The 68,401-nt window shown below is 50.9% G+C and overlaps 4 protein-coding genes across 11 annotated transcripts; all 4 read left to right on the top strand.

The window, feature by feature from the left end:
- Nucleotides 1-74: 74 nt before the first annotated feature.
- On the top strand, nt 75-1,223 carry LPAR5 (lysophosphatidic acid receptor 5; the record flags this gene model as incomplete). The annotated part of the gene is made up of 1 exon (XM_082277463.1): nt 75-1,223. One exon carries the CDS (start codon nt 75-77, stop codon nt 1,221-1,223), a length of 1,149 nt encoding a protein of 382 aa, XP_082133589.1.
- Nucleotides 1,224-22,478: 21,255 nt separating this feature from the next.
- On the top strand, nt 22,479-43,288 carry CHD4 (chromodomain helicase DNA binding protein 4). 5 transcript variants are annotated; one of them, XM_082278565.1, is made up of 40 exons: nt 22,479-22,520; nt 23,363-23,524; nt 25,511-25,638; nt 25,818-26,009; nt 26,368-26,486; nt 26,908-27,149; nt 27,234-27,361; nt 27,493-27,628; nt 28,051-28,232; nt 28,356-28,595; nt 29,343-29,546; nt 29,629-29,834; nt 30,072-30,203; nt 30,511-30,607; nt 30,986-31,177; nt 31,265-31,465; nt 32,409-32,546; nt 34,479-34,600; nt 34,711-34,884; nt 35,184-35,325; nt 35,794-35,925; nt 36,038-36,155; nt 36,364-36,488; nt 36,780-37,017; nt 37,188-37,360; nt 37,517-37,697; nt 37,798-37,884; nt 38,053-38,138; nt 38,224-38,357; nt 38,830-38,974; nt 39,158-39,323; nt 39,676-39,785; nt 39,990-40,125; nt 40,275-40,352; nt 40,468-40,605; nt 40,700-40,808; nt 41,130-41,262; nt 42,135-42,330; nt 42,432-42,623; nt 42,700-43,288. In XM_082278565.1, the coding sequence occupies exons 2-40, from the start codon at nt 23,428-23,430 to the stop codon at nt 42,759-42,761; spliced, it is 5,811 nt and encodes a 1,936-aa protein (XP_082134691.1). In that variant the 5' UTR covers nt 22,479-22,520; nt 23,363-23,427; the 3' UTR covers nt 42,762-43,288. The 5 variants fall into 5 exon arrangements, with proteins under 5 accessions (XP_082134691.1, XP_082134690.1, XP_082134689.1 ...); XM_082278564.1 differs by having other exon boundaries at nt 38,050-38,138; nt 39,993-40,125; XM_082278563.1 differs by having other exon boundaries at nt 38,050-38,138.
- Nucleotides 43,289-43,829: 541 nt separating this feature from the next.
- NOP2 (NOP2 nucleolar protein) lies at nt 43,830-49,851 on the top strand. Its single transcript, XM_082279088.1, has 16 exons — nt 43,830-43,980; nt 44,057-44,102; nt 44,178-44,269; nt 45,364-45,629; nt 45,924-45,967; nt 46,089-46,258; nt 47,031-47,230; nt 47,333-47,422; nt 47,502-47,589; nt 47,685-47,825; nt 47,992-48,131; nt 48,396-48,485; nt 48,753-48,875; nt 48,962-49,059; nt 49,157-49,287; nt 49,395-49,851. The coding sequence occupies exons 1-16, from the start codon at nt 43,875-43,877 to the stop codon at nt 49,652-49,654; spliced, it is 2,085 nt and encodes a 694-aa protein (XP_082135214.1). The 5' UTR covers nt 43,830-43,874; the 3' UTR covers nt 49,655-49,851.
- A 6,750-nt stretch (nt 49,852-56,601) lies between these two features.
- IFFO1 (intermediate filament family orphan 1) lies at nt 56,602-66,790 on the top strand (the record flags this gene model as incomplete). Of its 4 annotated transcripts, none has more annotated exons than XM_082279466.1 (9): nt 56,602-57,290; nt 62,217-62,277; nt 62,362-62,457; nt 62,694-62,834; nt 63,779-63,939; nt 64,417-64,537; nt 65,233-65,325; nt 65,516-65,646; nt 66,254-66,790. In XM_082279466.1, 9 exons carry the CDS (start codon nt 56,602-56,604, stop codon nt 66,354-66,356), a joined length of 1,596 nt encoding a protein of 531 aa, XP_082135592.1. In that variant the 3' UTR covers nt 66,357-66,790. The 4 variants fall into 4 exon arrangements, with proteins under 4 accessions (XP_082135592.1, XP_082135591.1, XP_082135590.1 ...); XM_082279465.1 differs by having other exon boundaries at nt 65,230-65,325; XM_082279464.1 differs by having other exon boundaries at nt 63,755-63,939.
- Nucleotides 66,791-68,401: the final 1,611 nt, after the last annotated feature.

Raw genomic sequence — 68,401 nt, 5'->3', positions numbered from 1 at the left:
CTTCTCTCGGTGCTCTTTGTGCCTCCTTAGCCCACAACAGGCTCAGCCATCTCAGTGAGACCATCCCCTGATCCATGCTGGGCATGTCAGAGTCCAGTACATCCAATACATCCAATACGTCCAATGCATCGCAGACATGCAAGGATTACACCTTCAACCACCACCTCCTCATGCCTGGCTACACCCTGATATTCATCACAGGCTTGATACTGAATGTGATGGCCCTATGGATATTCGTCCGATACCTGCGCCTGAAGTCTGTAGTGATGATCTACATGTTAAACCTGGCCATAAGTGACCTCAGCTTCACACTCCCTCTGCCCCTGCGACTCTACTACTATTCCAACCACCACTGGCCCTTTGGCAGCATCCTGTGCCAGGTCTCTGGCTCAGTCTTCCAGATCAACATGTACGGTAGCTGCCTCTTCCTCATGTGCATCAACCTGGATCGCTACATTGCCATTGTTCACCCACTTCGCTGGCGGCACCTGCGGCGCCCCAAGGTGGCCAAGCTCCTCTGCCTGCTTGTCTGGATTGTGATCTTCATGGGCTCCATCCCCACAGCCATAGTCCACAAGCAAAACCACTGTAAAGTACGGAACCAGACCATTTATCTGTGCTTTGAAAGCTTTAGCGACAACATGTGGCAGAATAACCTCTTCCCCCTGGTTATCCTGGCTGAAATCTTGGGGTTTCTCCTGCCTCTCAGCTCTGTGACATACTGCTCAATTCGGATCTTTCAGGAGCTCTGCCAGCCCAGCCAGACAAAGACCCTGAGACAGCAGAAGACTGTGCGTCTCCTCTTGGTCAATCTGGTCATCTTCATCATCTGCTTTGTGCCCTACAACACTACCCTGGCAGTTTATGGCATGATCAAGGCCCGGGTGATGAAGGTTGAGAAAGATACCCAGGCCTCCGTGCGCCAAGCGCTAATTATAACGATGATGTTGGCCAGCATGAACTGCACGCTGGACCCCTTGATCTACTACTTTAGCACCGAGGGTTTCCGGAACACCTTCAAGAAACTGCGGCGGGGACAAGCCTGGGACTCAGAGATGGGGACACTTAAGCATCAGATTGTGGAGAGTAAGTCAACCCGAGACCACGCGGTCTCCAAAGTAAAACTGTTCCCATCTGAAAACTTTATCCGTCCCAACGAATCTTCGCCGTCGCTTCCTACTGCAGTATTTCTGAACGGCCCTATCGAGGACTCGGAAATTTAAGCCCAGGAAAGCCATACCACTGCAGAGCCGCCCATGCAATAACTACAGCAAGCCTGTGGGATACAGCAAGCTGTCTGAGGGAGCACGGCAGGCTGTCTGTGGGTGAACGTGATGATGCAAAGCTGAACGGTGAAAGGTTGTTTTGAATAAACAGAGGTGCCTTGGTGACATGGTCATACCTGACTCTTTTGGTACAGGAAACACAGTGGGGGACAAGGATTTAAAACAAACTTTGTGCGTCTAGGTCCGGCCAGTATTAATTCCTATAGCAAGCCCATCCTGTCTGAGTAGCTCCTGGCTGCACTGCAGCGTGAGGCAGTTCTGAGGATCATCAGAACACAGATATGGTACTCACTGCTGACAAAGTGAATTTACTAGCAATGGCTGAAGGAAACCTTTGACCAGATGTTTCAATTTGAGCCATAGGTCCAGCTCAGGACATCTAAATGAGTAGCTTAATTTTCCAAAAGAACTGAAGCATTTAGCAAGCTTTGATGGGGTCAAGGATAATAGCTGAGTTTTCAGTAATCTTGCAGAAAATAAGTTCCTAATTGTATAGAAAATCACAGACCTTAGCAAAACAATCTTCAGGAGGTATGTCAAATGTGCAGCTGTACACACACACGTGTGGCACAATGGCTATACATTTACCTAAAGCAAAATGGCTTGGGAAATGCTAGCATACTTTAAAAACTGCATTCTCAATGGCCCCAGAAAAAAAGAGAGGATACCAATATTGTCCCTGTGTCAGAAGCTCATGCTGACATTAGTGCTTTGCACTCTCTTGTTGCTGGGCCCTATATAGGATGATTGATTTCAGGTCTGAGTGATTTTCACTGTTGAAAAGAAATGATGTCACAGGATGAGGCTGTGGTGAAATGTATTTGCTTGCACTGTTTGTACATGCTTTTCCAGTCTGCACTGTATGTGAAAGCCCTATAAATCTTCCCAGAAGCGAGATCCAGCTGTACACAGGCAGTGCCAGAAGCCCCAGTTTCTCACTCCTGCTGGTGGCCAAGGGTTCCCTTTCCAATTGCACTGCAAAACAGCCTCTCTGTGGCTTCCAGCAGGTCTCAGGCTGTTCTGGAGTGGATCCATTACAGTGGTTTGGTTTTGGTTTTTTTAATGTTAAAGGAAAGGTCAGGGAAAGTGACAAGAAATGCAGCCCAAAGTGCTAGATTTTATAGTTTTTAGACTTCTCAATAAGCAATAAATCCAGTTTCAAGTTCCTACCTCATGACTGCTGTGGGAATAAATGTATTGTAATACATCACGGGTTTGTGTTAGGAGATACTGTGTTTTAAATCCATTTTTCCAGTCTCCCTTGAAGATTCTCTCTTTCACTATACACAGCTGCCGAAGCAGGTCTTCAAGAAGACCTGTAGAAGATGATGAGCCTCTCCACAGAGACATCCTCATGTCACAGCCTGCCTGTGAGACATATGCCCTAGGCAAGCCAGCTCTGTCCCCTTGCTCAGCCCATGCATCACCAGCAGACAAGCCTTGAAATCCATCTGCAGATGAAGAACATTAAATGGCGCCCAAGAGATGCAGGGAGAGAGGTGGAAGAGGGCTTGCAGGGCAGTAGGTATTTCTATTTTTAAAACTCAGGATTACCATGAATCCTTTGTGACATAGTGCAGCTGGAGAGGAAACAGAGCTGTGTGCATCTCTTCTGCTACCTTTTTCTCCTGGGATTTATGGGATAACAGAGTGATATTACAGCAGATACACTGCTGTCCATTTTCAAACCTTCCTCCATCTTCCTCCTTCCTAGACCCCTTTCCTTGTCCCTGTACCTCTGGTCCTTTCTCCTTTTCCCTAAACTAATGCACCATGCACCTAAGCATCAACACAATGCCTTCACAGCTATGTTTTCCTCCCTGCCCAAAGAAGCTGGTTTTTTGTTTCCTTTTAACTTGGCTAGAGTGCTGTTACAAGTTCACAGAGAGATTCGAGTGGGAAGGGACCCCTGGAGGTCTCTAGCCAGACTGCCTGCTCACAGCAGGTTGCTGGGGGCAGTGAGGGCTGACAACTCCCTAAAGGAATATAAGAGCTGAGATCCAGGTGTGTAACAAGGCAGGCAGAGGAAGAGCCTTAGCCAACAAGGGAAAGCATCTGAGCAAGGGGACAAAGGCATGTATAGGCAGATAGGCAGGTTCAGCTGAGAATCCAGACCATCAGACAAGCTTGTGGTGATGAGGCAGATCCAAGGTCCAACTAAGAAGTCAAGTCAGCATCAGGATCAGGTCTGGAGGCAGGAACCAGGGTGAGCCACCATCCAGAGATTGCCTGACAAGTCCATCATGACAAGGCAGGACTTGGGTCAAGCCAGGAATCATATCCACGGGTCTACATCCACTGAGTGCATGGTCAGGCACAGGCCAGACTCCTCAGACAGGAGCCAAGGGCAAGAGCACCAGCTTAAAAGCATCTCCTGGCGCAGGGGGTCAGTCCTGGCAGAGTCTCCAGCAGAGCTTTCTGGAAACTCTCCCCAAAATCATCAGAGGGAAGAGGCTGAGCTCCACTGCCTCTGACCTGTCCCCAAGCTCGTACAGCCAAAGCCCCAGAAGCAGAGAAGATGTACCTGGGACCCCGAGGTAGTTCAGGTTGCTCAGAGCCTTGTCCAGGTGTGTTCTGAGCACCTCCAAGGATGACGATTTCTCAGCTTCCTGAGGTACCCACACCAGTGCTGAAACGTGCCCTGGGGAGAGGCTTTTGCAAATGCTCACCAGGATCGTTGCAAGTCATGGCTGTTGTGTTTTCTCAGGGCCACTACGAGCAGAGTCTGGCTCTGTCTTGTCTTGGCAAGCTTGCCAAGTATGAATGAAATGTCAGCCGGCAGATGCCACTCCTTCAGAAGAGGCTGCTCCTCTGCTGAAGTTACAGTATCCTCCACAACACACAACTTCTCAAAAACACATCAGAAAACATGATCTTTTCTTGTAGTTTCATTCCTGAAAATAGTGGAACTATTTTTACCTGGAACATTTCATAAATATTCCACCTCCAGCAGAGGAAATTTTAGCTCAAATATTTTGACTAAATTATAAATAACTGCAAAGCTGATCTCTTAATGAATCTCATCAACCAGTTTAACAATAAAGAGGGCTGCTGGTCATGTTACATTCAGCAGAAAAGTTCCTGACTTTGGATTTCTGAAGACTTTGCTTAATTGTTATATATAGACAGTGATGTGCCCGGTGTGGGCTGTTGCATTTTGTCCTTTGGGTGTTCAATCTTTTTCAGTTCGCATTAGTTTTGTTTTATTTTTGAGGATTCTAGTCAAACTTAATTGCTTTGGATTCTAGAGGGGATCTGGGATATTTTTCATGTTTGACAGAGAGAATTGCCATTGACTAAGTTTCTGCTTCCGCATTTTTGCCTTTGTAAGCTTCAGGGGTTTTTTATTCCATCACATGGTGATAAGGAATAGCACATGTATGTGCTGTCTTTCAGTGAAATGAGTCATTCACCCTTATCTTGCTTTATTGCTTCTTTTTAATCAGTGTGTATAAAAAAAGCCAAACAAACAAATCTGAAAGTTCTAGGGTATGATGGCATCCAACAATACAAAACAGAACCACTTTAAAGCTTGTGTTTAGAATATCAGGAGCTATGTGAAGCAATGGTATTCAAGAAGGGAAAGTTAAGTGGGAATACAAGCTTAGCAAAGTCTTTTCAACCTGTATAGGTGACCCTCTACTGTGACAATTCTTGAATTAGTATTCTTGTTAAGTATGTCAGAGGTAAAAGGTGCCATTCACTACTTCCCAGTACTTCGTGTCATTTGCAGATGTGAACATTAAACAAATGTCTCCTCATCAAGTAAGACTAAACAAGTGAAAGGTCAGAGAGATGGCAAAGGCACACAGAGCACTTATTCTGTATGGATCAGAGTATCTGCAAAAATGTACAAATACATTAGGATTTCAAGTCCTTTGACTTCCAGAATGGATATGTCCTATGCTTCTGGAAATTGTTCTCTACTTGGATGATATATAAAATTGTTTTTATGACTATTAATCATGACTATTAATATTAAAATGTATTTCATATTTTCTAGAAATGCTCTGATACTCAGAGTTCTGTAAGTCAGCTTGAAAAGATGTTTCAGAAGCCCCAGAACAAGCCAGACCTTATCTTCAAATTGCTTTTATCACTATTTTTATTCCTTCCACCACGTACTGGCTGTGTGCCTCCCACCACTAGATGTATCCCTACAACAAAACATGTACTTTGTATTACAAATGCCCTGAACAACTTCAGCTGTGCCTGCTTTGAGCTTGGGAGGTTACCCTCTGCCTTCCACTCCCCTCTGTTGCTGGGAGTTGAAACGGATGTCCTCCAGAGGTCCTTCCAACCTAAATAAATATATGGTTCCCTGACCTTGTGTTTTAGATACTGATCTGTTATCCCAGGCATTTTTTCATTATCTTTCCCTCCCTGAGTTGTTCTTGCTCGGGTTACACTTTGCATATCCTGCTTGCCTTCCAGCTGCGGAGTCCTTGATCCTGTGGCTGAGTGCAGTGAAAGCTTCACATTTTGTGTGTCGCTTTTGAAGCCTTTCCTGCAAACTCGTGTTTTCTGCAGTGCTAACAGCGTCTCGGCAGAGGCCCGGCTGCCGCTGCGCTGATGCTGCTGTACATCCTGCTGACCGAAACCGGCTCAGGGTTTCCTTGCTGTTTCCCACATTTTGCTGTCTCTCTCACACTCGGAGAGATCTTTGGGCACGGATGGGTTTTTGTTTGGTTTGCACAGCATCTTGAGCAGCGAGATAGCGATCAGTGAGCGCTCCCAACCAAGATAACAAATAGTGTAATATCACTGGAGAACCCGCTATGCTGATGATTTTGTTTGAGATTATTTGGGAGTCTGCATGTACTAAAGCCAGGCATCACTGCTTTTACCTATTTCAGACAGTGACAGTGACAAGGCTTCCATGGTAGCTGTAAAACCTTCCTGCACTACACACATTGTCCCCTGAAGCACGGGCAGTCACTCTCCGCTTGAGCCCCTGAAATACAAGGAAACAAGGAAGACCTTTTCTCCCAGGAAGGGCAAGGAGTGGAGGAAGAGACTCAAACTTTTCACCTCGAGGTGATGACAAAAGAGGTTTTCTAACACTGTGTTGAAAAAAAAAAATTAAAAACGGGGGAAGAGGCAGGGAGAGAGGGAGAGAGGGAGAGAGGGAGAGAGGGAGAGAGGGAGGGAGGGTGGGAGGGAAGGGAGGCGGCGCTGAGCCGGCCGGAGGAGGCTCCGCTCCCGCCCCGCTCCGCTGCCGCTCCCCGCCCGCCCCGCGCTCTCCGCGGCCAACAGCGGCCCCCGGCGGCGCCTCGGGGCCGCACCGGCGGGACTCCCGAAGGAGCTCCGGGCACACGGACCCCGCCAACCCCGGGACGGAGCGGGCCGTCCGCTCCCTCAGCATCGACCCACGCCGAGATGCACCGGGGCAAAGCAGCTCCTCTCAGCTTTTGGAAGAAATGCAATTTGTAAAGAAAAAAAAATGTTAATAAAGACAAGGGGCTGTAAAACTGAAGGAAGTAAATGTCTTCGCCGGGAGCAGGGGGAGAAGAGGAGTTAATTTTGTTGTCCGGATAGTAACATCCCCGTAAAGCATAAAGAACAAAATGACAATAAAAGCATTTGGAAGTAATCTAGCCCATGGCACGGGTCAGGGCTTCCTGAGGGTTTTACCCGATCGGAGCCTGGTAAATATTAAGCTCACACATTTAGGGAGCGCTTCGATAAATGAAAACACACCCCCACAGAAATGTCGCAGCCCTGCACTTTGAGTTGAGAAAGGCCAGACTTACTTTTCTCCTTGAGGACTCCTTGTGCACAGGTGCCACGGTTGTCCTTGGTTACGCAATGACAGATTGTTTTCCCCATGAAGTCCCTTCTTTGCTCATCATGTAGGAAGAACATCGGTCACAGAGAGAAAAAAAAGTGGCTTTTTACTTTTTTTCCCCCTTTTTGTTTTTTTCTATGCCACATACAAATCCATCAGCTATCTACTGCACATATGTGAACTCCATTCCGCAAACAGGGCTACTGATCTTGTCCCACTTTTCTGTAGTATTTACCATCCCCATATCCAATGGCTTCATAAATTTGAATTAACGTCATTCTCAAGAGGCCCATTAACTGATAAGGTGTTACTACTATTTTACAGGCAGGAAACAGAGTAGCTAAGATGTATGTTCTGAACTACTTTGGATGCCACTTTCTGGAGTGCTATATAGCACATATCCATCATGTCACTCCTGTTGATTTAAGTCACAAATACAGGACTTAAGCAATTCTGTGAATCAAACACCAAAGCCTCATGAGAAGGCTTCCTTTCTCTATAGGAAGGAGCAAAGGAGAGGTGGCTTTTGAGGACAACTTGGTGCACGTCCTGGTGCCCAGTATCACCTGGGGGCCCTGGGGCAGAGGCAGGAGCTGTGAAGGTGGTGGCAAGGGGTTCACATACACTGTGTTATGAGGAGATTAATTTTTTCAGATGCTTCTATATCAGTGTGCGACATCTAGATAATGAGCAAGGGGAATTAGACGTTCTCATTGATGAGCATGCATTTGATATAATTAGCATTACAAAAAACCCTGTGGGACGATTTGCATAATTTCAGCGTGCTTGAGTCCCCAGTTACAGCCTATTCAGAGGGGACAGGGAGGTTAAAAAAAAAAGAGAAGCGCTGGGGAAACATGCCGCTACGGCTGAGGGACAGCAGTCCCTGCAGTACAGCTGCTGAAAGCATCACAGTGTGCCCAGGATACAGAGCCAGGGGGTGGCACACATGCTATGGGAGACCTGCAACTGGGAAATGTGTGGGAGATACTCTGCAGTAACGATGCCTCATTAGCACTTGCCAAAATTATTGGTGACAATTTGTAGGCAGGGAAAGGATCTGCGCTGCCACAAGCCAGCTTGTCTGGGGTCATGTTGCAAAGGGTGCCAAGGCATTTGTTGTTGGCCTGGGAATTGGAGGTTGTCTTCTTGACCAGGTCACCTTATTTGCGCATCTGTAGTGTAACCTGAACCACCAAGGAGCACACTTGGTGCTCCAAAAGGACCTGCCTCCAGAGGAGGGAAGTGTTGTGGGGAATTATTCAGGAAGAAACACAGTGAGAGAAAAACATCAGCAGATCTGGTGGTTGGTTACATGAAGTTTATTACCTAGTCAAAGAGCCCACAGCTGTAATCAAGGGGAAAATGCCATCTTAGTCAGAGATAATGTGAATGAGATTTAGAAAATAAAAGGGTAAGACAGACAAAAAGTGACATAGGCCATTCTGTCATTCTGCACTTTGTACTTTCTAATGGTGAGGGAAAGCTATGGGAATGGGTGAGACACCGTGACTTACTGGACAAGGAAAAATTAAATATAGGAGAAGCAATAGGAAAATTCTCTGGCTACTTAATTTAGAAATGGTATTTATTGACTTTAGTTTCAGAGTAACTGCCAGTAGCAATATATCGTCAGTCTGGTAAGTGGATCATTGCCACAGGCAGGGTGACATCAACGCTTCAAAGGGAAATGGTCAGGCTCATCACTTGAGCTATTTTTGAAGCTTTGGAGGGCCCTGTCATAGATACAATTCTCTGTTTTGCTTTCTTCCACCCTGACCCTGTGCTCTCTGTTCCCTCCATGCTGTCCTTCCTCATGCCGTTTTCTGGACATGCAGTCTGAAAGTACTCAGAAAAACTACTCTTGCAAAAACCTGAGGGACTTTGCACCAAAGATGTAATTCAGCTGGGAGAGCAGTTTCCCAAGGACACCAAAACACGGGATGAAGCTGATTGTGCCTGCCTTTTTCACCACTTCTATTTCCGTCCTTGGGTTGACTTCCATGGCCCTCTATAGGGGGTAGCCTTCAACAACTTAAGAAAATAAAAGATAATTTAATAAAAAGTGTTTCATACTGGCTCGTGTTTAGCACAGGAGTGGTATTAGTGATCCGGAGAAATAACCTTCTCAGACCTGATGGTTTGATCTGTGAGCTTTGTACTGCTTTTCCTGCCTGTCAGGATGAGCAGGGTGGTGGGTGGGGATCTCGGAGTGTGACAGACAGCTCTTCCCCATGCCAAGCTCCTGGAAGCAGCAGAGGGCTGCAGAGGGTAGTTGTCCTGCTTTATGTTTCAAATTGCCACGGCTGCCTGTGAGATGTCACACTGCAACAAAACCTGGAAGAAACAGGAAAGGCTCTGAGACCTATTGGAGAAGACGTTTGTGCTCTTTACCAGAGGAGTATTTTGAGAAATCGACAGCACAGTGACCCCACAAATAACACAGGATCTTCATAGCACAGGCTCAGTGCTTGGATACCAGGGAAAATGTCCAGAATGGCCTTTTGTCTCATCTCCTTGGACTCATGCCACAGTGATGGATGCTTTTGGAAGCTGAGATGGGGCTTTGCTTGTGTCTGAACCTGCAGCCATTTGGAGCTTACAGCTTGCTGATCCCGTGTAGCTCCTGAGTGCTGTTGGTACTCCTTGTCCTGCACCAAGCCTGCATCAAATCCATCTCAAGTTCTTTCCCCAGATAGATCAGGGAATTATTTCCAGGCTATAATTTTGAAGAGGAAGCTGGTCAAGGAAAGTCAGCACCTCTTTCTTATATTTTGTTGCTCCCACAGCTTCTCCAGGGGGAGAGGAAGTGGGGGAGAGGGGAGGGGCAGGGAAAGGGGAAGAAAAAAGTTTGAGCATCCATAAAAGGGGTCAAATTACAAAAAGAGAGATTCCACTTGTCTGTACATGCAACTAGGGCAGGGTAGACTGGAAACTTTGTTGGTAAGGTGCAAAATCCTTGTTTGGGGTATCTGGTGGAGTATTTTTGGCTGTTAACTAAAGAATTGTTTTTAAAAATATGGTAACCACAAGACTTGAAGACCAACTTTAACATCTGACATTGTCCCTGTGTACTGCTCTGGGAAGTTTCTTAATGTCATTCATGTTTTTGCTTCAAGCCTAGGTGACTGCATCTGTCAGCAAACATACCAGGTGGTGTTGTAGAGAGAGACAAACATTTGGGAATGGCACACCTCATAGGGCTCAGTCACTCTCAGCCTGCCCCACTTTGCTCTCTGTGGCTTCACAGATTTTGAAAAAGATGGGTAAGGAGAACAATCACACAGCCTTCAACAAATTTGGGATGGACCACATCCAGATCTGGCATCCCTGTCTCCTGCCCATCAGGAATTCTGGTGAAATCCCCTACAGTCTGGGCAGCAAGCAAGTGTGAAAGGCAGGTATGGAAACTTTAATGGAAGTGAGCAGAGCACATGGAAATTAGGAAAAGGTAGAGCACAGACATCGGGAGCATCTTATCCTTTTTATATATAAAGAGCTTTCTAACAGGTCTGCTTACTCAATCCCTCCTCCTCAAAAGAAAAAGAAAAAAAAAAAAAGGCAAGATTTTTTAGCCACAGACTTTAAAATAGACAGTCCTCATTCATTTAGTCCAGTGACATTAGCAAGGAGGCTGGAAAGTAAGCAAATGAGAATGTGGGGACCAAGAGGGATGCTCTTTTGCCACTAAGGTGGTCTCAGGATGTCATGTATGAGCTGGTGAAGGAATCAGAACTTTTTTATGAGTAACTCATTTGTGGTTTTTTCATGTGAGAATGACAGCTCAGAAGCTGTTGTAGCTGATGTAGGATCCCCTCCATCTCACTTTTTATTCTTTTTCTTTCTCTCCTTTAACATTTCAGGATAGAAGCGCTGCCAGCCCCAGGATTCCTGAATCATGACTCAAGAATGATGAGATGCAGGAACCTAAAGGTTTGCTTGTGCCCTTAGAACAAGAGAGACACTGGTGCTTGCTTGGCCAGCTCCTTGCCCACCCCCCTACCTCAAGTGTCCTTGCTCAGTTATCTGAATGCTCTTCCCGCTCTTTGGTTCCTTAATGAGTCTAGAACAGCTTGTTCTTTCCTATCTCCACATCTCCCGTTACACCCCTCCCGCCAATTTTAGCTCCTCTTTTTCTCCTCGTTTCACTGCCTCCAACACTGCTGCTTTGTCTGCAGCTCCCAAGACTAGATGATTGCTTGTTCAACTAGTCTTCCCTCTCTCTCTCGGCCCTGTTTCCAGTACAGCAATCACTCTTGACTTTTATAATCCCAGGCACTCTGAATTTCAATCTAGCCACATTATTCAGCCAGTCAAGGTTCTTTTCTCCCACTTCCATCCCTTTGTTTTCCAGTAACTCCTGTCTTTATCCCCACAACAGACTTAGTATCATTAAGCTCCTGGCTCTCATCTATTCTCCATGTTTCCCTTCCCCAAGGGACTTGCTGTTCTCCTTTCACTCAGCTGCTCCTCCTTCCCCCTGCCTGGCCCAGAGCAGTCACCAGCAGTCGGGTCCTTGCAGAAGATGGCTGGCATTCATACAGCCTTATCCCACCTTTGTGAGACAGCATTGACAGCAGATCTTGGAAGAACTACACAGGGAAAATCTCAAATGTCCCTATAGAGCATGTGTGAAATGGACTTTTTTTTTTTTTAAGGCTTATAATTTATCAAAATATAGCATGGATTTTTGTGGGGACGGTGAGTATTGTAGCTCTGACGCAAGGACAGCTCTCCTTCATAGGTTTCAGCTTCCTCCTCCGAAGCAGTTGGGCAAAAGACTGTTCTTTTTAACATACACTTTAACGCTCAAAACCAAAATGTTTTGCTCTGCCTTTTTTTTTTCCCCTGAGTAGATTTAATGTACAGGCTGAAGCCATATTTAAAAAGAAAACAAAAATTGTAAAAAAAATCAGATGTAGGCAGACAGCCAGAATGGAAAATTTCAGCTCCAATCATAAAAATCACAAGCAACTGAATGGTTTACAGTAGGAATGCCCAGACAGTCTAATTCCATCTCTGCTGGTAACTTTCTCCTTGCAAAAACCTGCAGTTTGAACTTGCCACTCTGGGATCAATCACGTTGCTGTCCCTAGTGGCTTTAGAATAAGGCAGGAACACAGGACTTGCTTTGCCATAGATCAGGGCTTCTCAGAAGCTTTGTCTGAACTGTGAGGCAGATGGGGAAATGAGGCCTGATAGCTGGAAACAAATTCACATGCAAAGCCTACAATATTTCTGTGGAAAGAGAGAAGGTCAAACTCAAAAGCTGGAGCTTTTCATAACGTGGTTGGTCTGTTAGCAATGTCACCAGTGTAAATCAATCCACTTAAAAACAGTCTTGTCACACCTCTATAAACAGCTAATGTGGATATGTTCAAAGCCTCACCTAAGACGGAACATTTTGAAGTGGTATAATTAAATCTGGTGTATTCTTAAAGGATGAGGCACCTGTTCACTGAGTGCAATCAAACTGAGAGCCTGCAGGCTGGCATGGCTCACTGCCCGGGACACTAATGCCATTCCTGTGCCCGCTTGCAGCTCACAGACGCTGGGTGGCAACTCTCGCTCCTGCAGAAATATGGCTCCTGCTCCCTGGGCCAGCAGCCCGGCTGCAGCAGTCACCCTGTTTGCCTGCGAGAGGTGCAAGATGAGAAAGGATGCAGGGCACAGGACCTGACATGGTGGCTGAGGAGAACAGGAGGAGAGGAGGAAATGGCTGCTGGCAGGGCAGGCAGGCCCTGACAAGCGGGATGCCCCAGAGGGGTCTGTACACGGCCACTGCAGTCAGACCAGCTCTCTTAGCTCAGCCCTCCTCCTGCAGCCGTTGTGACATGAAAAGCTGGACTTCCCACCGGAGCAGGCACTGAGCAGGCACATCTGCTCTGTTGCTAGAGCCAAGAGAGGAGCAATGTTTACTGCAGTAAGTCAGTAGTGAACAGCCAGGGGACAGGAGCACCCAAACTATGATAGATTTCCACTAAGCAAGTGTGTGCCCAAACCACAGATTTACCCAATTAAAGCCAGGCTTGGAGCAGTTTAAGTTCCTCCTCTGCACTAGGCATTCTTGATATTTTACTAAACAGATGTAACGCTGCTTTAAACACATCACGTGCAAATGGTACGATACGGACCATATGCTGCAAACTAGAGCTCTATGTTAGCTCAGCCTGGCACGACCCTGCTTGGCCCTTCAGCTACTCTCTAGGTAAAAGAAGGAAAAGACAGGTATCTTCCCAAGGAGGCAGGCTGGAGACTGACTTAGGAGGTGCCCAACTGCATGGAAACCTTAAAAAAAGGGAGTGGGAAGAATTGTCCAAAAGGACTCAGGGCTTCCATTCCCTGAGTCCAGAGCTCCTTCTCTGAGACAGTGGAGTGCTGCGTGTGTTCGCTTTCTTGTTTCTCGCTGATGCCAGAGGATCAGCTGCAAACAAAACGTGTAACAGGCAGAATAAAACGGGCAGTGATTCGCACACTCCATCCTCAACCGCCTCATGCTCCCCTGCAGACGCTTTCCTGTAAAACAGATCTGCCACAGGGGGACTCCCTGTAAAACACGGAGTTTGCAAAGGGGGCTCCTGTATTTGCTGCCGGAAAGCCAACAGACAAAGGGACCACACCTCACCAGTACTGCCGGTGATGGTGGCCACCGCTGGGGCTGCCGGTGGGCACCCAGCCACGGGCACGGTCCTGGCAGACCCCTTCTCTGGTTTCACCAGGGTGAGGGCCGATGGAGAGCCTTCCCCACTAGAAGCAGCAGCAGCTGTGGGTTTCTCAAAGGGAAAACAGCATGCTTCCCGCCGTTCCTTGCAGCAGTGTCCAAACTTGCTCCTGCTGCAGTTCAAAAACCTCCTCCTTTTGCATGTTCTGCCAGGATCTGACTGAACGGATGCAGGCATCTTTGCTGCATCCCACCCAACAAGAAAACACCTCACTCTCTTGTCACCATGCATTATTATTTCCCAGACCACCTTTTAATCCACAAAGTCTGTAATTTGTAGCTTCCGTTCAGAGTACGGGGAATTACAGTTTTTTGGTTCTTTTCTGTGCATCAGCCTTTTACATGTCATTATTTCAGCTTCTGGGGCTTACACTTCCTATTCTTCTCTTAGCTATCAGGACACATTTGCTGGCTTTAACAAGAAGTAAGCCTTGCAAGTGCTGAGCTGTACCTGTAAGGGCGGGTAGTGAAAGCGCCCAGGAAAACAATGGAGCAGCTCAGAAACACTCCCTGGAGCTCGTAACACTAAATCCAGTTGGGGCACAAAAGCAAGGATGGGGCTGAAAGCAAAACCCAAAGACAGTGGTAAAAACTGCCTTCAGAAGTAAAATAAATACACTCAATATGAGCAGATGGCAAGATGTGGAGTTATCTTCCATACCAGACGCGTGATAACGCGGATGTGAGTGGATAGTGAGCCGACCCCAACGCAGCACACAGTGGCCACGGGCAAGGAGCAGGCCTTTCCAAGGGCAGCACAGCACCTGGCAAACTAGGTCAGGGCTCAGTGGTCACAAAGGCCATGCCAGCACAGCCCCGGGCTCCCCGGCAGCAGGGGCTCCATCCGCACCAGACACGTGCCCACCGTGCCATGGGTGTCACTGAGCAGCACTTGCTCCAGCTTTGTGCATTTCTGCTGACTCGATGGTGGCTGGGCCGGCAGGCAGTGCCTGGGCTGGGGGCAGACACCGAGGGCTGGATGGGGAAGGCACGATGGCGAGGGGCCAAGCACAGCCCGGGGGCACCCAGGAAAAGGCTCTGGGAAGGTGCGTGGCCAAGGCAGCAGCTGGGGCGGCAGCGCCAGCTGCGCTGCCAGGTGAGGGTGAAGCCAAACCGGAGCACAACGGCGAGGCTGGGGCGAGGCACCCGGTGGTGACAGCGGCGGCAGACGGGAGAGGGGAGGCGCAGGGGGGCCGGGCCGGGCCGGGCCGAGCCGAGCCGAGCCGAGCGGGGCAGCCGAGGTCCGGCCCACGGGGTCAGGCCTCAGCCGCGGCTATTATGGGATGGCAAGCGGCGAGTATTATGGGATAGCGAGCCCTTCTGCGGGGGGGAAGGGCGAGCCGCGACTATTACGGGATGGCGAGGCCTCCCGCGACCGGAGGGGGGCAGGTGGGTGGCAGGGCGTATTATGGGATGGCGGGCGCTCGTGCCGCCGGGGGGAGTATTATGGGATGAGGAGGATGCCCCACAAGGAGGCGGGGGGGGGGGGGGCAGAGCGGGCGGCTATTATGGGATGGCAGGGCCCACCGAAGCCGGCGTGAGGCGAGAGTATTATGGGATGGCACCATTCCCAGCGCGGTGTGACCGGGCCGCTATTATGGGATGGCTCTACCTTACAGCGGGGCTGCCTCCCTGGGAAGTATTATGGGATGCAGCAGGAAGGAGGAGGGGGTGTTGTGGGATGCCGAGGGGAGGCTGCAGCCCCAGCCAGGCTTCCTGGCGGTGCCCGCCGGGACCTCCCCGCGGTGCCCCCGTCCGGCCCCGACCCCCCCCTGCCCGCCTCAGTCGGGACCAATAAAGCCGGCAGGGTATTATGGGATGGCGCGGGGGTGGGGGGGTGGTTGCCATGGTGCGTTTCCCGTGGGTGGCTATTATGGGATGGAGTCGCCTTTGTGAACTATTATGGGATGCGGGGTGGGGCCGCGCGGGCCTCGCCGCCCCCCGGGGCAGCGCGGCGGGAGGATGGGAATGCGGGGATGCGCCGGGCACGGGCCACACACCCGGACGGGCTGCTGGGTGCCAACTCCACGTGGGCTCCTTAGGAACCCTCGGCCGGGTCCCCGGCACGGCGAGGCTGGGGGCTCCTGCTTGCCCTCGCAAGCAAATTCTGACCCCAGCGTAGTTGAGGAAGGGAAAAAACCCACAGCCTTTCAAACTGGGGCTGTGGAGCATCTCAACGTTTCACCTGTACATCCATCCCAACCGTACTGTTTTTAGGAAGAAACTTGCCGTCTAAGTCCAAGTGTCACAAAGCTCTGACTTCTAAGTTCAAGAAACGTGCACAAGGATGGCACAAAGCAAGACATGTCCCTGCACGGTCCATTCCAGAGCAGAGCCTGTTATGTGATCCTTGGTTTCTACACCGAGAGCACAGCCCCAAAGTACGTGGTCTCGTTCTTGCCCGAGATGAGAAAACCTCCTCCAGAAATGTGGGGCTGTGGCAGCTCTGCAAACCCCTGCCCGGTTTGGAGCCCAAGGTGACTTAGTAGGTATCACCATCGAGATTCGACTCTCCTCCTCTCCAGCCAACCCATCAGCTCCGCTCAGCAGCAGTGGTGTTCTCACCCAGCCAAATGGGGAATGCAGCCTCCAGGCTAATTAACACTGTTCCCTGTAGCACAGTTGTTGCTGGGTGCAGCGCTGGAAACACCTCTCCCAGATCCAGCTGGAGGTAGGAGATGAAGGAGAGTTCTGTCCCAGCCTGTTTTTTCAGTATTTCTGCTAAGTGAGCTCAAGAGATGTGTGTCGGTGTTAGTGATTTTTGCCAGCATGCACCAGCTTTGATACAGGAGGTAAAAATAGGTATGGCAGAACTGCAGTCCAGGCAGCTCAAACCAGTGGGTTGTTGTTGCAGCCCCTTTGGAGACCACCGGCTCCTTCCCTGGCTGGATCCAACTATTTGTTTCATGAAGAGGGGAGGGGGGAACAGGGCATCCCTAAGGCACTTTAGGGAAATGGGAACCTAAAAATGGTAACTAATAAGCACGCTTAACTTTTGTGTAATGCTTCCAGCTTTTGTTATTCATTATACACATAATTCTATGTTAAGGGACTGGTGTCAAAGTCAAATTTTTATAATTGCAAAATAGCATTTATTTTTTTACACCTTACTAAGTGCCTCCATCTTCAGGAAAAAAAAAAAAAAGTGAAAATAAACATGGAAAATTCGAATCTGATGATCTGATGTCTGGCAAAGTTCTGAGTAACTGAAAACAGACTTGTGATGGAAAATATCGAGTAACCTTAGCTATAGGTGTCAGTACCAAGTATGTGATGTTTTTTAAAGCAAACAAACCAGCAAAGCACACAGAGATAGACATCAACCGTTCTGATTTCCAGGGGGCTGAGCAACCCCCAATCTCCTCTATCTCTCCCCCCGCCTCAGTTCTCTGCCGCCAGCACTGCCTCCTGCACCGCGCACGTCTGGCTGACACGGTGCGGCTGCGGCTGCACGGCCACGCCGCTCTCCCTGCCCCCTCCTTCTCCTGGCAAAACAGGAGACGAGGCTCATGACGAGTGCTGAGCGAAGTCTGAAATGCTCTTCCCCTAACGGGAAGTAGATGCAGAGTCACGCTGGCATAGGGGCAGCCCTCACCTATGTGGCTGTTAGAGAGAGAGTCAATCCTCCATTGACAGTAGAATGTTCTCAAAAAAGAAGCACACGTGGTCTCTTGAGCGATTCTTGATCTTATTCTGGTTGTATGCTCCAAAATCCTCTGTGTGCAAGTCTCTTTCTGCCTCTTGTTCCAGTGGCATTTGTTTGCTGCAGGAGCAGCTCCTTGGACATGACAGGAAGGACTCTTGTCTTTTCTCCACAAGACAAGGAGACTTTCCTGTGTCATTTTCTACCATGTCTGACACCAAAGTAAAGATACTTCCATTGTGCTAAACAAATAAGCTCATGCTTTTCTTTGAAAACCCCCCATCTAAACTAAATAAGGGGAAAAAAATAGAAGGGGGTGCACGATGAAGAAAACAACGAAGAAAATTGGTAATTTAGATGTCCTTAGCCTGCCATGGAGACTTTGTAGAAAGCTGGGAGCGGAGAAGAGTATCCTGGGCAGAGGAAAGGGCTTTGAAGTGGTGAGGAAGACTTGCAGAATTCAGGACAGTCACTTTGGCTAGTGCTGGGGACACAGGATTCTCACAAGATAGTTTAAAATGGGGCAGGGGGACTTGGGTGTTGAAGAGATGCAGACTCTGGGACAATAACCAGATATTGAGTGAAAGTTTGAACCAGTTTCTTGCTAACTTCAAAGTAAAAATTACCTATTTCAGAGTCTGATACCCCTCTCAAAAAATCATCTAGGGCAAAATTCTCAGCTTTACCAAAGAAAAAACAAAAGGGCAAGACTCCTCAGAAATTCTGGGATCTTCAGGGTTCCTTGGCTGAAGTGGTAAAACCTTAGTTCAGTCATGGCAAGTATCAGTACAATCTGGGGAGCCTACAGGGCTGCTGAATGGCAAACACAAGGAGTAAGTCCATCCACGTAAGTTATGGTCAAAACTAGGTTAAAGGAAGAAGTGAAGTGTACCTGGAGCATTTGCAGAACACTATCACATTCAGGGTACATCAGTGGTGCCAGTTTTACACAGATACTGAAAGATATTTTTCATGTTACCGGTTGTATGTAACCTGACAGAACGGATATTACACACAGGCTAGAGCAACCCTCAGTCCAGGAAACAGGAAAAATTAGGAGAACAGAAGTACGGCTGTGTCCCAGCACACAAATGAAGCAATACAGTGGCAGCATTGCAGTGCCCAGCATCTAAACCCATCAGCCCCTCTGCATTGTTATGGAATGCAAGAGGAGCTGACAAAAAATAGCCTGAAAGACCATAAACCGATCTTTCAGATCGCATTGTCTGCAGCACCAGCATGTCAAGCTTGTAGTCTGTTATCTGTGTCCCACATACAAACAGCTCATGCTAGGCTGGGGAGTCTCCCCCCTTTCCAAAATGCTCTGGAGTTCCTTCCTCCCACCCTTGCCTCCCACGCTGGGCAGCATTGAAACACACTGGACAGAGGTTTCCAGCCTCCAACCCCGAGTTCCAGGGTGAAACAATGTCAAAAGCTTTGTTCTTCTTGTTACCTTAGGGAAGCATGTTTAAAAGTGAACATAAATTAAAAGTGAAATTGAGAAAGGGCTCTGGGCCTGATAAAAACCTGGACAGGGGCAGCTGCCCACAAGGTTGAGGAAGATGAGGGAGGACTCTCGTGGGCCCCACACAGGGACCTGAACCCTGACTAACTTAAACCATGCACAGAACTACAGAAATAATTTAGAGGTTGCCCCAGCTTCTTGCTGTGGGAGTACAGAGCCCACTTCACCTGGTTGTTCTTGGAAGCAGACCTGGGCAGGGGCATGTGGAAGGTCCTCTGGCTAGTTTGGATTTCCCTAACATGGGTGCAGGAGATGTTGTAGGTGATTTTCCCATGGGAAGTGCGCTGTGGGGTTGTTCAGGGTGTTGACGCCCATCAGCACAGGTTGGGAAGATTGTAGTACACAGATCTTGCTGTAATTGTTTCCAAGCCAAGTGCTGTAAACTCAAAAGATTCAGTTAAACTGGGTAGGTAATTGAACCACAGTAAGGTACAGCAACTTCCAAGTTTAAAGCAGCCAAATAACTGGAAATCTATCTCATGGAAATCTATCATTTCCTCATCAAAGGAAAATATTTAGAAGTCTATTTTTTAAAATCCATTTAATCTACTTGGCCCTCACAAACAGTAAAAACATCTTAATCATAATCATGTATATCCCATATGGATTTTTGGTTTTGAGGGAAAATTAAGACTTCTGCTGACTAAAAAACTCCCAACTTACAAAGGAGAAAAAGGAGTCGGAGCTGAGGTGGGGAACCTTGGGCACATTCATGATAAAAATGTGTTTGTTTGTCACGCAGACAAAGATTTCAGGGAGGTGGTGGTTCACTGGGAAGCTTCATGCTTTAGCATCGGAGGCACGGGGGTACATATTGCCTAACCAGTAGCAAACAGCCCTCTTCAAGCCATAACCTTGCTGGCGGGAGCATTGGGAATCAGCTGCAGAGAGAGCCCCAGCACCTAACTCCCTTTGCAGGATCTTCATCTGCACCACACCTCTTCCCTTGTGGCCAAGCCACTGGAGGAAAGAGGCAAACGTGGAGTCTGGTGGACACCAGTTGGGGCTGGGCTGCTCAGCTTGGGAATTTGGTGTGGCTGTTCACCCAGCTTCTGTTAGAGGGGATTACGGCTGTCAGCACACAGAATAGGGAATGAGAAGTCCTGCAGAGGTCCATGTGAGTTTGGTGGTGGTGTCATCCACCCCATGTTTCTGCAGTGCTGGATGGTCTGCTTGATCCATGCAGAGGATGGATAGGATCTGTGGAAGAGTAGTGTGCTCTTTCCTACCACTTTTCCTCTGTGGAGCTCAGATAAAATGAGAGCATCATCGTCATCCAGGTAAAGGCATGTACAGGGATAGTACAGGTCGCATGCTGCTGGTGGCTGGAGAGGTAGGTGGGATTTCTGTATGTGCAGGAATGTGGATAACACAACAACCTGTTGGAATGTATTGGTCTAGTCTTTGCTGGCAATGCGGGAACGAGGGCGTGGGAGGCACAACTCTCATGCTGCGGAGTGGCTGCACGTGTATCGTGCGTTGTGGAGCTCTGCTGGAGCACGGAGTGGAGATGGGTGCACGGATGTGGTGGTGGAGCCTGGTGGTATCTCAGCAGAGGTGCTGGTGCAAGGAGGTGGTCGGAGCCTGCAGGCACAGCTAAGGGAGAGCTTGCCAATAGCCAGAGCCACTTCGGCACACGGCCGAGGTGATGGGATGGTGTTATGGAACACCTGCATGCCTGCTGTGTGCGTGGATGTATTTTCAGTGTGGTGTAGCAGACAAAGCACGGCTTGTGTTACAGGATCTGTATGCGACTTGTTGCAGTCTGTAAACACTCCATCCTCCACTTATGTTCCGTCGTGTTCCACTGCGTCGGGATGAAATGTGCTCATGCACCACCAGGCGTGGGACAGCAGGGGCAACGAGAGCAGTTGTTGACACCCACATTCACTGGGAGAGACGGACAGGACTGCGCCTCTTTGTTGAGATTGATGGTGTTATGAAGATGCTCAACAGAGGATAAGGCAGCATTATGGGATGTGATTTTGTTTAATGGGAAATTAATGACACCATTGCATGTGCATAATTGGAGTATACTTATACCTACGGACTGTTCACGTCTGTGTAAATCGATGATGAGCTTCCTGGTGGAGGCTGCTGCAGGGAGCAGCGTGCTGGGTGACAGGGAGGAATGGAGGACGTGGACCCGCCGTGTATCACAGAATCACAGAACCAGTTAGGTTGGAAAAGACCTCTGAGATCATCAAGTCCAACCTTTGACCGAACACCACCATGGTAACTAGACCATGGCACTAAGTGCCACATCCAGCCTTTCCTTAAGCAACTCCAGGGATGGCAACTCCACCATTTTCCTGGGCAGTCCATTCCAATGTCTGATCACTCTTTCCATGAAGAAATTCCTCCTGATGTCCAACCTAAACCTCCCCTGGCACTTCTTGAGACGACATGCTCTTGTCCTGTCCCTGGCTGCCTGGGGTAGGTAGTTCTGCAGGGACCAGCACCCAGGAAGCCTCGAGGTGCAGGGGAGGCACCAAAGTCACTGCGGGTTCCCCACAGGCAGGCTGGTGGTGGCCATGGATAACCGTGGAGGGGTCCTGCAGCCCCGCGGACAGAGCGTGCGGGATGGGGCACCCGGAGGCCGGGGCAGGGGAGGGAGCGGGGCCCTCAGCCCCGAGGTCGGGGGCGGTCGGCGGTGGGAGGGCGGTGCCCGCAGCCTGTGCCCGGGGCCGGTGCCAGCGCGCAGGAGGGCGGGAGGTGCGCGGAGGCCGCGCGGTGCCAGGGGTCGGCCACGCGCCCCGGGCCGGAGCGGGCCCCGCGCCCCCGGGCAGGGCGGGCGGGGGGCGGCGGCGGAGCCCCGCGGGTGCGGGTGCGGGGCGGGCGGCCGCGAGTATTATGGGATGCCGGGCTGGACGGTGGCTCCCGGCGACTATTATGGGATGCCTGCCTGGGCGCGAGGGGGGGAGGAGAAGTGACTATTATGGGATGTGCGCGCTCGGGGTGTGACTATTATGGGATGTTCCGGGGGGGGTCCTCACAGCGCGCCCTCCCCCCCCCAGCGCGCTCTCCCCGCGGGAGGGGGACGTGCCTATTATGGGATGGCAGCCCCGCGAGGCGCGGGGGGGGCGCCCTGGCCCGGCGCGCGGGGTCCCGCGCGGGGCGGGGGGGCAGTATTATGGGATGTTTCTTGGTGGGGGTCAGTATTATGGGATGCCGGAGCGAAGGGGTGCGAGCGTGGGGGAGTATTATGGGATGTTTCTCGGGGTGAAGGTGCGGGGGGGGGGGACAGTATTATGGGATGTTACTGGCGGGAGGGGTGGTTATTATTATGGGATGCCGGGCCGGGCAGTGAGTGGGAAGTTCTGAGGGGAGGGTGAGTATTATGGGATGTCGCGGGGAGGGGGGGAAGGGGGTGTGTGTTTGCCGGGGAGACGGGGGCGGGGCCTGTTGCCGGGGTCCCGGGGCATATTATGGGATGTAGGCGGGAGGGGGCGGGGCCTAGCCGGGTTTTTTTCCCCTTTAAGAGGCGGTGCCGCGGCCGGAGCCATTTTCCCTTCAGCGGCGGCAGCGGCGAGAGAGGAGTCAGGGTCCGGAGCCGGGTGAGGAGCAGGGAGGGAACGAGGGCGGGCAAGGCCATCTGCCGCCTCCCGGGGCGTCCCGGCCGGCGGACGCCCTTGTCCGCCGGGCGCCCCGTCGGCTCCGGCCGCAGCTCCTCCGGGGACGCGCCGTCCGCCTGCCCGGGCGGCCGCAGGACGGGTCCGGCCCCTCCTCCCCCGCCCCGCAACCACCTCGCCGGTGCCCGCAGCCCAGGCCTGCGCCGGCCCCCGAGGAACGGCGGCCCCTCGCCGCACGCCCGCCGGACTTCCCCGGCCCCGCCCCGCGCCCCCGCCCGGGAGACGGTGCCCCCCGCCCCCGCCCTGCGCCGCGCAGCCCCGCTCCGGGCGGGGGCGGCGGAGCGGGGCTGCCGAGCCAGCCCGGCCTTTTGTGTGCGGCCGGCGGCGGGGCAGGGCCAGCGCTGCAGTGCCAGCCCGGGGAGGGCTGGGGCTGCTGGCCAGGGCACCGCGCTGACAGCCGCCCGGCCGGCCACAGGGCTCCCTTGAAAGCCCGGCTGCCTTACCTGCCCCGCTGCCTTCTCCCGGCCCAAGGCTGAAATAACCGAGGACACCCGGCTGCAGAGGACGGGAGAGTTTTCCTTTAGGACAGCTGTTTTGGCTTCGTCGCCAGAGATGAGTTGCTGACTCAGTTTAATATCTGGTGTCTTCAAAGCCTGCTTTATCAGAACTCTAAACTGATACTTGCTGCCAGTGTTTCTATTATCCATAGGCTCCAAAGCCAGTAAAGTTGCTGTCTAAGCTTTCTCACAGATCCTCTTGGTAGCACTATTGCTTGGGAGAACGGAGTTCAGGTTTGCTGTAACTTTCTCTTTTTCTTTTCAATGAAGTACTGGCCAGACTGGCAAGAAGACGACAACCTGTATAAGCCCAGGCCTCCCCCGGTGTGGAGGACATGGCTTCGGGCATTGGATCTCCATCACCATGCTCAGGGGGCAGTGATGATGATGAGATGGAGATCCTGTTGAACAACGCTATCCCCCAGCATCCAGGTATGCCGAGCCTGCAGGGCATGCATGTGGAGTGGGGATAATGTTGGTCTCAAGCTGAATATGTGAAATGCATGATGTGTTGGGGAATGTAATTTTTTTTTTCCCTGCAAGTCATGCGTATGTTTTTGCTATCAGAGTCCCAGGGTTACTTTGAAGTGTGAGGCTCGCGGCTTTGTGTCAGGTGGAGCTGACTTTGTTCCAAGCCGTTGCAGGTTGTCAGGGCCTGTGCTTGGAGGAGGTGTAGAGGGTGGAGGCAGAGCATCCGATTCTGACGGGGTACCGAAATGCCTGCAAGTTTGAATTTTCATGAATGGGGAGGGGGAAGAGGGGGTAGTATGTGAAAGGGCAGGTTGCCTGGCTTGCTTTCATCTGGGAACTCAGACCGGCTGACGTCCAGAGAAAACTGCCCTGGGCTGTTGCGTGACCCACTTTCCTTCATCACCACACCCAATTATTGAGGTTTCTTGTGGTTCTTGCTCTGTGCTGCTTGCTCACCTTTGTTGTTTTTTTTTTTTTTTTTTTTTAGTCCTTGTATCTTGCTTTTTGCCTTGTATTTGCATCCTCATCATCAGCATGAGGCTTGCATTAGAGCCTGGGAATTCTTCTTGTTTGTGGGGTTTTTTTGTTGCTTTGGCTGTTGATGACCTGCTCTGTGGACATGGATCTGGGTTCTTCACTTCCTTGTGAAAAAGGAATGATGTACATAGTGATTTGTAGGACAAGCGTGGGTTTTTCTACTAACTCATGCTGGAGTGTTGTAGTGTCATATAAGAGAAATGTAACTGGAAAAGGGAAGATGGTGTTATGAACTTTTGGATTTTTGTTTGTTTGGCATTTTTTTCTTAAGCTTTGACTCTAGAGTTTTCTGGCACCTCTGAGATCTTGGGTGGAAGGGGGACTATCAGTAAGGAAAATCTTGCTGAAAAAAACCTGGTAAAATCACTGCAAAGTGGAGAGGTTTAGGTGGTACCTTGGAAAGGGTGGGTCATTAGAGGTTCTAAATCAGAACTTGGGGGAGAAGATGCATGGTCCTTGAAGGACCTGGTGTTACAGCACCATGGGAGCAAAGAGACATCCATTGGTTGGGAATATGGCAGGGGCCAGGCATGGGACCCCAGGTTCTGAGAGCTCTACCTCTGCTGTTTCAACCCTGGCTGCGGTAGCTCCTCTGACCTGTGGCTTCCTCCATCCTGCCCAGCTCGGGTGGTCAGGAGGCCATTTTCCCTTGGAGGGAGAAGGAGTGACTCTGGCTGTGTGCGGTGGGCGGGGCGGCAGGGGAGGGCGGGTGGCCGTGCTGCTCCCGCAGCCTTCCACAAAGAGAAGGAAGGGCTGTCTGGCTGCCCCTGCCCCTCGGGCCAAGGGCACCCAGGGAACAGAGACACACAGATGGAAGTGTGCACTGGTACTGGGGACCTGGCGTGTGTCCTGGCCAGGCAGTGAGCTTACTAGCTGCTGGGGCTGGGGGAAGGTTCTGTCGAATCTGGATTAGAATAGAGTTGCTGAGTAACAACTTTCCTGTGGAGGAGGGAAAGTAGCGGCTTACTGGCCTGTATTTTGCATGCAGCTGTAGGATGTTCTGTACTGCTGAAGAGGCTAGATGGTTTCTTTCCTGAAGATCCATGGACTGAAACAGTATCCTAGTCAGGTTTTCAAATGCATTCACTGTTTTGCCCCCTTTAGATGTGGCAATCTATTTTATGCTCTTTCCTTTTCTTGTTGGGTTATGGCAAACTTTGTGTCCCCAATTTTGAGTGCAATTCTGCTTGGAGAAGCAATATTATGGAAATAGGTGGTGTTGGGAGGGGGGAAAACCATGTTCAGTGGTACCTTAGGATACAATTTTTGAGTATCTGCTGTGAACAGTAGAAGTTGTAACCACCTCTGTAAGTATGTAGCGAGAAGCAGACAAGTTGATCTCTCTGAAGGGGGCTATACTGTAGTGCACAGATGGGGGTTGAATGAGACATATTGCCTCTTCGCATCCAGAACATGAAGAAGAGCCAGAAGAAGAGCTTCTGTCAGAGGCTGACACTCCCAAAATCAAGAAGAAGAAGAAGCCCAAGAAACTGAAGGAACCCAAAGTGCCCAAGCTCAGCAAGCGTCAGAAGAAGGAGGTAAGAAAAAGGATACCTAAGGTCACACTCTAAAATATGGATATATAGGATGAGGATGCTTACTGTTGTTGTTGGCCAATAGCAGCAGTCTTTTTAATGAATCCTGTAGAGCTTGGGGAGAGAGTGGTGTTTAGTGCTTATCCAGGGTATTTTCTCATGCCTGATCCCTCCCTCCCCAGCTGGGGGACAGCTCTGGTGAGGGGAATGAGTTTGTGGAGGAAGAAGAGGAGGTTCTGCGCTCTGACAGTGAGGGCAGTGATTACACCCCTGGGAAGAAGAAAAAGAAGAAATTAGGACCCAAGAAGGAAAAGAAAAACAAAGCCAAGCGCAAGGAGGAGGAAGAAGAAGAGGAAGAAGATGATGACTCAAAGGTAACAAGCTACCCTGTTGACTGCTTGCTTTTCATTCCCATGTGTCTGATTTGGGGGATCATTGTGCTCTCCCTTTGTGATTGCTCAGGGAGTTGGGACTGTGTAGTCTCTTCTTCCACTAGACCCTCTTGACTTGACCTTTTTCCCACCTTGCATTCTTCCCTCTTTACTGCTTTAAACACACATGGAATTTGTATTGAATGCAGATACTTTTCCCATTTCCACTGATCTTCTGTTGTGGCTGTGTCCTATGGTAGTGATCAGTGGATGCAGGGGAAAACAATTCCCTGGGTCATCTGTGGAATGTGGAAGATGTGTGGAAGTTCTGCTCAGAGTTGCCATGATTCTCTTTTCATAGGAGCCAAAGTCATCTGCTCAGCTCCTGGAAGATTGGGGCATGGAAGATATTGATCACATCTTCACAGAGGAGGATTACCGCACACTCACCAACTACAAAGCTTTCAGCCAGTTTGTTAGGTGAGTTGCAAGCCTATGCTTGAAAGGACTTGGGAACAGAAAAAGAGATGGGACAAAAACTAGATTCCTTGATTTTGGAACCTCAGTGCACCACCGGTGTGGTACCTAGAGTGAAAACTGAAGCAACAGTAAAAGAATAGATCCACAGCTTTTTTGTTTTCAGTAATCAAGATGATGCAAGTCCTTCCAGTCCACTTTCTTCCCTACTATGCTAAATTCCATCTCTTTTTTCCAAGCCCTGAACATTTCCATCTTTCACATAGAGTGAAAGATGAGAGTGAGGAGATTCATTGGCTCTTGAAATCAGAGATTAGAAAGGAATGTAGTTTGAGATAAAGGTGCTAAGGGGGGGTGGCAGTGGGGAGGAATAATCTGGATTTCAGGGTGGTTCAGTAACCCTTCCTTCCTTCACTGTACACAGGCCACTTATTGCAGCCAAGAACCCTAAAATAGCAGTGTCGAAGATGATGATGGTACTGGGAGCCAAATGGAGGGAGTTCAGCACAAACAACCCCTTCAAGGGAAGTTCAGGTGCATCTGTGGCAGCTGCTGCAGCTGCAGCTGTTGCAGTAGTGGAGAGTATGGTGACAAACGTGGATACTGTCCTGCCGCAGCCTCCCGTAGATGTGCCACTCAGGAAAGCCAAGACAAAGGAGGGCAAAGGTGAGATGAAGAATCTGGCGGGAGGATAGAACGTCATTGGTGTCAAGGCAGTAGCCCTTCTGACTCTGCCTCCTGTGTTCCCAGGACCCAATGCCCGGCGGAAGCCAAAGGCCAGTCCTCGTATTCCTGATATCAAGAAACCTAAAACAAAGAAGGTGGCACCATTAAAGATCAAACTGGGAGGATTTGGTTCCAAGCGTAAAAGATCATCAGTAAGTGATGCTCCTGTCTTGACCTTCTGAGGAGGGGGTCATGATGTGATAGTAATGCTGGGGTGTGTGTCTGATTGCTGCCTGCCAGCATGTGTGTCTGAGTAACAAAGCTTTTCTCTTACCTACCTCAGAGTGAAGATGATGATCTGGATGTGGAGTCAGACTTTGATGATGCCAGCATCAACAGCTACTCTGTTTCAGATGGATCTACAAGCCGTAGTAGCCGCAGTCGCAAAAAGCTGAAGGCTGGGAAGAAGAAAAAGAAAGGTATAGATACTTGCCAGCAGTTGGAGACAGAAGCACAGCTAAGTGTGTAGAAAGATAGTGGAATGTCTGTGTGGAGTTTGGATGTTTAACAGCATACTTGAGGGAGAATTGATTGTGAAGGAAGAACATGATACTATTTTGAATAAGGAAAAGTGTTTCAGGAGTTCTTTGTTAGGGAAACAGATGCAGTACTGAGTACTCCTGGCCTTACCTGTACCTTTTATTTCATGGGTGGATGGGGGCACAAAGGGACTTGTTTTGCTCCTGTTCCAGGTGTTCTTCCTCGCCCTGCTTACTTATATAGAGTTTTGGATTCTGGATCTCTAGATGGCTATGTAGGCTGTTGGGAGAATACCCTCCCTGGCTGTAGGAAGCTTGTACCTGTGACTTGTACCACAGTAACTCCTCATCACCCTCTGCAGGTGAGGAGGACTCCACAGTGGCTGTGGATGGCTATGAGACTGATCACCAGGACTACTGTGAGGTGTGCCAGCAGGGAGGAGAAATTATATTGTGTGATACCTGCCCTCGTGCCTACCACATGGTTTGCCTGGACCCAGATATGGAAAAAGCTCCAGAGGGTAAATGGAGCTGCCCGCACTGTGTGAGTATTGGATTCCCCAAAATGGTGCAAGAGGTCATGGAGGAGGGGGATGTCAAGTGGCTTGGGGCTGCTGTTCTGTGGTAATGAAATAATCTTTGTTTTTCTGATTTCCTTCTCCTACAGGAAAAAGAGGGCATTCAGTGGGAAGCAAAGGAGGATAACTCTGAAGGTGAGGAAATCCTGGAGGATGTAGTGGGGGATGCTGAGGAAGAGGATGACCACCATATGGAGTTCTGTAGAGTCTGCAAGGATGGAGGAGAGCTGCTGTGCTGTGATGCCTGTCCTTCATCCTACCACATCCACTGTCTGAATCCCCCACTGCCTGAGATTCCCAATGGAGAGTGGCTGTGTCCTCGCTGCACTGTGAGTTTCTGCTAGTACCATTCTCCCATTGCTACAAGAGGTGATTGATCTAATCCCTTTGGATCATCATATTTGTATGGAAATACACGGTCCTTTGAAGACTATCTCCTCATACACTTTTGTCATAAAGCTTAAAGGCCTGACTCTTTATAGCTGTGTTGTGCCTTGACTGACTGATTTCTCCAGACAGTGGGAAGAACCAGGCTACAGCCTTTGGGTCCCATGAGATTTGTCCACGTGCAAGGTAGTTGGGCAGTTTTTGGTCCAGGATGCCAAGGCTCACTTTTTTTGGCTCCTGTATGTGTGTAGAAGCAGGAGAACAAGTGTAAGCAAAGTCAGTGCTTAAAGTAATTTAAACTGATGCTGAGATTAAACTGGTTTTGCACTGTTGTAAGCTCTGTAATGCTTAGACCTTTCTTAGTAGATGGTTAGGAGAAATACCACACTTTTCCGGAAAGTTCTCGAAATAAGTAATATAAATGGTGTTAGTTGCTTTCATTAGGTGATAAAAACTTAAAGCTGATGAACAAAAAAAAAGTTCCTTATGCTGGGCCCTTGGTTCTACAGCAAAATATTTTCTATACAAGCTTTCAATGAAGTCATAGTTGGGCAGACTACTGAACTCATAAAGCCTAGCAAATTCTATCTGTGTAGTGAAACCATGAAAGTGACCCTGTTTCTGCTCCTCAGTGCTTCTGTGTTAGAGTACATACACTGTGCGATGCATCAAGCTCTTTAACTTTCCAGTGCCCAGCTTTGAAAGGAAAGGTGCAGAAGATCTTGATCTGGAAATGGGGTCAGCCCCCAGTTGGCCCTGCACCACCACGTCCACCTGATGCAGACCCTAATGCTCCACCCCCGAAACCTCTGGAGGGTCGGCCTGAAAGGCAGTTCTTTGTCAAGTGGCAGGGCATGTCCTACTGGCACTGCTCCTGGGTGTCAGAGTTGCAGGTGAGTGGAGGAGCCTAACTAAGGCATAAGGGTGGATGGTTGAGGCTAAAACACCTACTAACTGCTTGTGTCCTGACTGCAGCTGGAGTTGCACTGCCAGGTCATGTTTCGTAACTACCAACGCAAAAATGATATGGATGAGCCACCCTCGGGAGACTTCGGAGGGGAAGAAGAGAAAAGCCGAAAGAGGAAAAACAAGGACCCCAAATACGCTGAGATGGAGGAGCGTTTCTATCGATACGGGATCAAGCCAGAGTGGATGATGATCCACAGGATCCTTAATCATAGGTAGGGGGTGTTAAAAAGAGGATTTTCAACAGAGACCTTAAGCAGGGCTATGGGAGAGTGGATGAGCTAAACTGCAGTATGACTGGGAGAAACAGTGGGAGTTCTTTGTTGGCATGACACACATTGTTGTTCTGTTTCTGCTGCTTTACTAAGAGTCCTTCCCTTCTCTTTCATTTGAATGGATTGGGGGAGTGCTGCCATTTCACTGTGCTTGAGACTTAGTGGTTTCTTCTGCAGTGTGGATAAGAAGGGGAATGTCCACTATTTGATTAAATGGAGAGACCTACCTTACGACCAGGCATCCTGGGAAAGCGAAGATGTGGATATTCAAGATTATGACCTCTACAAGCAAGCCTACTGGAATCACAGGTAGGAGGAGTATCTAGAGATTGTTTTCCTTTCCCTTCCCTCAAGACAAAGCACTGCAGTATGCCAGCCCCTAGCACTGGCTGGATTAATAGATGGAAATGGGCGAGATGCATTGCCTTGTTGCTGACTCCTTATGCCTTTGGGCAGGGACCTTGTGCCTTTCTACCAGCTCATGAAGGTTCCATCCCTGTTCTCTTGAGCCTGTTTGAGTTGGGTGATTGCCCTTCTATTCTCTGCAATAGTTTTCTCTTGATCTGTTAATAAAAAGCCATTAAACTTACATGTACTTGGGACTGTCTCTGCACAGGGAGCTGATGCGAGGTGAAGAGGGCAGGCCTGGTAAGAAGTTAAAGAAAGTGAAGATGAGGAAACTGGAAAGGCCCCCTGAGACTCCCACAGTAGACGTAAGTTATTGGTTTTTTGCATAGGAGCCATTTTGGGGTGCCAGCAGGTAAATAGGAAACTGAAGAGTGAACAGCATATGGTTTAGAGCTCCTTCATGGCCCAAAGAATAAATGGCATTAGAGGACCTTCAGACAAAGGTCCACTGTGTCCATTGGGTCAGACTCCCTAGCTCTTGGTGAAAAGGTTTTACAAAAGAAATGGCTTCTTTTTGGATGCCCTTGGCCATTTGGGAATTGGGTTTGGTGCTAGTCTGGTTGTCATCCATGAAGCCTCATCTGTACTAGTGAATATAAGGGCGGCTATAGACTCTTGATAGGACTCTTGTTAGTTATCTAACTACGGTAAAGCTTTTCAACTCTTCCTTCTTTCCACTATAGCCAACAGTGAAATATGACCGGCAGCCAGAGTACCTCGATGTAACAGGGGGGACTCTGCATCCCTACCAACTGGAAGGACTGAACTGGCTGCGCTTCTCTTGGGCCCAGGGCACAGATACAATCTTGGCTGATGAAATGGGTCTGGGAAAGACTGTGCAGACAGCAGTGTTCCTGTATTCCTTGTACAAAGAGGTGAGAGCTGGGAGGTCACTGCCCAGAGAAATTCTGCCTGTATTAGTGATTGCAGTCATCTAATGCTCTTACTGACTCTATTTGTAGGGCCACTCAAAGGGTCCCTTCTTGGTCAGTGCCCCGCTGTCCACAATTATCAACTGGGAACGAGAATTTGAGATGTGGGCCCCAGATATGTATGTAGTGACTTACGTCGGGGACAAAGACAGCCGGGCCATCATCCGTGAGAATGAGTTCACTTTTGAGGATAATGCCATTCGTGGAGGCAAAAAAGCATCCAGAATGAAGGTACAGAACTCTGCTGTAACACAAGCCTGAATTGAGATGCACTCCCTGGCTTTCAGCAGCTGAGGTTCAAATACTCTGCTGTCCCTGGGAACTGATTATGCTTGTAGTTTCCAAGGGGAAATAACTGCAAATTGATGACAAGTGGGCGTTTAGACTCCTGCTGTAGACTGTTTAAACACTCTCACTACTTTGAACTAAGTCAATACTGGAGAAATATAGTTGTCTAAGGTAATGCTGACCCTAGGCAAGTCCCTCTGTCTTCCTTACTTAACCTGTGATGTTGGGCATCTTTTCTACAGATCTAAGTTGATATCAGAATTGCCACTGTATGTAAAAGACAAATTACAAAGAAGTGTGAACTTTTTCATCCTGAGGAATTGGCTGGCGGTGAGGCCATACCCAGACATCTGAGAAATGGCTTCTGTGCTGAAACAGGAAGGAAGAGCCTGATCTAGGTGGCTACTTTTTCTAGAACTTTAGTCTTCCTAGTAAAACCAAGATGGAAGCTAAAGCATTTTCAGTGGCAGAGGCAGACAGACTCATTTCCTTCCTTTGAAATGGAACAGCCTTAAGTAATAATAGTAACTTAAAGTTCCATGGTAAACTATTTATCTTTTGAAGTCTTAGCTTTTTGAGTCACTCTTCTCCAAATTTCAATTCCCTAACATACCTCTACTCACTGCTTATTTGTTCAATATCTCTGTTAGAGTATTTGACAACTATCCAAAAGTAGCAGGAACTGAGGGGGTTGAGGAGACTTACATGTGTTGAGAGTAATAGGGAATTAAAAGGCTAAAATGTTTTGGGCAGCTTTTTGAATCCTGTGACAGGAGACTGGGGGTGTGAAAAGTTTTTGATGTGCTGTTGACCAGGGCTCACCAGGATAACTTGGAGAAGCACTGCATCCTCTATCCCCTTATGCATTCATCCTTTTCCTTTGCAGAAGGAGGCTGCCGTCAAGTTCCACGTGCTTCTCACCTCCTATGAATTGATCACAATTGATATGGCCATACTAGGCTCTATTGACTGGGCCTGTCTCATTGTGGATGAAGCTCACAGACTGAAGAACAATCAGTCTAAGGTACAGAGAAGCATAGGTGGTTCATAGGCATGGCATATGTTGCAGGGGAGAGAGACAGCTCTTAGTCATTTGTTCAGTAGTAAATTTGATGTGTTACTAAAAAGAAAAATGAACAGCCTGCATTTGGAGATTGATCATCATTGGCAACAACTTTACTTATACAGATCACTGGTTAGAGCAGCTTTCTTTCCAGGTGAATGGGCTATTGGTATAGACTGAAAAACCTGGATGTGGTTGTTGCGCTCAAATACAAAATGACTTCTCTGAAAGCAGATCACATATCTTCACCACCTCTATTCTGAAAAGGTTTACCATGCTGAGCATAAAACATGCTCCATGAGCAGAATTACCCTGCTTCCAGAGTCAGCTTGCTCTCTGCATTCATCTGGCTTTGTAGCAGTACTAATTAGGTGTTACAGAAATAGAGGGTGGGCAGAGGTGTTCAAAAATGCCTGGGTAGGTGCTGAAAGCCATGTAGGTGCTTTAGATGAGGCTGCACCTTAACTAAGCTTGTTTGAATTGGGTAGACTTGACTGTACTTTCTTAATCCAACCCCTCCCTAGGCCTTGTGCCTTAATTCTGGTATTGATTTGTCTGTCTTCAGCTGGGTTCTAGTGCTCAGTACACCAAAAACAATTATTATTGGAAGGCTGGTTTTAGAGGTTCTTGGAGACTGTAAGACAAAATTGCTGCTTGATTTCTTTGTTTGTTTTGTTTAAATGGCTTTAGTGTTTTGGATCTTGGCATGAGGCATCTTCCTGAGACATCACAGCTGTGCTTGCAGTTCAGTTTCTAGATCTTATTTTATTGTAGGCACTAAGACTGGATGCCATTCTATGCTTAGCATTGAAACCATTGGAAGTAGGAATGAATGCTTACTATTAATATTCATTAATTGAAAGAGGATGTAAAGGCTCAAGGTTACACTCTGACACTATGCAGAACCATTAAATCTCTTCTTCTACAGCAATTTCCTGACCTATAAGAACAGCTTATCGGTATTTGGCTGCAAGATAGGTCAGATGCTTCTTGACAAATTGGGGTTATCTCCTAAAGTTTTGCAGATATAATTAGTAACTTCCACATTTGATTCCAAAATAAGAACATTTTTAACTATAGCTGCATAGAAAAATAAATCCCTGTGGAGGCCACTAGAAGTACTCTTCTGGTGCAAAAACCAAAACATAAGCAATTTGGTTCTTGTTTGCCATGTAGTACAGCTGCTTTCATTAAGTTTGACCTTGTATCATGCTAAGTGTAAGATAAGCAGAGAAATGGCCAAGCTCATAAAGAAATTACTTCTTTACTGTCAATTTGTGCAGGTGAACATGGTACACTTGTGCTTTTCAGTGCAGTACTTTAACTGCTCACTACATCTGTCTGGAATTACTTCATTGTTGTGAAAACCAGCCCAAATTACCTTCAAGACACATTGGCAAACCCTTAGCTCTTTTTCTCCTCTGCTTGTTCAGAGCTCTGGAACACTGCCAGGAGTGATATGAATAGGAAGAGTGACTTGGTTATTTCTAGAATTCTCAAGGCAGAGTAGTTGTAGGAATGTGGAACACTAATTTAGCAAGAAAAAATACATAGTACAGCATCCTAGAAATGATTGGTGGTCTGAAAGAGTTTGTAACTTGTAAGAGCAAAGGAAACCTACTAGCACCTGATGGTTCAGAGGATTTGTTGTAGTCGTGTTTTAGGTATGCAGAACAATGGTCCAAATAAGATCAGTCTAATAACTCTGACTGGAATGTGAACTACTTGGAACTCTTGTCCAAACAGCTGATGTGATCTAAATTGAACCCTAGATTGGTGTCAACCTTCTAGAATTTTTTTTTCTGTAAGCCTATGCCTTAATAGGCCTTTGTTGTATTTGTGTGCATGTTTTGGTTTATTTTCCCACTTTCTTCCCTGCTCTCTCCTTTCCAGTTCTTCCGTGTGCTGAATGGTTACTCCCTCCAGCACAAGCTGCTGCTTACAGGAACTCCCCTGCAGAACAACCTGGAAGAACTGTTCCACCTGCTGAACTTCCTGACGCCTGAGAGATTCCAGTATGTCTTGCAGTGCAAGTCAGCCTGCCTGTCTTGTCATTCCTATCCCCTCACTTGCTCTTTTGCTCTTTTTCCTTTGTGGCGTTTGCTGAGTGTCTGTTTCCCCCCAGTAACTTGGAGGGCTTCCTAGAAGAGTTTGCGGATATTGCCAAGGAAGATCAGATCAAGAAGCTCCACGACATGCTGGGCCCACATATGCTGAGGCGTCTCAAGGCTGATGTTTTCAAGAATATGCCATCTAAGACTGAACTCATTGTCAGAGTGGAGCTGAGTCCCATGCAGAAGTGAGTGTGGGGATGAAGAGAGCACCTGCTGTTGAGCTAGTGTTTCTCTGCTCTGCGCTTTCAAACAGCCTTATCCTTACTCTACAGGGTTTTCTGCACAGTGGGCTGCCACTAGAGCAGAGGAAGGACTAATCCTGTGCTCTGGTGTAAGGGATAAAGAGATAGTGAGTGCCAGTGGCAGAGCCGAGGTAGCTGGCAGGTAATGCCAGGAGCAGTGCAGAGTTTAGCAAGAGAAGAGTAGGTTAGTCATTCTCATGAGAACTCTGCCTGAGTTGTTCTATTTTCTTCTTTGTTTTCAGGAAATATTATAAATACATTTTGACAAGAAACTTCGAGGCACTGAATGCACGGGGTGGTGGTAACCAAGTCTCATTGCTCAATGTTGTCATGGATCTGAAGAAGTGCTGTAACCACCCCTACCTCTTCCCTGTGGCTGCTATGGTATGTCCAGTCACGTTTTCTGTATAAGCAAATGTTCCCTGCTGGTTGTTATCAGGGAGCCAGTTAGCTCCCTAGGTGAGGCATGGAGGGGTTCCCATTTCTCTCTTTTTGCTTGTATGTGTTTTTTTCATCCTGTCTTTATTTAAACCCAACGTGCTGGAAGGCCATTCCTTTTCCAGCACATTTATATGACAGGTAGGAGGTATTTTTTTACTCGTGTGAGGTGGTGAAGACTATAAGAGTAGGGAGTAAGTAAGAAAAGAGGAGGTTGTGTAGGAGTCAAATTGCAAGAGAAGAGGCACAGGGTAGTACTGATGTTTCATACAGGTAGTGCTGTACCTTGTGGTTGTGCCAAGCTAAGTGACCAGGTGTGAGCCAGCATCAGCTGGGGACTAAGACCAAGTTACATCCCTTCAAGCTGTTTTTTGATCCTTGCCCCTTATTCCCTCATTCTCTTTTTCTTCTTAGGAAGCTCCAAAAATGCCAAATGGCATGTATGATGGTAGTGCACTTATTCGAGCCTCTGGAAAGCTGTTGCTGCTCCAGAAGATGTTAAAGAACCTGAAGGAAGGAGGTCACAGAGTGCTCATATTCTCTCAGGTACATGGAGAAAAGCCTTTAGGCTGGGAATACTTTTTCTGAGAAAGAAGTCTGTTGATCTGGTATCCACTTGTCCCTCACTCCTCTGTGTTGGTGTTTTTCTGATGCGCAGATGACTAAAATGTTGGACCTTCTAGAAGATTTTTTGGAACATGAAGGGTACAAATATGAGCGCATTGATGGAGGAATCACAGGGAACATGCGTCAGGAGGCTATTGATCGGTTCAATGGTACATAGTCTCCTATCTTTTCTGTAAAATGAAAACTTGCCTTGTATGTGCTTAATGCTCATCATGGGATTGTTGTGCCCCAAGTCTTCCACTGTTTTCCTGTGATCTTAAATTAGTAGCAATTCCCTATCAGGTGATGTGGATCAGTTACAAATCCTTCTTGGAGTATTGCACTCTCCCTTGATTACTTTTGTTGTCTTTATCTTAGCTCCTGGAGCTCAGCAGTTCTGCTTTCTGCTTTCAACTCGAGCTGGGGGTCTTGGTATTAACTTGGCCACCGCAGATACTGTGATTATCTACGATTCAGACTGGAACCCCCACAATGATATCCAGGTGAGTCTGAATGAGGTCACTCACTGTGGAGTAATCCTGAGGAAGAGGGGAAATAAAATGGTCATAAGGAGTGAAGGAATGTGAGACTTGCCCTCTAGAAATATGCAAAATTAGAGCAGTGAGGATGGGTAGAGATGGGAAGTGAAATAGTGGAGGGATCTTCCAGGGCACAGCCTTCACTAATGCCAGGAGCCAACATGAAGGCTAGTGGGAAGCTTGTGGAGGTAGGTGGGGTATATCAGACTACTGCTTGTGTAGCTCTAGATTGTTTTGAGCACATCTCTTTTCTAGGCCTTCAGCCGTGCACACAGAATTGGACAGAACAAGAAAGTGATGATATACCGCTTTGTGACAAGGGCCTCAGTGGAGGAGCGTATCACTCAGGTGGCCAAGAAGAAGATGATGCTAACTCATCTGGTAGTGAGACCGGGGTTGGGCTCCAAGACAGGCTCCATGTCCAAACAGGAACTTGATGACATTCTCAAATTTGGCACTGAAGAGCTCTTCAAGGATGAGGCTACTGAGGGGGGTGAGTGCCTGGGAGTAGAACCAAAGGGGGTGGGGAGATCTGGCTCCTTATTTAGTGAGAGACTGTAGGCACAGTGCTGATTATAGCTCTACAAAGAGGGTCTAGGGTGGCATTCCCTTTCTTAGTCCATTGAGATTCATACAGTAACAGTGCCTGTACTCTTCCTTCAGGGGATAACAAAGAAGGTGAGGACAGTAGTGTTATCCACTATGATGACAAAGCAATTGAGCGTCTGTTGGATCGGAACCAGGATGAAACAGAAGATACAGAACTTCAGGGCATGAATGAATATCTCAGCTCCTTCAAGGTGGCCCAGTATGTGGTTCGTGAGGAGGAGATGGGGGTGAGTATGAGGTGGATGTCAGTTAATATGTTCTCCTGAGTGATGGAGGATCAACTAAGTTAATTGAGCTCTGAAGCTTTTAGGACCAAGCAGGCGCAGGGATATATCTGCTGGGACTTAAAGCAGAGGGCCCTAAATTTGTTACGTCTCTGGCAGGAGGAAGAGGAGGTTGAGCGGGAAATTATTAAGCAGGAGGAGTCAGTGGATCCTGATTACTGGGAGAAACTCCTCCGTCACCATTATGAGCAACAACAGGAGGATCTGGCCAGGAATCTGGGCAAGGGCAAACGTATTCGCAAGCAAGTTAACTACAACGATGGCTCACAGGAGGATAGAGGTACAAATCCACAGGACCCTGAGGGAAAAATGGGTGTAAGTATATGTTGCTGGGAAGTAACGGAGTAGCGTCTCAGGCTCACGTGCTGTTTTTCTTTCAGACTGGCAGGATGACCAGTCAGATAATCAGTCAGACTATTCAGTTGCTTCTGAGGAAGGAGACGAGGACTTTGATGAGAGGTCTGAAGGTAAGTTCTGCTGGAGCCAGAGTTTCTGGGTTGCTTTGAGTGTGGAAACAGTTGGGACTTGATTTGGGCAATTTGCACGTTTTGTGGCGCTCTCCTGCTGGGGCAATATTCACACAGCAATATGCTGTGCATTGTCTCTTTACTTAGCTGCATTTCTCTTTTCAGCAGCTCGCCGGCCTAGCCGCAAGGGCCTGAGAAATGATAAGGATAAGCCTCTGCCTCCCTTACTGGCCCGTGTGGGAGGGAACATCGAGGTAGGTTGTACCAGGGAAGACATTTGCATCCCAGCTGCTCCTATATTGCTCTTGCCATATCTGTGTGTCTGCTCCTTTATTCTAGGTGTTGGGTTTCAACGCTCGCCAGCGGAAAGCCTTCCTCAATGCTATCATGCGCTATGGAATGCCACCTCAGGATGCCTTCACCACTCAGTGGCTTGTTCGGGACCTCCGTGGCAAGTCAGAGAAAGAGTTCAAGTGAGTCTGCGTTAGGCAGCAATGGAAGCAACTAGTCCTTTTGAGGAAGAATGAGAGTTGGGTCTTAGAGACTACATTTCCTTAATGTATTGGTTGGTTCTCTGTGGGAGAATGAAATATAAGCTGGGATTGTTCCTAACTCTCTTACTTGGACCTGACTCTTAAGTCACCAAAAGCAAATGCTTTTAGAGGAGTAGCATGGCTCTACAAGCATACAGTGAATACTCTCCCAGAGTCTTTCTTGGGTTTATGATTGTTTCTGGCTCAAGACTCTTGAGTTAGCTGTGTATCCTCTATGTATGTAGTGATTCTGTCAGGAAATTCTTGAAGAAGCCTGGAGCCCCAGAATTTGTAACTATGGGTTAAGAGTCTCTTATGGGTAATTTCCCTTACGTGCTGGAAGGGGTCTGACAATGCATGTCTCCAGATAACACAACTTATGGGCTAATTGCTTGTCTTTCAATTGCTGCAGGGCCTATGTCTCGCTGTTCATGCGCCATTTATGTGAGCCTGGAGCTGATGGTGCAGAGACCTTTGCAGATGGGGTCCCACGGGAAGGTCTTTCTCGACAGCACGTCCTTACTCGCATTGGGGTCATGTCACTCATACGCAAAAAGGTCAGTGCTTAGCAGAGCAATGCGCCCTTTGCTGTCTATACAACTGTAGTCACTGGGGTCTTGAGTTAGGGAGTTACCTTTCACACCTACTTTCGTTGTGTGCGCAGTGCTCTGCCTCTACAGCTGTAAGAATGAGCTTTGTATGACCCCTCCAGTGATAGTCTTTCTCTCCCTCTTGTGCAGGTGCAGGAATTTGAGCATGTGAATGGCCGCTGGAGTATGCCAGAACTGGCAGAGATAGAGGAGAACAAGAAACTTTCACAGCCCAGCTCACCCTCCCCCAAAACTCCAACTCCTTCGACACCAGGGGATACACAGCCGAATACACCTGCCCCTGTTCCTCCACCTGGTGAGGGCTCCCCTCTTGTACAACCCTGCGTCCTGACCTTACCCTGACTGTTCCCCTCACCAGAACTGTGGTGGTGGGGTCTGGGGGTGGACGCAGATCAGCTTACTCTCATGTTAGGAGGGCTGCCAAAGACATGTGCAAGCCCTTAAAGGCAAGAGAGGACACTAGCTTTCCTGGGATGAGCTGACATCAGTGGGAAGCCCAGCATTTGTAGTGGGCAGGAAAAGGGGGGTCATGTTAGTTCAATTTTGATGGGCCTGATCTCTGGGAGCAAAGGAGAAGTGTGCTTGCTAGCAGGAAAGATCTTACTGATGGCTTCTCTTTTGTCTGCTGTGCCGTGGGGAATACACAGAAGAAGGAGTAAAAGTAGAAGAGGGAGCTAGTGCTAAAGAGCAAGGAGAGCCATCTGAACCAGAGAAGGAGCTCAGTGCCTCTGCTGCTGAAACAGAGGTCCCTATGGAGGTGAGTTTTGGCTTTTTTGCCTTGTAATTTCTCTACTTCTGCCCCTTCTTCATCTCCCAGCTGAAGCAGAAATGAGTTTTTAGAGTGATACTTGAAGATAACTGGTCCTCAGAAGTGGCCTCACAGTTTTGTGTGTCGTTGCTTTCCAAGACTCTGACTGTGTTCTGTTTCTATACTTTGTGTCTCACTGATCCCTGTCCTCAGCAGTGTGCTCAGCCTGTGGAGACACCACCCCAGGAAGCAAAATCCCCAGTGAACTCCACAGAAGCCGATGAAAAAAAAGTAGAGGAAACAGAAGTGAAGGAAAGACCAGATGAACCAATGGAAGTAGAAAGCAAAGGTACGAAGCAGTTAATCCTAAAGAAACAGGCTTGAATGTAGAAAATCATTGGGGAGTTACAGAATAGTATTGGGTTTTTACTGGTTGAAGAACAAAACTGTGAACTTGCTATGTTCCTGTACATCTCATGTTCCCCTTCTCTCCTGCAGCTGATGTGGAGAAAGTGGAAGACAAAGCAGCTATTGAGAATCCCCCTGACCCTCCTATAATCACTCTGGATGAGAAAGGTGAGGCATGATACTTCCCTTCTCTTCCTTAACCTTTCTTCTGCAAGGATTCCTTGTGGGTCCAACTTGTTGTGGTATCTGCCATATTTGTTCTAATAATTTCCTGTGTGTACAGATGAGAAAAAGGACGATGATAAGAGAGACGTGGTGATGCTGCAGAACGGAGAGATGCTGAAGGAATCAGTAGATGAAAGGCACAAGAAGGCAGTAAAGCAGCGCTTCATGTTCAACATAGCAGATGGTGGCTTCACTGGTATGAGATCTTTATCTGTTTGAATTCGTTTTTAAGCTCCTGCTTATGTTTATGAAGTAACTTCCAACCATTCTGGTGTCTCTTGCCTTTCCAGAACTACACTCCCTCTGGCAGAATGAAGAGCGGGCTGCAACTGTCACCAAGAAGACCTATGAGATCTGGCATCGGCGTCATGACTACTGGCTCCTTGCTGGGATTATTAAGTATCCTTGCCATGACAGACACATTCTCCCACCTTGTACATAATTTGTCACGGTGAAGGGCCGTTCTGAGTCTGACTGGAGTAGGTTAAATGAGAGAGTGTTCTATCCTCTTCACAAGAGTGAAAGTGATGGGTGGGAGGGGGAAGCTTCCTGCAGCATAGTTAAGACCTAGCAGGACATAGTTCTCATTCCTCTTCCTTGGCTCCTGTTTGTCCCTTCTCTGTATCCCCTTTCCCCACCCCCTCTGGAGAACAGTACTGCCTGGGCTGTGTATTCCCTTGTTTTCACTGCCTTTGTTTGCCTGAGCTCATCCCATCTCAGTCATGGCTATGCCCGTTGGCAGGATATTCAGAATGATCCACGTTACGCCATCCTCAATGAACCCTTCAAGGGTGAGATGAACAGGGGTAACTTCCTGGAAATAAAGAATAAGTTCTTGGCAAGGAGATTTAAGGTAAGGGTTTCTCTTTAGTGTGGTAACTGCCTCGATCTCTAAGAACAAGTTCTTGCAGTTCTGAGTTTCCACCAAGAAAGTGAAAGGTTTATACAGTGCCTTTTCAAGGTAATAAAAAAGGCACTATATCTCAGGATCATGCAGTTGGCCGCATGATAGGAGCTCCCTTTTTTCTGGAAATGGTATTGGGGAGCTTGGTTCAGTGCTCTCTATCCAAATGTTTATTGAACAACTGGTATGCAGGAGGCTTAAGGTTCAAGTGGCTGTTTTTGTCACAGCTTCTGCTTGGTCTGCTAGGGCCCATTCCATGTGCCTGAACAGAACTCAATGGATTGCTGAAAGGGCTGCCTGCAGTCTCTACTGCATCCTCTTTAGGAGTGAACATAGCTTAGTTGTGGGAGTGATTTAAGATCAATTCAAGTAAAGGCCGTGTAGGTCTCAGTCTTGGGGCAAAACATTAATTGACTGTAGACTGAATGATCAGTTCTGCACTGCCAGGACTCCAGTTGATTTCTGCAAATGCTTATAAGATTTCAGACCCTGTGTAAATAGGATGGAATACTTCTCCCTTGGGTTCAAAGAGCAACCTCCATCCCATTTGCCTCATAAAGAATCAGAGGAGGAATGAAAATACTAGAGGAGCTGTAGTAGTCTATTAAACCCGATGTAGCCTGGCTTTCTTGTGTCTGACTTTGCTTCATGAAGCTCTTGTTATTTTGGCTACTCAGTAAGACAGGCTGGTGAAAGGATTTTCAGCTACACAATCATCTCCCCTTATGAGATGGTGGGGAATTGGATTAGGAGAGACGGGGTGCAAACGAAGCTCCCTCTCAGGCAGCTGCTCAAAGACTCATTCCTGTCCCACCTTGCAGCTCCTGGAGCAAGCGCTGGTGATTGAGGAGCAGCTGCGGCGAGCTGCCTATCTGAACATGTCCGAAGACCCCTCTCACCCGTCCATGGCTCTGAACACACGTTTTGCAGAGGTGGAATGCCTGGCTGAGAGCCACCAGCACCTATCCAAGGAGTCAATGGCTGGGAATAAACCAGCCAATGCTGTGCTGCACAAAGGTAAGGTGATGTGCTAAACAAAGGTGGCATAAGCGTTCAGCATTGCTGTCCCCTCTGGGGTGTCCCTTTCCCCTCGGAACAGATGTCCCTTTCTCTTGTAGTTCTGAAGCAGCTGGAGGAGCTTTTGAGTGACATGAAGGCAGATGTGACTCGTCTGCCTGCCACGATTGCCCGCATCCCACCCGTGGCAGTGCGCCTCCAGATGTCGGAGCGCAACATCCTCAGCCGCCTGGCCAACCGCAGCAGTGAGCCCCCGCCGCCGCCCCCTCCCCAACAAGTACGTACCCGCTCTGGTCAGTAAGGGAGTTATGGGGGGAGGGGGGCTCTGTGGGCCAAGCTGGGCTCTGGTGACCAGCCCGTGAGTCTCAGGTCCTCCTCTCTCGCCCTACAGGTGGCCCAGCAGCAGTGAGTCCCTGGCCCAGTGCTGTTGACCTTTCGGCCAAGCTGAAGTGACCCCCCCACCCCACCCCTTCACACTCTACCCCTCTGCCTGACATTCCTGACTGAGTGCTGTTTCCCTCCATGGAAGCTGCTGCTCAGGTCTCTGGGAGGAGAAGAAACTCCTTCCTCTGCAGCCAGCCCGTTGGAGCAAGGAGTGTGTTTAGGAGAGAGGGGGATGGATGTATGATGGACTCTGTATATAGTGACTGGAGGCCCCAGCGCCATGTCTGTTACATGGAGAACCTGGCTGCATTGCTCATTGCCTCCGCCTGGAATTCCAGTTTTCGTTCTTAATTTTATTTTGAGTTTGTTTACTGAGACAAGTGCGCAGGCAAGACCAAGCAAAAGCCAGGACAGAGACAAAGCTACCTCCATCAAAATCCTTTTTAATACAGAAACTGACCGGACTTGTCAACTAATAAGCAGCTTGAAGACAAAAGCAAACAACAATGAAAAACCAACAAAAAACAGAGCAAAACGTTGATAAAACTGAAAAATAAAGTTTCCTTGTATTTTATTTTGTTGTCTCTATTATCATGAGTGTACTGGGGGTAAGTATGTGGTTTCAACATTGAAAGAAGAGGTAGTCATGTCTTTTTGCTGTATCAGAGCCGGTTTTGGGGTATCCTACACCTCTGAGAAGGGTAGTAGATGCCCCAGCCGTGGCAGTGTCCAAGGCCAGGCTCGATAAAGCCTTGAGGAACCTGGTCTCGGGAGTGCTGTCCCTACCCCTCGCACCGGTGTTGTGCAAGATGATCTTTAGGCCCTCTTTTCCCCCCCCCCACCTTAACAGTCTTGGATTCTGTAATTTCTCTTTTCCCCCTTGCCTCTGCCCCCTGCCTTTCACTACTGTCGGCCTTGGGCGCCGCCTGTGTGTGCCCGCTGCGGGAGCAGGCGCGGCCCGTCCCGGTCCCGCAGGCCCTGCGGAGGCGCTGCCGCCGTTCCCGGGGCGGGGCCGGGCCTTGCTCGTCCCGGGCTGGGCGGCGCGCGCCGCTGACGTTGCGGGCGGGGCCAATCAGCGATGGAGAGCGGCGGCGCGTGCGCCGGGGCGGCGGGGAGCGCGCACGTGTGGCGGGGGAGCGCGGGGCTCCCGCGGCGCGGCCATGGGGCGGAAGCTCGACCCCACCAGGAAGGAGAAGCGCGGCCCCGGGCGCAAGGCCCGCAAGCAGCGCGGGGCCGAGGTGGAGCTGGCCCGCTTCCTGCCGCCAGGTAAGTGCGGCCTGGACCGGCCCGCGGCCGCCCCGCGGCGCCCGGGGCCGTCTGACCGCCGCGTGTCTTCCCGCAGAGCCGGAGACCGGCAAGAAGAAGCTCTCCAGTCACGGGAGAAAGAGGTGAGCGGGGCTGTTCGGCGGGCGGGGGGGTGCGGGCCGGGCCCGGGCTGATCGCCGCTTCCCCTCCCGATCCAGGGCTGCGAAGAGGCGACTGGGAGCGGGCAGCGGCCCGGCGGGGAGGAGGCCGCTCGGAGGAAGAGGAGGAGGAGGAGGGCGGGAGCCGACAGGTGAGTGGGAGCGGGGTCCGAACCGGGCTGACGGGCCCGGAGCCCCCGGGCGCTGCCGCCACCGCCCTTCTGCGGCGTCGTGTCTAAGGCAAGGGACACGTGGAATTTCATTATTTTAAATCACAGAATCACAGAATATCCGGAGTTGGAAGGGAGGCACAAGGATAATTGAATCCAGCTCCAGGCCGTGCACAGGACCACCACAAGAGTCACACCATATCCCTGAGAGTGTCGTCCAAACTCTTCTTGAATTCTGTCAGGCTTGGTGCTGTGACCACTTCCTTGGGAACTTGTTCCAGTGCCCAACCACCTTCTGTGTGAAGAAGCTTTTTCTGATATCCAACCTAAACTTCCCCTGACACAACTTCAGGCCATTCCCTCAGATCCTGTCACTGGTCACCACAGAGAAGAGATCAGTGCCTGTCCCTTCTCTTTCCCTCATGAGGAAGCTGTAGCCTGCAGTGAGCTCTCCCCTCAGTCTCCTCCAGGCTGAACAGACCAAGTAACCTCAGCTGCTCCTCACAAGGCTTCCCCTCCAGACCCTTCATCATCTTGGCCCTCCTTTGGGTGCTCTCTAATAGATAATAACAGTGAATTCTATCTGATTCCTGGTGGCTGCTGTGCCAGGAGGCAGTGTTGTCTGAAGAACTAGTAAAAGATCTCTCTTCTGCATGTTAAATCTGTTTCTTACTTATCCTCTATTCACAGCAAGGTGGTTGCAGGCTGCTTTTGTAGCTGAGGCTTTTAAGTCTCTGTGTTACATCTGGCATAGCCCAGGAAGCTCTTGCAGTAGGAAGAAGGAAGGATAGACAAAGATTCAGGACAGAGGGTACCATAATATGTCAGAGCAAATACCCTAAGAATTTTGTGGTGGTGTTTTAATTTGGGAATTCTGCTTAGATCTCCTTAAAGGTTCCCTGGAGGAGAGGTGAGAATGTCCCCAGTACTTTATGAGATATAGAGGGCAAGCAGTCCCTCCTTCTGGACAGGCAGCTCAGGACTAAGCCGAAGGCCTTTTTGTGTAACAACTGAAAAAGCAGAGCAGCTGCTTTTGGAAATAATGCCTAACCTTTAACCGCTTCTTCTGCCTCTAGGTGAAGAGCAGGTGCCCCCACAGAAGGAGAAACATGCTGTAAAGGCAGCAGGACAAACTGCCCATGGCCAGTCTGGCTTCAGTGATGGCAATTCCAAGTGGCTGGCTCCAGCCAAAGCCAAGAAAACCCAGCCTAAAGGAAACCACGTGGAATTATCCAGCGATGGTGAGGTGGAAGAGGGCAGCTGGGAGATGGAGGAGGAGGAGGATGGGAGCAGCGAGGAGATGGTGGATGATTATGGTGCCTCGTCTTCAGAGGAAGAAGAGGTAGGAACTTGCCCTTAATTACACAAGAAATACTTGATATATTGTTGGCTGAAAGGACCCTTCAGGGCTGGGGAAAAAGGATGGCTTTAGTGGCAGGGGGTGGTGAGGTGGTGGAGAATTTTTGCCTTCTTTCCTTCACAAGAATGATTCAAGTTTAGCACTTGATTCCGGCATAATATTCAGTGCTTTTGTTTGTTGTCCCATTTAAACATTAAGAGCAAGTAAATTTCACAGACGGTGGGAAGTAAGGGGACAACTGTGGATGTTTTTTGATTAATCTTTGTCTCTATTTAGCTGCTGCCTATTGAAAAAGCTGCCCTGAAGCAGAAGTCTGACAGGTGAGTGTGTAGAGCCTTTCCTGGATAGATGAGGAGCCTGTGTTGTTATTCTCCTGTCATTTCTGTCATCTAAGAAATGGTAGTTGTGAAGTGTCTGTGTGATCCCATTCTTTGTCCTTAGGGAAGGCCTCAGTGAAGATGACAGCGAAGAGGAAGAGGAGGAAGAGGAAGCAGAGGAGGCAAGCAAGCAGAAAGTAGGACAGAAGGAAGAAGAAGGCCCAGATCTGCAGCTCAACCTGGATATAGATGAACAATTTAAACTGCCAACTAGTGAAGAGATTGAGAAGGAGGATATCCTTTTTATCTGTTACATCCATAAGTCATGTGCGTGATGCAGCACGGGGCCTGCATACAACCAAAGAGCTTCACTTGGACTTTGTCATGCATATTGCTTAGCAAGAGTGTCTGTGCATGACAAGGTATTTTTAGCTGAGCTGTCCTAATAGATAGTGTATAATGCTGTGCTTCTGTATAGCACAGTTAGGAAATCTGTGACACCCTGTATGGGGCTTAGAACCTGTCCTAATTTCCTTTCTAGTCCTAAATTCATATGGATGTCTTATTACGTAGTTTGTTCCTCTCTACCCTGATTTTCCTGGTGGGTGCTTGTGTAACCCATTCCCACAGTTTCTGATGACAGCAATTCTAGCATCCAGAGTGCTTGCTGCTGGACTTTGGTGATTTTAATTTCCTGCCTCCCTTCTTACTCTCCCTCTGTACCCCTTGGTTGCCCTTGGGGAACTTCTAATCTCTTTTCTGCTGCAGGTAATGTTTTCAGTATTAAAAAACCTCCTTTGTTGGGTTTTTTTTTCTCCCCCCTATTTTTCTCTGTTTATCTAAAGTAATTATTTTAAACACCCTGTAGTTCTGCCTTGTGAACTTTTTTGTCCAGTTCCACCCTTTGAATCCTGCACGTGCTGAGCTCTGGTGAAAGCAGTATTCCAGCAGAGCCTTTCTGGCGCGGGCAGCGTTGTGGCGCGCGGGTCCCGCACGGCTGATTGTACTCGTAAAGAGCCTCTGGGCGAGCTCCTTGCTGTTCATGGTTCCTTGACGGTGCTCCCACCTGCTGAGCCCCCTGACCTGCACGTCATCCACCAGCGCATCCAGGGCAACATGGAGGTGCTGCAGGACTTTGCGGTGAAGCGGGAGGAGGGGCGCTCGCGGCAGGAATACCTCGCGCTGCTGCGCCGCGACATGGCCGCCTACTACTCCTACAGCGACTTCCTGCTCACCAAGCTCATGGACATCTTCCCGCTCCCTGAGGTGGGATCCTGCCCTGCCCACAGCTGTGCTGCCCCATGGAGGTTTGGCTGCCTCCCTGAGAATTCATTTTCGTCTCTGTTCTCTGTCCCGTCTTCCATCCAGCTGATAAACTTCCTGGAGGCTAACGAGGTTCCCCGCCCTGTCACCATTCGCACCAACACACTGAAGACGCGGCGGCGAGACCTGGCACAGGTGAGCAGGAGCCAGTGGCTGTGTCCTGCACTGGCTGTCCCACGGAGCGGCATCTCAGTCCCTTCTCCTTGTCTTGCAGGCTCTAATCAACCGTGGTGTGAATCTTGACCCCTTGGGGAAGTGGTCAAAAACAGGACTTGTTATTTATGATTCCACTGTGCCCATCGGTGAGATCACCTTTACTGTGCAGGGCTGAGTCCAGCTGCTCCTGCTTCCCTTTCTTTCATGTGTCATCTTCTTCTGTGCTGCCTTCCCTGTCCAGGTGCCACTCCAGAGTATCTGGCTGGACACTACATGCTGCAAGGAGCCTCCAGTCTTCTCCCCGTCATGGCGCTGGCCCCACAGGAGAATGAGCGCATCCTGGATATGTGCTGTGCCCCAGGAGGCAAGACCAGCTACATAGGTACCACCCTGGAGTCTTGGGAGGGATGCTCTGTCAAGTGAGGAGTTTCCACTGCTCTACACAGAAAGGGAGAATAGAGGGGGACTGAAAGGAGGGGTGGCTGTCAGTGCAGACAAAAGCACAAGAGGTTTTCAGTCCCTTGCTAGTGTGTTTTGCCCTCTGGCAGCTCAGCTTATGAAGAACACAGGCATGATCCTGGCCAACGACAGCAGTGCCGAGCGGCTACGTAGCGTGGTAGGGAATTTGCACCGGCTGGGAGTCACCAATGCTGTTGTGAGTAACTGCGATGGACGCCAGTTCCCCAAGGTATGTTCCTGTTCACAGTGCTTACCTAGAGCTGCTGTGCTGTCCGTTTTGTGAAGCCGTGTTCTCCAAAGTCACCTGTCACAGGAGGATGAGCAGAGCTGCTGGGGGGAGTGTGTTTGTTAGTTGATACAGAGGCAGGCAAGGCAGGTGGAGAGGGAGGAGGGGTGTTTCCTGCCTTCCCAGTCTTCTGGTTCCCCTTCTAGTCTTGGCCTTGTGTTGAGTCCCCACCTGTGAGCGTAATTCCACATGTAAATCTGCCTGTAGGTGCTTGGAGGGTTCGACCGTGTCTTGCTTGATGCTCCTTGTAGCGGAACAGGCGTCATTTCCAAGGATCCTGCTGTCAAAACCAACAAGGTGGGTGACCAGTGCAGACTGAAGTAGGAGTCACGAGAGGAAGGACTTCGGGGCAGCTTTGTTCTTGAGAGATACCTACAATACATTTTTCCTTTTCTTTCCTATTTTGTGTGTTGTACCAGGGCTAGTTTTTTGAGATTACTTTTACCGAAGACTCCAGACTTGTATATTATATGTGCTTTGCTCTCCTGTCATCCCCTCATCCACAGCAGAGGCCTGGGGTGCTTCCCTGTGCCTGTGGCATCCTAACCTTTCTTTCTCTTTCAGGATGAGAAGGATATCGTGCGCTGTGCCCACCTGCAGAAGGAGCTGATTCTTAGCGCCATAGATTCAGTCAATGCTGCCTCAGAGACAGGGGGCTACATTGTCTACTGCACTTGCTCCGTCATGGTAAGTGCCTTCTACCATGATCTGCTGTGGTCATCTCCTCCTCAGGAGACGGTGAGTTTTGGATCCTAATGCTTAGCCTCTGGCAGGTGGAGGAGAATGAGTGGGTTGTGGATTATGCCCTGAAGAAACGCAATGTCCGTTTGGTGGCCACAGGCCTGGACTTCGGCAAGGAAGGCTTCACCAGGTGCGTGCCAGGTCACAAGCTGCACATGTGACTGCTCCTTGGTGGCCAGGTTTGAGCAGAGGTGTTGTATCACTCCTCCCCCCACTTCCTCCTGCAGGTTCAAGGACCGTCGCTTCCACCCGTCCCTCAAGTGCACGCGGCGTTTCTACCCCCACACGCACAATATGGATGGGTTCTTCATCGCCAAGCTCAAGAAATTCTCCAATGCCATCCCGCAGGCACAGAAAGGTAACGTGGTGCTGGAGCTCAGCTGAGCTGGCTGGGCCTGCCCTCACAGGCTGCTTCCCCTGCAGAAGCCACGCGGGTTCTTCTCAAGCACCTTTCTCTCGTTTCAGATGAAGAACCTGCTGCGGAAGCGGCAGCTCCGTCTGCTGTCCCCGATACTGTCACAGAGCCTCCGCCAAAAAAGAAGAAACTTGAGGGATCAAAAGCTGACAAAGAGCAGAAGCTGCCACAACCTGCTTTGAAGAAGAAACGTTCATTGCAGGCACAGAGGAGACCCTTGTTGAAGGCTGTCCGGCCTTCTCCCAAAATGATGCGGCCTAAAGTCCCTACCAGGAAGAAGAAGCATAGAGTGAAAGCGAATGGACAGTGAGAGGAACTGCTTTTCCAGGTGTTGGTCCGTTCCTTGGAGAGCAAAGGCTGCTGCTGCTCTGTGTATACCCACCACTTTGTTGCTCTGTGCAGATCACCTCTGCAGCTCTGAGCACCTGGGACAGTGATAGCCCCCTTTGCTCCTTTCCCTCTGCATCAAGGACTGATGCACTGACCCATTAAAAGTTTTATACTCTTGCTCATCTTGTCCTTTTCCCTTGGAACATGTAATACAGAATTCTGCTGTGTCCCTGTACTCCTTTGCAGCAGAAACCCCTTTCACTCCCAGCTGATGCTCTGGCATTTCTGGTGTCTGTCCTTATTCCCTACAACGGGGATGTTTGTGAAGCAGCAGTGGGAGCTGAAGTCCTTGCTGCCTGCATGAAGGCTGTATTGTGTGGAGCTGTCAGCTGAGTGCTTTGTCTGGGCAAGGCTTTAGCCCAGTGGTTCCCTAGTTCCCTGTTGTCATTTAGTTCACTCTTGTGACTGTCCCTGTTTCACCGTTTTTCTGGTCCCCAGCAGACTCTCAGTTCTTGGCCTCCCAGACTTGAGCAGGGATTTGCTGTTGGTTTGTGGAGCTGTACAGTCAAGTTCTTTCTCTGTTTACCCAGATGCAGCTGCTTCTCCTTAAGACATAGCAAGCATTGGTCTGGGCTGTTTCTATTTAAATGTCTTGCTCTGCTATGTGTGAGGCTGCAGCTTTCCCACAGCCAGGTGTGTCTGTGCCACCAGGCACAGACTGATCAGCAGAAACTGAGCAAAACTGCTGTGGTGAGTGCCCAGGGAAATACAGAACTCACAGAACATGAAATACAAAAAAGGCCTAATCCTGTTCTTGCTCCCTGGCCCATCAAACCTGGACTGTGCTGGTGGATTGTCTGCCCACACTTCAGTGGGTCGCTGGCAGCTGCTCCTCAGGCTTGTGGTCTGTCTGGTGCCAGGCTTTCAGACCTCTTTTCCTACTTCGAGGCTAGTCCAGCTTGCAGTTAGCTAACGGATCCCCAGCGTGCATGCGTGCAGAGGAAATGACTGGGATTAGCTTAATGCCAGGCCAGGACAGATGGTGGTAATCCAGAGCAGGGCTCAGCCACACAGGCACGCTGACCAGCAGCCAATCTCCGTGTGACTGGCTCCTTCTATTTATTCCTCTCTCCATTTCCCATGCTCAATTCTCCCTGATTTGATGCCTCCCTTTCTCCTTTGATCCTTCCCCTCAACACCCCATAATAAGTTTTGCTCCCATAATCTTCCTTAAAACATTGCATGATAAACTTTACACAGTCCCACAGTTACCTCAAACATCCCGTCACAGATCTGCTCTTTCCCACGCAGCCCATGATAATACTGCTTTTTTATCAGTTGTGAAGTTTCTGGCTGAAGCTCTTCCAGGTTGCACTTGAGTGGTTCCTGTAATGGTTCAATCTCTCAGTGTCTCGGGAGTCCTGGTCTTTGTTACAGACCTTGTTATCTTCTGCTTTTTAGGGCTTATTGATCTGTGTGTTTTATTTACTATAACCCTGTTGGGGGGAGGGGGGGTTGATTTTTTTGTGTTGAATAGCCATTAACCAAATATATTCATAGTTGAAAATTAACTTTTTCCCCATGCTTCCCCAGTGAATTAGGGCAGGGAGGAGCCTCTGAATATGACCATCTCTGGGCTTGTGTGGTGAGGTCTGGATTGCTGGATATAAAGGCTCCAAGGGAAGCTTTTCGGTGCCTTTCAGAATAATTAAATAAATGCTGGGTGCAATAGGACCCAAGGGAAGGAATTTTTGCTTCAATACTGCATTTCTAGTGCCCCCCATCTGAATAAAGACTGTGAAACTGGGAAGTGTTCAGAGAGGTCAAATACATCCTAAATTTTGGTGAGAGAAGCAGCAAGAGTACCTCAGTGCCTCTTTAAGCCCTGGGCCTGTCCTTTCAGGAGCAATGCTGATCTGTCCCACTGCCTGCTGAGGTCCCCATGTGAGTGTGCCACCTCAGCTTGAGAACCAGTTTATCCTGATAACCCCAGCAGCAGTTTTCCTGCTTGGAAACCAGTTTTCCTGGTTGGAATCCCAAGGTAACTGTGTGGTTTCTAGCAATCTCCAAAATATGATGGAAGTTCAGCCCTGAAATGCAGGAATAGCTGCTGCTTTAACTGTGTCAATAAAACTTCTCTCTTGCCGAGCATTGTTCCAATCACTTGGCATGCCTGCAAACCTTTCGTTATAGCTGGGAAGAGACGGGAAATTTTCATCTCCCTTTGGTGGTTTGATCTCCTGCTCTTGATTTCAGCCATGGTAGTTATTGCTGCTCAGAGAGATAATGTTGAGTGTGACATTGAAATGCCACTGTTGAGCTTCCAAAGCAGTACTGGGAATGCAGCAGCTGGGGGGACAAAGCTTGGTGGTTTCCTCTGCATTCTGGTACAAGGCTGTGGTCACATTAGGTTGGTGCTTTGCAGCTGCCTGCTTACTCTGGGAATCTTTTGTTACCTGAAAGCTGAGATTTCTGGAAAATGTGACTGCTGGATCACCTTTCAGTGCCTTCCTTTAATGTGTTTTAATATCTGAAAGCTGCTGATAACGTGGCTTGCGAGAGCTGAGACACAGCAAAGCAAGAACTGAGGCAGAGCAAGGATTGAAAGCAGATCTGAGGGGTAAAAATGCTGTCATAGATTAAAAGCTGGTTGAGAGAAGTCGTGATATCTGTTCCGCTGTGCTGCGCCCAGTCCTTCTCCCCGAACTGGGAGTTTGTTGGAGAAGCCTTATCAGGGCACCATGAAGACAGCCAGCTGGCAGCTCCTGCCTTGCAGGCTCCAAAGAGCTGCCAGCTCCCCTCTACATGCCGGGAGGGAGAGGCAGGCACTGCGCTGCTGCACCCTTGGGGTGGTGCAGGAAGGAAAAGGAAGACTTCTGGGGACAATAGTGCGTAATGGAAAGAGAAGAGACTCCAGCAGGGACGGGGGTCGGTCACTGATTCCAGTGATGTCATGTGCTGTAATGTCTGCTCGGGGCCAGGCATGCAGCCTCTGGTTGTATTGCCTCATGTCTGGCTGTATCCAGAGGAAGGATGTCCCGCACTGCACGTTTCAGGGACTTGGGTATGAAATTTGGATCTTTGTTCACACACTGCCTTGCACATAACACCCATAGATATGGACACTTTTGTAGGGGCTGAATCCACAAATGGCTGAAGTCCCATCAGTGGGTCTTGCTCCTCCAGGCTGTCCATCCCTGCTAGGGAGGACGTGGAGAGCTCCTGAGGAGGTCTCACCTGCCTGATGGAGTCAGTAGGGAAGTGCTGAGAAGGTAAGGTCAGTGAGGTCCTGCGTGGTAGCAGTGCCTAGAACTGCCTTGTCATGAACACCTGGCTCCAAAACTCCCTCCTGGACTGGTGGCTGTGTATTTTTAGAAGAAAATCCATTCTTTCCTTTGCTGTTAGACAGGAACATTTCTGTGTGTTGTTAAGTGTGGCCATCACCCAGCCGCAGGTGGCAGCTGCTCCTCTGCGCCAATTTCTCCACATTTGTACCCAAATCCAGGCAGCTGACTGGGCTGATGGCTTTGCTAGGCTCAAAACTTGTGTGTTCATTGCAACATCTTCCTCTGATTGTATTGAATTGGATAGAAGCAATTTTAGGGGTCAGTTTCAGTGAAGAATCTTGGAAGTTGGAAGACTTGGAGAGTTTACACTGAAATATTTCAGCAGTGTGGCGCAAGGGAGAAGATACCGCAGAGGTACTCGGAGGGAAGGAGAGCAGGGAGGTGGGGTATAGACACACCAATGGGACCTATGCCTTACAAAAAGAGCCTCTGTGAAAGCTGTGGAGCCAATCTGGACAGGTTTCAGCTATGAAGCACCTTTGCAAGGAGGACGTGTTAGCTACCACAAGGTTCTGAGATCTGGGAGAGGAGGAGCCTCTCAACAAGGCAATGGATGTTACAGCTGGGCAAATGTAAAGGAGACAGGTGATTTTAACAGGGGGTTGCCACGTGGGGAACCTACCTTGATTTGCCCGTGGAGGACAGTGGTAGAGGCTTAATCTCTTTTTACTGTGCTGTCAGCAATTAGACACAGTGCCACACGAGTACCTGACCTGAACTACAGGAGTTTGCACTGCCTGTTTTGTACAGGGTCAGAAAATGCAGTGCTTTTTTTTGGCCTTAAAATCTGTGCAAGTAAGATAAGTATCACCATGTTTGTGAATAAGTGTCTTCTCTTAACATTGGCTACAGGTATGATTTTAAGCTGTAATGAGCAGCTCTGCATGTCAGCAGCTGCAGTCCAGCAGTGCCCCTGTTGACCCTGAGCTGATAAACTGGGGGCAGGAGCGGTTGGAGGGTCTGGAGAAGTGTCAGAGGTTTGGTGAACCAGGAGGTGAAGATGAGGAGAAGGAGCTGCTGTGCTGCAGTGAGACTGAGGCCCAGAAGAGGAGTGCTGTGGTCCCCTGGTTGCTGCAGGATAACTAGAATAAGTCGGCCTTTTGCCCCAGCCATCTTCTGCATCAATAGGAATCCTTTACCCCAGCAAGTATCCTAAGTAAGGGAAGTTAGAGAAAAAAGGAGGCCCTGTCCTCTCCAGGAGACAGCAGGAGTGTTGGTGAGAAGAGGTGCTGGAGGTCTGTAGCCCAGTCCCTGCTGTCCCGGCACGAGGTCACATCACTGGATTTGCATAGCTGAGCTCTGAGAACCACCACGGACGGAGATCCCACCACCTGCTCCAGTGCTGTGCTGGCCTCCCGGTAAAAAAAGCTTTTCCTGATGGATGGCAATGCTTTCCTCCACTGGCATTTCATTAATCAGCTCCACTTGCTGGGTTTCCCCAGCAGGACAGGAGCAGGCCAAGCAGAGCTTGGGAAAGCACTTGCTCCACGGTTTGTGGCGTTGCTCTTGCCTGTGCTCCTTGCTGGCTGCATGCAGCAGCAGATCCCTCCGGTCTGACCCTGCTCGCCCAGGTACAAGGGTGTGGAGGGGTAAAACCAGGAGTATGTGAGGGGGGAGGATGCTGGCAGAAAGCACGCGCTGCCAGGCACACTGGCAGGCTGTGGCAGCGTGGGGGGCGGGTGACAGGACGTGGCAGCAGGAAGGAGGGAGTCAGCAGTGGCTAAAAGGTCACATGCTGGGAGGTTTCCGAGCTGGAGCTGTCACTGCTGCTTCAAAACAAGCTTCTTGACTGGGATCCCTCTTGTCCATCTGTCCTTCTCTTTTCCCTCTTTATTTGGTAGCATTGCTGCTGGGCACATTGCTCCCTACCAGCTGCTGTTGCAGTGCTGTTTTTTGGAAGATGGGAATCTCTTCTGCCTGTCCATGAGGAAAGCCTTCCTGCCCTCCTCTCCCTGGACAAAAGCACTGCTGGCCACCACTCAGCCTCTCCAGTCAAAGGCAGAGCACAGGAACATCGCTTGAGAAAAGCGTTAAAAAGGAGGTGACAGAAGAGGAAAGCTCACTTCTTTCCCAACCTAAGCCCATCTCAGAGGGACTGAAGTCCAGTTGAGTTCCAGTGGTCATGGGTGTGCCGGGGGGATGCAGACAGTTACTAGTGGGAGAGGAGATATTATAAATGCAGCTGGGGGCTGCTGTGGGGATCCTTGAGTCACAGGCAGGACAGAGGAGACAGGCAGGCCACAGGATATAACTGATGCTGGACACAGCAAGGCAGGAGAGGGGAACAAATTTGATTTGGCCTGCTCCCAGGCCAGGAAGGCAGAAGAGTAATGGAGGGATGGAGGAGACTTGTAGCCCTAGAGGAGAAGCAGCAGGGAAGATTCAATAGGCAGACTCTTAGCCAAGACTCTCAAAGCTGGCCGTCCTCAGTGGAGCTGGGAAGTTCCTGGAAGTGTGGATTGAGCCATACCTTTGATCCCAAGGGAAGGGCTGTAGCACACTGCCCCACCAGAGCACGCCCAGCTCCTTCCACAGAGCTCAGTGTAGTGTGGTGCTGGGCATCTCTTTGAATTCAAACCCACCGCTCGCTCACCCCTTGCTGACGGCTCAGCTGAGACCGCTTTGTGCAAAGGCCGCACTCGGCTCAGCTCCTCACTGGAAGTCCTGGGGGAACGGGCCAGGAGCACACAGACAGCAAGGGAACACAGGTGTCTACATCCATAAAATATTTATGTAGGGATTGATTTGTGTGCAGCCTCCTCACACCAGATAACGGGGTGAGTGGCGACGGCAGCGCTTCTTGCAAAATTCACCTGGGGTCGGGGTTGGCGGTAAGAGGGAATGACCTAAAGAAGGCTAAAATGAGGGACATGAAACAAGACCCGAGGCTGCTTTGTGAACAAGGAAGGAGGAAGCCAGTTGCAAGCCAAGCATGACATCTGAGAGGCTGCCTCCACACAGCCTCCTCTGCCCGCTGGCTCGCCATTGTCCAGCGGCAGCTCCCCGTAGGCGGGCTGCTAGCACAGCAAGGGCAGGGCTGTCTTGGGGGGCTCGAGCGAGGATAACGAGAGGGTTTGGGGGTGCAGAGGCAAAGTTATGCCCTCTTCAAGGGGGGGCAGCTCTGGGAAAGCACTAAATTCTATGCAAAAAAAAAAAAATATTAAAAATTAGGAGGTAGAGGCACACTGTGTTGCGGCTGGGCTAGTTACGGGAATCGGTACCAGGCGGGGCTTCAGCTAGCGGTGCCGGAGAGGGACTTTCCCCCGGGGAATCCTGCTGGACCCGGCCGCATCCCTTCGCCCCGGGGCGCCCCGAAACCCTCCGGGGAGGCCGAGCCGCCCCACGGCGGGGGGAGAGGCGGGGGGCGGGCGGAGGAAAGGGAGGTTCTGCCGTGTCCCCTCCTCTGCTCGCTCCGCCCGGGGCCGGCGGCGGGGCGCGGAGGGGAGCGGGGACGGCTCTCGGAGCCCGCCGCCGCCGCCGCCGCCGCATCCCCGCCGCAGCGGAAGCCGCGCCCCCGCCGCCGGGGCTGGCCGGGCGCATCCCCCCCGCCCGGCGCTCCCCGCCCCGTCCCGCCGCCGCCATGAACCCGCTCTTCGGCCCCAACCTCTTCCTCCTGCCACAGGAGCAGCAGGGGCTGCCGGGCCCCGAGCTGCCGCCGCCGCCCGCCGCCGAGCCCCTGGCCGGGGAGCCGCCCGCCGGCCCCTTCCCCGCGCCGCCCGCCGCCATGGCCCTCCGCAACGACCTGGGCTCCAACATCAGCGTCCTCAAGACGCTGAACCTGCGGTTCCGCTGCTTCCTGGCCAAGGTCCACGAGCTGGAGCGGCGCAACCGGCAGCTGGAGAAGCAGCTGCAGCAGGCGCTGGAGGAGGGGGCGGGCGGCCGCGGCCGGGGACCCCCGCGCCGGGACCAGGCGGTGCAAACCGGCTTCGTGGGTCCCATCCGCACCCTGGGGCTGGGGCTGGGGCCGGGGCTGGGGCTGGGGCTGGGCTCGGCCCGGGCGCTGGGGTCCCCCGGTTCCCGCCCCGGTGGTCCCGGCCAGCCCTCCGCCTTCTCCGCCGGCTCCCGCTTCATGCCCGGCACCATCTGGTCCTTCTCGCAAGCCCGGCGGCTCGGCCCGGGGCCCGAGACCACCCTGGTGCAGGGACCGGGCGTCTCCTGGGTCCACCCCGACGGGGTGGGGGTGCAGATCGACACCATCACCCCCGAGATCCGAGCCCTCTACAATGTGCTGGCCAAGGTGAAGAGGGAGCGCGACGAGTACAAGCGCAGGTGAGAAGGGGCGGCGGGAGGGAGGGGCACCGGCGGAATCCCCGAGGGACCGAAACTATCGCCGGGGAGGCTGCAGGGCTCTGCCCGGTGGGCGCTGTGCGGGAGAAGCAGGGAGGGAAGGCGACAGTCCTGGCCAGACTTCTCGGGAGCACGGGCTGCAGGCAGCATGGGGAACAATGTGGACCCCTGAAAGCATTTGTTTGTGCCTGTGTCTCCTCTCTTGCCACCTGGTGTGTGAACTCTCTACGGATGTTCGTCGAGCCTTTTTCCATCTTACCAACCTGGCATGAGGGACTAGAAATGCCTTTCCAAGCAGGGAAGGAATAACTTGAGGAATGACTCCAGGAGCTGTGTTGTAAAGGCAAGGGGATCTGGAAATGCTTGGGAAGGAGGAGCCGCCTGAAAGTAGGTGAGGAAGGTGGACATGCAGCAGTGAGCGGGTTTGGATTGGAAAAGGCTGCTGGGAAGAGAAAAGTTCTCTGGACGCGTTCTCTGGACCCCTCAGCAGGATGACTGGCTCCCCTAGGCCCTTTCCCTCGCCAGTGCGCTCCAGCTGGCCCCTCAGCAGCAGAGAGCCAGGGCGGGACACCCCACTCCTCGGGGGCTTTCCTCCCGACCCAAAATAGCTGTGGCTTGGTATGTGCCTTGGAGAAGGGTGAAACAGAATGTAAAGCTAATCTCTTGGCCGGTTCTTCTTTCCTGTGCAGGGTGGCCGCTGCTCTCGCCGCGCGCCGGCACCGCTTTTGTTTCAGGCCAGTTTGCGAGGCTGCTCCCGGATCTGCACGTAGGATGAGATCAGGCTGGGGCTGGTCGCGGGGTCAGAGCACAGGGCCGGGCGAGAGCGTCACTGGCAACTGACACCACCCCAGTGACTGGTTTTGGGGTTTTTCAGAAGTCACTTTACGATGCTTTAGAAGCAGTTAGAAAGTTTCTGATTCCACACCCAACTCCCTGCGGGAACTGTGCCACTGACCGGTTCTGCACAGCCACGGGCTCTGGTGCCAAGGTCACGGCTGGGGTCCAAGATGACACCTTATGCTTTTGGCTTTATAAGGCTTAGGCTGAGCAAACTGGCCTGTCAGATGCTGTGAGGGCACTGAGCACGGCACATGGAAACGAAGAGTTGGCATCTCTTCTTTCCTGCCAACTGCTGCATGTACCTAAGGCCTTTTTTTTTAAGCCTGAGGGCAGGCTCCTTCTCCAGAGGGGAGCAGCACTCCTTGCCTTGCATTTTCAGATCGGGCAGTGGGAAGCTAGAGCCAATTTTTTAGCCAGGAGAGCTTGAGCCTCAAAGTGGGTCAGCCAGAGAGGATCAAGTTGGGTTTGTTGGTGCTGCTGAAACTTTGGGAGAATGGAGAGCTTTTCCACGTTGTCCCTCTCTGGCAAGTGAGCTTCAGGGAAGGTTGCAGAGGGGGTGACAGAGAGACCGCTGAGGGTGAGCAGGGGGGGCACCACAAGCTGCCATGAACCAATGTTACTGGTGGGATCTATTTTTGGAGTGTGTTACCAAGAGCTGGGGGAAAGCAGACCCCACCCCCAGACCCTATCCAGCACTGGGAACTTTCTGACGGGTACAGCCAGGTCCCAAACAGGGGAATGGGACAGGAGGATCCCGTTTCCACACCCTTCTTCATGCTGGGGGCTGACACCAACATCCCTTGGGAGCTGAGAGTTCCCTGCCATGGTGGGCTGTGATCTGCCATGGGAACAGTGCAGCTGGTGTCATGCCTTTGCCACCTGCCTGGAGACAGATGGAAGAGCCCATATTAACACAGGACTTCCCAGTTCTCTGACCCATGGCTTGGGTGCTGGAGCTTGTGTTTTTTTCAGGACAGTGTTGCCACCATGCATCCCACAGCACTTGGAGCAGTGCAGCAGGAGCTTCCCTCTGGATATGCAGGGCCTGAAATTCAAATCAGGGATCCAGGAGGGGTGGGGGGGCCGTAGGGAGAGATGAGAATAGTTGCAGCAGCAGGAGAGAGGCTCATAGGAGCGGCACTTGGGAGGAGCAGGCTGAAATTAGGTGGCCTGGATAGGGGCAAAGGGTGCCTGTATCATACAGACCTGCTAAGTGCTGGGGATCTGGGAGTCTCATCACGTTTGTGCTGTCTGCTACATTTACTGCTTGTGTTCACTAGTAGTTCTTATGTTGGATGTTGCAAGGAGACCCTGGAGGTATGGAATGAGTAGTGCTATGACACAGTGTGTGTCACAGAGTGGTTTGGGTTGGAAAGGACCTCTAGGGACTAGCTAGTCCAACCCCCCTGCTGTGGGGTTTCACTAGATCAGGTTGCTCAAAGCGCTGACCTTGAACATTTCCAGTGATGGGCCATCCACATCTTCTCTGAGCAACCTGCTCCAAGTGTCTCACCACCATCATAAAAATTTCTTCCTCATGTCCAATCTAAACCTACCTTCTTTCAATTTAAAACTTTCGCCTCCTGTCACCGCAGGCAAAAGGTCTGGTAAAAAGTCTCTCCATCATTTTTACAAGCCCCCTTGTTTATTAAAATGCTTCAAGAAGGTCTTTTGTTGTTGTGATTGCCCTCCAAGGAGCTGTGCCAGGCTGCAGGGCCTTCCCCATTAAGGTAAGCTCAAACATAGTTCAGATGTGGCAAGAGGGGGATAAGTGGAACTTCAGGCCCAGAGCAGCCCAAAGCCCCAGTGTGCCCTGACCCTGCAGGATGGGGTAAAACACCCCAGTGCCTGCTGCAGTGAGCAGGGTTTTTAAAGATGGGGGAATTGTTTCTTTTGCTAAGTGAACTTGTTGAAGGGACACACCTGGCAGGGACAGCACTGCATCTTTTCACGTCCCTGCCTTTGGGAGGGCTGTCCCATAGCTGGCAAGGAGATGGTCAGGTCCGCCTGCAGCTGGGACCCTCCTGCACTCGCTGTCTGCCTTTGGGGAGGTTGTTGCTTTGCAGCAGTGCAGGAAGGGCCCCCATCTCCTCTTGGTGGGCACCAGTGGCCGTGGGGTTGTGTGGGGCAGCCTCGCTTCCAGCTGGCAGCGACCTGGCGGCGGCTGGCGGCCGTGCGGGGCTGCGGGTGCAGCGCTGCAGGCAGGTTATTATTAGGAGTGGTGCATTGCAGGAGGGAGCAGGGGAGAGGGAGCCAGGCAGGAGATGAGCAGGGGAGAGGTTTGCAATGGATGGGTGCACGGGTTTGTCCCTTGTGGGGTGAATGGCTGTTTTCTCCTGCCTTTTAAGTCGGTATTTATGTGACCTGCACTCGTCTTCTGTAGCACTGGTGTGCAATGAACTCTTACCAGGATTTGCAGCTATGCTTTACGTCCCCAGTGAGTCTGGGCTATATAGAGACCCACAGGGAGGCGGGGACCAAAAAAGAGGCAGTGCCAGACCGAGAAAGATGTTGAAATTTTTTTCTTGTGGTGGAAGGCGTTTTTGTCCCTGGGGAGGGAGGCTTTGTTTGAGCAGTTCCCATATAAGGGCAATTCTACCTTTTAAGTTTCTCCTTCCTTTTTGCTTCATCTCTCTTTCCCCAAAGGGATGGGAACACTCTTTGATTCCCCTTCTGAAGCTGTGGTATGGATCCAACACCAACACAAGGAGTGCACACTTTTGTCCTTGTTAGAGTAAGGAGCAGCATTGCTAGCTTTAAGAGCTTAGAAATTCACAAGCCAGGGCTCTCCCATGTTGTCAGATTGTCCAGATACCCCGAGATAACAAATGTGAGGGCTTTTCATACGCTTTCTGGCCTCCTAGGCCTTAGGATTTATTGTTCAAACTTGGTGTCAGTAAGTGAGAGATTTTTCACATCCTTGTGCAGAGTCGCAGTGTCTGTGTTGGTGCTTGCAGGCATTAAATAGAAACCAGAGCTCACAGCCCCAGGAAGGGCCCAGCTCTGGTTGCTTTCCCAGAGTGATCTCCCTTTCTCAGAAAAATCTGGCTCTCCCAGAAGAGCCAGGAGCTGGGTAAGAATGCAGCAGCCCTGCCCCATGCCGCACCGCAGCGCATGCCAACCCCCGTGCTCCATGGGATCATCATTTAGCCAAGAGCAGTACGGCTTGATGGCCTCCCAACAGACCATGGGCTGGGCCAACACTGCAGCGTGACCCAAGATGTTGATCTCATGCAGTGAAATATAATATAATAATTGCATGGGGATGTGCACAGCAAGGCCAGGAGCCTTGCAGCTCCACTTTTTGCAAAGCTGCAGAGCCTAATACCCACTGGACAGCCTGGCATAAAGTGGCACAATCCATTCTGCTTCCTTGTGGGGTAAAACAGTGTTCTTTAATCCAACCTGTTATGCGGCAGTAGAGCCAAGGAGTCTTGTGCCCCTGCCTGGGCAGCGTGGCCTGGCACAGGGCAGCCCTCTTCGTTGGGACAGGCAGAAGAGCAGCCCTTCATGCACATGGTGGTCACTCATGCTGTGAGATGGTTTGGTGTCAAGGTCAGGTTTGTGCTTCTGGATTGCCTGAACTGCAACACTGCAGGCACACAAATGTGGTCGCAAAAATGACGTAGATGGAGGCAACTCTGGATTATATCTGCAAACCGTTTGTTGAGTGTTGGAGCTGAACTTAATGTCACCCAGGGCCGTGGGGCTCGGGGGCAGATGGAGAGGCCAGTGGGCTGTGACGAGCCATGGGCCAGCCCCAGTGTGGCAGGGCCTGCAGCGCAGCTGCCGTGCAGAGCCTGCGGTCGGTGTCCCCAGCTCCCCCCATCGCAGGGCGGGCGGCCGTGCTGGGGCAGGGCTTGTGGCCGGGGGGGCCAATGGGCTTGGCAGCTGCCATGGCCTGAAAACAAGAGGCTATGCATTCCTGGGCACGTTCTCCTTCCCACCCCGGTGCTGTCGTGCCCCACTCTCGGATAGCTTTGGGGTGAGCAGCTGCTGCTCTGTCCTCTCCCTTTGGCAGCCAGCGAGGCAAGGCCAATGGGATCTGACCGGCGTTTGTCTCCCTAGATGGGAAGAGGAGTACACGGTGCGTGTCCAGCTTCAGGACAGGGTGACTGAGCTGCAGGAGGTGAGCATCGCTGTCCCCCCTTCCCCTGCACCCCGTCTGCCCCACACTGGTGCTGATTTGCACATCTCCCTCTCCCCGGTGCAGGAAGCCCAGGAGGCTGAAGCTTGCCAGGAGGAGCTGGCCATGAAGGTGGAGCAGCTCAAGGCAGAGCTTGTTGTCTTCAAGGGACTGATGAGCAATGTGAGTCCCTAATCCTTCTCTGACCCCACAGCAGTGTCCTATCCAAGTGGTCTGGCTATGTAGAAAAGCAGTTCCTTGGTGGGGCCCATCCAGCAGTGGCAGGGTTGGTCCGGGGTGCAGTGAGCAAAGTAGGGATGTGGGAGCAGTCCTGCACGAGGGGGAAAGTGGGGCACTGATTGCCATTTGTTTTCCTAATATTCCTCCTTTGTGCCCTTTCTGTGGTGCTGTGGGTTCAGAACATCACGGAGCTGGACACCAAGATCCAGGAGAAGGCCATGAAGGTGGACATGGACATCTGCCGTCGCATCGACATCACTGCCAAGCTGTGTGATGTGGCACAGCAGCGGAACTGCGAGGACATGATCAAGATGTTTCAGGTGAGAAGCGCCCGCTGCTGCTCCAGACTCAGCCACCAGCTCTGGGGAGGAGAGTTCCCAAAGGAGGTAGAAGAGACAACACCAGCCCCCTGCTAGGGGAGACGCTTGGTCACCCTCGCCCTTGTTCCTTGCGGTCCCTTGCTTTCTGTCTCTCTTGGGAGGACCAGGCAAAAGGGCACAGAGAGGAGGTGGAAAGCTCCAGATGTTGCTTTGGACATCTAGAGTCCCCTCAACCTCTTGCTGACCTGTTGTGTTGGGCCTGGGGACCCCACAGTGGTAGGGGAACAGCTGCAGGAGGGAGACAAGTTGCTTGAGCGTCTGTCTCTAACTCCATCTCTCTCCTTCCCCTTCCCCTCTCCGTCATCTTCTCTCTGTCTCTCTTCTCTGTCTCTGTCTCTTTTCTCTTTCTGGATGTTGCTGCCTTTCTGTCTCGCTCTTTGTCCCTACAGAAGCAACTGGTTAGTTCCATTCAGTTGAGAAATTTTACAAATTTTAAACTTTCTATAAAAAAGGTTGGACTATAAATATTGACATATTTCACCTTTTTCAGACTGTCTCTTTTTTCCTGTTTCTGTCACTGTGTTTCCCTGTCTCTGGACTGGGGTGGTGGGTGATTTGAGTTTTTCTGCAGTAAAACCACATTGTTTTTTCTCATCAGATTCACAGATTCCATCTTTAGTTGCTTAGTTTTAATTTTAGAAAATGCTAAAACCATGTTTTATCCATTGCACCCATCTTTAACCTGATCATAATGAGCCCATCTCTCTCTCTCTCTCTCTCTCTCTCTCTCTCTCTTTTCTTCCTTCCTTTATTTCTGTCTTTCTCTCTTTCCCTGCCTTTCTGTCCCTCCACCATTCCTTTCCCCTCCATCTCCTCCCAACTCCCTGCTCCTGACCTCGGACCCGGCCTCGTTTCTGTAGTCTCTGCACTTGTCTCCCGTTAAGGTCCCAGCCTCGGTGGGGCGGAAGCGGGAGCGCAAGCAGGTCAGCGACGAGGACACCTCGCTGTCAGAGAGCGATGCCTCCCGGAAGCCTGACGAGGAGGAGGAGGACGAGACCACAGCCATGAGTATCAATGAGGAAATGCAGAGGATGCTGAACCAGCTGTGAGTGCGGCTGCCGTGCACCTCTGCCCGCGGTGTTGAGCCAGGCTCCAGGACCGGGCTCCCTGCTGGTCCCAGGATGGGGAGGGCAAGGGTGGTCTGTGGCTTCCCTTCCCAGGTGAGGCCAAGATGGGAGATGCTGCTGTGGAGTATGTTCACCCTGTGCTCTGTGGCACAGTGGGACTGACCCCCTGGGAGACCTGAGCCCACTCCTGCTGAGAGTGGGAGCTGGTCCAACTCCCCTCCTCTTGCCCCCCATCCCACCTTTTGGGAGTCCGTGCCCGAATTTGCTGGGGGCTCCTGACCATAAAGCCAGCCCCTTCCCTGTCAGCTGTTGGGTTTGGGCACACCAGAGTTCACCCTGACCGCCAAGAGCTGCAGCCTTGCCCGTGAGCGGGAGCAAGGCTTTGGCACTGACACAGCCCCCTGCCTGCCATGGCTCTCCTGCTGGGTGCTGATGTGCTGTTCCCTTGTGCCCAGGAGAGAATATGACTTTGAGGATGACTGTGACAGCCTCACGTGGGAGGAGACGGAAGAAACACTGCTCCTCTGGGAGGACTTCTCCGGATACGCCATTGCAGCGGCAGAGGTGCAGGGGGAGGTAACAGTGGTGTCAGGGCCCTGAGGTCACATTGGGTTGGGACACTCGGTCCTGCCTGAGCCTGGGGAGATGCTCTCTCAAAGACCAGATTTCAGCCCCTTTCCCTTTGCAGGCCTGTACAGATGCTTTCCTACCTTTTCTGCATGAATACATTACAGCATCCCTGTCGAGCTCTCCTTGTTAGAGACGGGCCAGGGACCTGAGGGGTGTGCTGAGGGAAGGGTGCACACACGTTGGGGGAGCCACAGCCCATCCAGAAGAGAAAACTTCCTCTGGCTGGACTGGTCTCTGGTGATCCTTGTTCATGTTCTCCAGCCCACCTACCCACTGTGCAGCAAAACTGCCCCAACAGAGGCCTCAGTGTCTGGCCAAAGCCCTTGTCATCCCAAATCTTTGGCCCTTGGCAGTCCCCTGGGGATATGTCATGCTCGGGAATGGTCTGTGTTCTCCAAATCTTCAGTGCAATGCTGGGCTTGTTCGGGTTGATGTGGTCACTGCCCAGTGTGGCGAGTCCTGAGTCTCTCAAGTCCATGTTGGCAGGACTGACTCATGTCTTATTTGTACTACACTGTATATGTTTCTTCCTCTTTTCCCAGTGCTGCCAGTTCTTTCTCTGATTTGTCTCTCTCTTGCCTTTGGTTTCTCATGTTGGACGCTTCCCCGCCTCTAAACCTGCTGTCTGCTCTCCTCAGCAGCAGGACGACAGCCTGGAGAAGGTGATCAAGGACACGGAGTCGCTGTTCAAGAGCCGTGAGAAGGAGTACCAGGAAACCATCGACCAAATAGAGGTGGGAGAAGGAGGAGATAGGGAGGACATGGCACAGAAGGGTGTGAAATGGGGGAGTGGGTCCCTGGGGGAGGGAGACACAATGCTGGAGCAGGTCACTGGTAATGTGGGCGACAGCCCTGGGTCTGGCCATGCCCACTGCCCTGCACCACATGCCCTGGGGTCATCTCTGCACCGTTTCCCTTGCCCAGCTGGAACTGGCCACAGCCAAGAATGACATGAACCGGCACCTCCACGAGTACATGGAGATGTGCAGCATGAAGCGAGGCTTGGATGTGCAGATGGAGACCTGCCGGCGGCTCATCACCCAGTCTGGGGACAGGTGAGCTTCAGCAGGAAAGCCGGGATACTCGTGCTCTGGGTCTGAAGCCAGGGTGGTGGTGAGAGGGAGCTGAAGGGCTGGGTAGTGCTCCTGCCCTGCCCTCATGTGGCACAGAGAGAGGGCAGTTCCCAGAGGCTGCTGGACTCCTGGCTGGCCTTCACACAGGTCATGGTGCCACCTGTGCAGAAGGTAGGCAACACACGGGAGTCAACTTTGACAAGTGAAGCCAGACACCCCCGTGGAGAGAGGAGCTGCCATTGTGCAGGGACACTGTGTAAGTCCCCAAAAGCCTGTGGAGCCAGGGTGGCTCCTGGCTGGGGACCCCTGTGGTGGACTTTCACAGACCCCTAGCCTTACATGCCTTGCCAGGGTCCTGCTGTGGGCCTGCCCCTCCAGCATCTCCTCCAGCTCTGCTTCGTGCTCTTGCTCAGTGTCCTCTGGAGCACCCTCCCAGCACCCCGGGATTCCTGCAGACCCACACATGCCCCAAGGAGCACAAGGGCACTTCAGCTTCTCTCTTCCTTGCTCTGGTGACCCCTGCCCACACCAAACTGGGTCCTTTCCCTCCCCCTGGGCAATGCTCTGACTACTGCCCTTTTCTCTGCAGAAAGTCCCCTGCCTTCACCCCGACCTCCAACAGCGAGTCAGCCCCGAATGAGGAGAGCGAGGAATCTGACCGTGATCCCCCCAGCGATGCTTCCATCAGATAATGAGGGGAGGCCCTGCTCTCTCGGACCCCCTCCCTGGCATGGGGGTGCCTGAGTCACACCTGGGAGAGACTGTCAGGGACGTGGAACCGCTGGTAAACGTCTGTCGCCCAGGCTCACTCCCGTTTTGGGGTGCTTGGCAGATCCCACACACCCCCTCACCGGATACCTTGCAAATGGGAATAGCTAGATAGACCTGAGGGCCCTTGCCCGGGCTGCTTTGCCTTCAGCCCCTTCTCTATTCCCTTTCCCTGCTTCGGTTAAACCATGGTTCGGGCAGGGAGGCTCCAAACCTGCCATGGTGGCGTTCTGCAGGACCTGCTCCCAGGCGCCCCCAGACCCATCTCCTCTGGCCTCCATCCTGGTACACTTGACCTGCCCCTGCCCTCCCTGCGCTACACGGAGCCGAACGAGAGCCGTACCTCCTTGCAAACTGGACCTGACACTGGTGCCAACTGGACCGAGCCCAGGGCTCTCCCTGTCCTTGCTGCTGGCCGGGCACCTGGCTGGTCCCCACGCCGTGCCGGGCATCCCGAGCCCTGCCACGCCTTCTCCAGGGCGGGGGCTGAGTCCTGCTCACTGTGCACTTTGCTTTGCCGCCCGTCGGCGATGCGCTCACGTCTGTGTTACGGGGGCGAGGTCATTAAATGGGACAATTTCCTTTTCTACAGCTGCACTGGGTGTGGGCTCTCCCTGTGCGACGTGTGGCTTGAGGTGGGGCTGCCCTCCATCAGACACCAAGCCCACGTCAGTGGGTCCCCCCATGGGACAGTCCCATTCCTTGGGCATGCCAGGTGGGACTGGCAGATGGGACAGTGGTGAGATCCCTGTTGTGAGAGCCACTGGCCCTCGACAGGCACTGCTGCTGCATGGGGCTGCCTTGTTTTTGACCTGGAGCATCATCGATGCAGAGGCTGAGGGATTGGAAATGAAGCTGATCCTGGCTTGTGACTTGTGAACCTTCCTCTCTTCCTGTTGCCTGGTCTCCTCTGCCACACCAAGGGCATCCCAGAGCACCTTCCTGCCCACCCTCAGTCCCATATCCCACCTTGCAGTGGGGGATCCCCTGTCCCACCATCTCTTGTAGCATTTTCCTGGCTGGCTGCAGCTCCTGCTCCTCCGGTGATGTGACAGGAGGCTGGGGTCTGGCAGGGTGTCAGGAGGGAGCGAGCAGTGTGATCCAGAAAGGCAGTGGGATCACTGAGAAATGGACACAGGCTGCATAGCCAAGGCAGATGAAGCTCCAGAGAAAAATGTGCTCCTCACTAAAGGTACTGAAGAGAAAGTACATGGCAGCAGAGTTTTTGGATCATCTCTAAGACTAGGTATGGAAGATAAAATCGGGGCTTAGGGATACGAGAGTTCCTCTGTAAGTGTGGCCTGGGTGGCTGATGCTGCCGGGTGCTTGAGCTGGGAGCACTGTGGCATCCATGCACCCCAGCACACAGTGTCCGTGTTTGGGCAGGCTCTGCCTGTGCCTGCAAGATGTGTTAGAGCATGTGTTGGCATTTCAGCAGGGGCTGAGCTGGCTGGTTAGAGCTGGCAGGGAGGTGAGTCCCTGCAAATGGCAGGAGAATTGAGCAGGAAACAGGAAATCAGGGCGCAGGTGGAGCACTGCTGCTGCTGGGGAATGGCAGTTCCTCAGCTTGGGGTCTGCTGTGGCTGGGCTCCGACTCCTGACTGCCGTCTTCGCTTCTTGCAGGAGGTTGGGAAGGTGTTTCACAGGAGCAGCAGGGTGCTGGGAAGTAGCAGAAGCCCTGGCTGCCTATGGGTGTGCAGGTGGATGGGAGGTGCATGCCTCAGTGCCTGCCATGGCCCTCACCTCCATGCCACCTTGCTCAACTGTGTGCATTTCCTTTCCCTCTTCCCTCTTTATTTTTCTACCTAAAAGAGCTAAAGCCAGAGGAAGTATTTTAGTATTTCAGTCTTCTACTTTCAAGTGATGATGCCTCACACGCAGTAGATCAGGGGTCACTTCCTATGCTGCCTGGAGGCTCTTCTGTTTCATGCAAATCCCCTTTCCTGGAGGTGTCTTTGCAGTGTTTTCT

Source organism: Coloeus monedula (assembly GCF_965178545.1).
Source record: "Coloeus monedula genome assembly, chromosome: 3".
NCBI lineage: Eukaryota > Metazoa > Chordata > Aves > Passeriformes > Corvidae > Coloeus > Coloeus monedula.
This window is presented reverse-complemented; position numbering and strand designations above follow the sequence as displayed.

Bases quoted from the DNA above. Each gene is read 5' to 3' on its own strand.
- CHD4 (XM_082278561.1), top strand. From the start codon at position 23,428: ATGGCTTCGGGCATTGGATCTCCATCACCATGCTCAGGGGGCAGTGAT. The intron at 28,233-28,355 runs GTGAGTATTGGA...CTTCTCCTACAG, and splicing joins AATGGAGCTGCCCGCACTGT to GAAAAAGAGGGCATTCAGTG. The intron at 38,975-39,157 runs GTCAGTGCTTAG...CCTCTTGTGCAG, and splicing joins TGTCACTCATACGCAAAAAG to GTGCAGGAATTTGAGCATGT.
- NOP2 (XM_082279088.1), top strand. From the start codon at position 43,875: ATGGGGCGGAAGCTCGACCCCACCAGGAAGGAGAAGCGCGGCCCCGGG. The intron at 44,103-44,177 runs GTGAGCGGGGCT...CTCCCGATCCAG, and splicing joins TCCAGTCACGGGAGAAAGAG to GGCTGCGAAGAGGCGACTGG. The intron at 49,288-49,394 runs GTAACGTGGTGC...CTCTCGTTTCAG, and splicing joins CATCCCGCAGGCACAGAAAG to ATGAAGAACCTGCTGCGGAA.